At 44.4% G+C, this 60,948-nt stretch overlaps 3 protein-coding genes across 4 annotated transcripts; 1 reads left to right on the top strand and 2 right to left on the bottom strand.

Moving 5' to 3' along the window:
- The first annotated feature begins 323 nt into the window (after nucleotides 1–323).
- Nucleotides 324–12,470, top strand: LOC142437075 (acidic mammalian chitinase-like). The gene is made up of 11 exons (XM_075540374.1): nucleotides 324–339; nucleotides 602–631; nucleotides 4,089–4,293; nucleotides 4,680–4,736; nucleotides 5,476–5,641; nucleotides 6,620–6,744; nucleotides 7,337–7,460; nucleotides 7,627–7,809; nucleotides 8,876–8,992; nucleotides 10,319–10,457; nucleotides 12,163–12,470. The coding sequence occupies exons 1-11, from the start codon at nucleotides 324–326 to the stop codon at nucleotides 12,468–12,470; spliced, it is 1,470 nt and encodes a 489-aa protein (XP_075396489.1).
- A 5,731-nt stretch (nucleotides 12,471–18,201) lies between these two features.
- Nucleotides 18,202–34,970, bottom strand: CIMAP3 (ciliary microtubule associated protein 3). Its single transcript, XM_075540370.1, has 6 exons — nucleotides 34,784–34,970; nucleotides 25,534–25,676; nucleotides 24,650–24,748; nucleotides 22,751–22,884; nucleotides 20,938–21,055; nucleotides 18,202–18,270 (listed from the first exon to the last, which is right to left on the bottom strand). The coding sequence occupies exons 1-6, from the start codon at nucleotides 34,968–34,970 to the stop codon at nucleotides 18,202–18,204; spliced, it is 750 nt and encodes a 249-aa protein (XP_075396485.1).
- A 7,727-nt stretch (nucleotides 34,971–42,697) lies between these two features.
- LOC142436989 (acidic mammalian chitinase) lies at nucleotides 42,698–54,926 on the bottom strand. 2 transcript variants are annotated; one of them, XM_075540307.1, is made up of 11 exons: nucleotides 54,905–54,926; nucleotides 52,725–52,754; nucleotides 52,005–52,206; nucleotides 50,451–50,507; nucleotides 49,205–49,370; nucleotides 45,624–45,748; nucleotides 45,318–45,441; nucleotides 44,844–45,029; nucleotides 43,871–43,990; nucleotides 43,642–43,783; nucleotides 42,698–42,966 (listed from the first exon to the last, which is right to left on the bottom strand). In XM_075540307.1, exons 1-11 carry the CDS (start codon nucleotides 54,924–54,926, stop codon nucleotides 42,698–42,700), a joined length of 1,443 nt encoding a protein of 480 aa, XP_075396422.1. The 2 variants fall into 2 exon arrangements, with proteins under 2 accessions (XP_075396422.1, XP_075396423.1); XM_075540308.1 differs by lacking the exons at nucleotides 52,005–52,206; nucleotides 54,905–54,926 and having other exon boundaries at nucleotides 52,725–52,762.
- Between the last annotated feature and the right edge of the window lie 6,022 nt (nucleotides 54,927–60,948).

Genomic DNA, 60,948 nt, shown 5'->3' with positions numbered 1-60,948 from the left:
CAGCACCCTTTATTCCCTTCTTTGGCTTCCAGGTCCCCAGGAGGAAAGGAATTGGCTCTCAGTGCTGGCCTACAAGCAGTCCCGGCAGTGGTGGCCAGGCCTGGGCTGTGGCTGGGGCTTTGCTGGGTTTCTCTTACCTTGGGGTAGAGGTTGCTCACTCCCATGAATCTGGGATGGGGTGCAGATGGGGGTGTAATAGCCTTGGGAACCTGTGGTCATAAGGCAGCAGCTGTGCCGCTCCCACAGTGATAAAAGGGGTCTCCTCCTTATAAAGGCTTACGCCAACAACCTAAGGCCACCAGCGTGGAAGCACGATGGGGAGGATGCTGCTCTGGGCCTGTGAGTCTCCTACCTTTTTGTCCTTCTTTCTCCCTAGTTGTGGGGAGTCTCCCTGGGAATAAGGAGGGAGAGCAGAGGTCTGTTTCAGTGAGTCTTCTACACAAGACTCTCTCAAGCTCTGCTCAAGGCTCTGAGCAGTGGGACTTGAGTTCCAAGTTGGAAGTGATGAGTTAGGGTCCCACACCTCTAAGATCTGTTAGACCTTTGAAGCCCGGCGTGTCTCCAAAGTTAGATAACTTTCGGTGTTTGATTGTTGTTTCAGGTTTGGCTGTCCTGTTGCACGTGCAGCTAGGTAAGGAGTCCCACCGTCTCCTGTGCACATGCTAATCCTCCTCCCTTCGTCTCTCCCAACTCTGCTTTTCCTTCGGCCTCCACGATGAGGTCAAGACGAGCACCCCAAGACCCCAGAATAGCACCCCAAGCCCTAAGACTAGTACCCCAAGACCCCAGAGTAGCACCCCAAGACCCAAGACTAGCACCCAAAGACCCCAGATTAGCACCCCAAGACCCAAGACTAGCACCCCAAAACCCCAGAGTAGCACTCCAAGACCTAAGACTAGCATCCCAAGACCCCAGAATGTCAGAGCTGAGAGAAAACAGTTAATGCCAAACTCCCAACTTTATATGTAACCAAACCGAGGCACTGAGGAAAAGTGACCCTTAAATGTGCGTGTGTGTGTGTGTGTGTGTGAATTTGCTGAAGGTGTACAGAGCAGACCATCAGTTTTACATTAAAAAATTCATACACAAAATCACATTCATTGCAATCCCCTCAATTTAACATTACCCACCCCAGCTTCCCCACTGTTTTTATGGTCTCCATGCCTCCATTTTTCTAACATTTCTTAACTGTGTTCTTGAATGACGCACCCACCTGATCCCACATTATCCCTTATTTTAAGGAGTGTACACATCAAGATTGTCATCATTCCCTTTACAGACTTGTTAATTATTTTTGGTTGAAAATTGAACTGCAGCAGTGCGTTCATTTTGAGATCTGAAAGGTGACCATATCCTTGGGGTTCTACCAGTTTCTGTTTGACCAGTTGAAAGCAGAGGATACTAAAAAGATGTTACTCTGTCTTTTGTGGACTATGACTGTGTAGATCATAACAAATGATGGATTACAATGTGAAGAGTGGGAATTCCAGAGCACTTCGTTGGGTTCCTATAGAACTTGTTCACAGCATAAGAGGCAATTGTTGAAACAGAGCAAGGGGATACTGCATGACTTTAAATCCGGTAAAATGTGTATCAGGCTTATATTCTTTTACGATGCTTCGTCAGTCTGTGTGCTGGACACAAAATTCGAGAAGGTGAATAACATGAAGAACATATTGGAATTAAGATTGGAGGAAGGATCATTAACAACCTTTGCTTGCAGAAAGTGATGAGGTCTTGAAGAACTTACGGACAAATATGGAAGATTATAGCCTTTTGTAGTAGACTGTACCTCAACATAAAGAAAACAAAAAAAATTCCTAACTGGACTAATAAGTAAACCATGATAACTGGAGACAAGATTGAAACTGTCAAGGATTTCATTTGATTTGGATCCATGATCAACGCCCATGGACATAGCAGTTGATAAGGCAAATGGTGTGTTCCATCAGGCCAGTCTGCTGCAAACGATTTCTTTAAAGTGTTCAAAAAGGAAAGAGGGCATTTTGAGGACTAAGGTTCACTTGACCCGAGCCATGGTATTGTCCATGATGTCAAGTGTGTATGAAAACTGGGCAATGGCTATGGAAGACCAGAGAAGAATTCATGCCTCTGGGTTATGGTGTTGGTGAAGAATGTTGACAATATTCTTCAAGAAACACACAAGATGTGTAGCCAGTGCTCCTGAGAAGAAAGGCTGGCTCGACTAGAGTTGCTGCACTTTGATCGGGTTGCCAGGAGGCGCTCGTCCCTGGGGAAGCGCCCTGTTTGGTAAGGGACCAACAAAACGGAGGAAGACCATCAACAGCATTCATTCACGCCATGGCTGTGACGATGGAGTCAAACAGGACAGTGAAGATGGTGGCATGTTGCTGGAGTTAGAATTGACTTGATTGCGTCTAACAACCACAACCACCACAACAACATTCGTGTCTATTAGTGATGTCTCTTTTTGCTTCCCCAAAGGTTCTCATTTTTGTCCCCCTGAATTTAGAGTAGTGCATTATGGATATGAAAAATGATAAGATACTCTAGTGAAAGATGTGGAAAGAGAATGCACTTCAAAGTGAGACTGCTTGAAAATAGGATATGCAAAATAAATATTTGAAGTCCAGGCCAAAAAATGAAGGAACCTTAATCCGAAGCTTGCAGTCCTGAGCAAGTCAGATTTTCTGAGCCTCACCTAAATATGAGGATAAAAATCAAGGTGAAGGAAGAGATTGGGAAGAGCTAAAGTTGAACTCAATACAGGTAAATTCCAGTACATAGAGCATTCTGAAATCACAGTGAGAATCCAGGGGTGGGTGTGGGAAGGTAGATGGGTCTACACTCACAAATAAGATCTAGGTTTGACAGGATTTCTACATATCCACGTTTGCTGCAAACATTTCTATGACTATGGTAGACATACAGGGTACAAAATGATTAAAACACCTGAAGGGAATGAGTAACTAGGCCTGGGAACTCCAGACTATAATCTTGGGGACATCCAGGTTAATTGGCACAACATAATCCACTACGACCTTGTCTTTCCTGAGTAATAACTGAGGTCTTGAGAGTTTGTAGCTATATAAGATGCAGCTATTCATTGCTCCTAGTCTGGAGCAAAGAAGGGTGGAGAAAATAAAGGATGAGAGGAAATAATAGCTCATGGGAACTTCAGCACCCATGAGCCTGAAACCAGAAGAGCTGGCTGGTGCCCGGTGGCCCCTGCTGAGGGCTCTGAAAGGGATCCCAATAGAGCGGGAGGCAAAAGGTGGGACAAACCTCATAATCATTAAAAAGACCGAGCTTACTGGTCAGCTAGAAGCTGCACCTATGGTCTATGGCATTTAGACCCCCTTCAGACTCAGAGCTGAACTCACCTTTGGGACTCCACTGTCAAGCAAACAATAAATTGGTCTCTATAAATTAAATAAAACCTCCATAAAACAATCCACCATCCAAGACCAAAGGGGCAGAAGTTTTCCAGAAACAAAGGTCACAAAGGGATAAGAAGGGAAAGATGAATGCAAACGGGAAACTTAGGAAATGCTGTTACATTTGGAGATTGCAATCAGTAGCATGAAAGAGAATGTGTATGAATTATTGAATGGAAAATCCCAGAAACTTAGGGTTAGGGAAAAATAAAATTAAAAAAAAAGAAAATTCCAGAAACTTTCACCCAAATCACTATACAATTAAAAAAAATTCTCTCACAGAGTTATGAGAATTAAAATTTTAGCCAAACAATACATGGAAACCCTCTAAATAAAGCACCAGTCACCTTATATTCTATTATTGATCATTTTATTGATAATTAACTTGACTAGTCTGTGATGAAGCTATGCCTAGAATCTAGGTAGCATATCTATCCCTGACCACCTGCTTCTGGGACGGGCATTTTATTTTATATATTTGTTGACTGTGATAAATGTTTATAGTTTTCTAGGTCCTGAAAGAGGCCTACGGTTCTTCCACGGGCATGGGAGAGGAGCGCTGCAGCCTGTAGCAGGCTTATAGCTTGCTAACCCTTGGGTCCAAGGAGCCTTGGTGGCCCTCAGGTAGTTCAGCTTAGGACCACAGTGACCACTGCTTTCTCCTTTTAGGCTCAGCCTATAAGCTAGTGTGCTACTTTACCAACTGGTCTCAGTACCGACCAGAACCAGCTAAGTTCTTCCCCAAGGATGTGGACCCATGTCTATGCACACACCTGGTGTATGCCTTTGCCACCATGAATGACAACAAGATAGCTCCCTATGAATGGAATGACATCGATGTCCTGTATCCTCAGTTCCGAGCCCTCAAAGAGCGGTCAGTATGAATCCCGTGCACCGTGAGTAGGAGAGTGTGGGGGAGCGGGGAGGGGAGTACAGACAGCCTCCACTTCATTCTCAAGAGCCTTAAGCTTCTGAGATGAAACGTCCGTTGTAGATTCTTTCTGAAACCAATGAGCAGATACCTGAGACACGTGACAAAGTGTGATGTAAGCACTAAGGCGAGGGACGGAGAGGGTGGTAGGCATTTGCCGTGGGAACGTTAGAGGCTGTACTGGACAGCTATCTGTGCACCAGAGTCCATAGGTGTCCATAAGGAGTGTCACAGCTTGTAATGGGAAGGGAAGAGTCGCGTCCCCAGGGTTGGCATCCCACACGCTCCCAGAGTCTCCCTTACATGCTCTTCTTTGCCTCTTTCTGCAGCAATGGAGATCTAGTTAACTTGCTGGCCATTGGCGGCTGGAACTTTGGCACTCAGAAGTAAGAACCTCCTCGTGTCAGGGGAGGGAGGGAGGGAGGACAAAAGAGAGTCCCTCGGCTGGGTGGGGAATGATCCTGGGAAGGAGGTGAGGGTGGGTTTTCCCCAGGGAAAGAGGCTGGCACCTGCGCAGGGGACACTGACACCTACAGGAGGGAAGAAGAAACACAGACTAGCGAGGGCTCTGGTGGAGGTCTTCAAAACCCTACCCTTGCAGTCCGGAGCCTGGTCTGAAAAAGGGAATCAAAAGGTTTCCTTCACAGGGTTATGAGAGTTCAAATTTAAGTTGACGGTGGAAGAGGGAATACATTTTTCAGACAGTAAAGTATTTTCCAATATATGACCCAGCATAAATGTAGTAATACATTCTTTGGCTGTCAGAAATGCTTATAAATGCACAGATGGAGCGTAAGTCACACTTAATTCTGGAAATAATATATCTGCACACTTTAGGTTTTAAATAAAATTTTAAGATACTATTCTATTGAATTTTGTTAAAATTCTAGTTAGGCCCATCCTCCAGTGATTTTGTTTTTGTAAATGAAACATACTGGAGAAAAAAAATTATAAAAATACATCTATTGTTTAAGACGAACAACTTTGAATACTTTTGTTTTCTTTTTGTTATTGGTAAAAGTCCAGCAGACATTATAAAGTGTATAATAAAAGTAGGCATTAGAGATAGTGTAGGGAGGATTCCGGGGATCTGCTGATGTTATTATAGACAAGCTCTCTGCCTAGATTCACCAGCATGGTCGCCACAGCTGCCAACCGCAAGATCTTCATCTGTTCTGTCATTGACTTCCTTCGTCAGCATGGGTTTGATGGCATTGACCTTGATATAGAATACCCAGGGTCTCGGGGAAGCCCACCCGAGGACAAGCAGCGATTTACCATTCTGATTAAGGTAAGCATGGGCGCTAGTGACGCTAGTGCATTAGTAGATTCTCTATTGTCCTGGGGACACCAAAGGGTGCTACCCTTAGACAATACACTGAAGAGATCTGATGTTTGCATGCAACAGAAATAGACTCTCTGGCTAGCATATGCTGAAAGAGGATTTACCGGAGGACATCGGTATCGGAAGGAAGTCAAGGAAGAAATCGTTGAATTGGGAAGGAGCCATTCTTATGTCAACCATTCATTCGGTATTGGCATTTATTGAGCCCCTAGGGTGACCCAGGAGCTGCGCTTCACATTGAAGAGGGAGCCATGAACAGAACAAGCATGGTCCCCGCCACTGCTGGCTTGACAGCAGAGTGGAGGATACAGACTCCACCCCCCACCCCCACCCTATGTATCAGATAGTTGCGAATTGTATCAGATAGTTACAAAGAGTGTTTCGGATTGTTGCAAATTGTGATAAGAGCTGGGATGGAAGCCATCAGGAGAGTCAAAGAAGTCTTCGGAGAAGAAGTGGCATCTGAGATAAGAACAGAAAGGGTCCAGCCACACACAGACTGTCCTAAGGAAACGGTAGCAGTATTGGCAAAGCCTGGATCCAGGGAGGAAAAAGCTTAGCATATCCTGAAAGGACAGAGAACAATTATAAAAACATGCATCCATGGGTGAAACTTTTTCAGTTAATGTCGGAGCCAGGGCTTAAAAAGGGAAGGTCATGAGAGAGTGGGCAAGGCAGCTCCTTTAACTTCTGGCCCCTAGAGTTACTGAGCTTTCCCCTGAAATTGCTACTAAGTGTGATTTGAACTCAATGGCTTTCCATCTCGGTTTCTCTTTGTACCAAGTTAAACTTGGCTGGGACCTGGTCCTGCGCATTGAAAGGAGGGAATCACTATAACCTGGAGTCGTACGAACCCAGGAGCTCCCAAGTAGAGGGAGTGAACCATGAAGACGGCCACTGGAATCCACCCTTTTCTCTCTTCAGGAAATGTTAGAGGCTTTCGAGGAAGAGGCGAGAGAAACAGGAAATCCCAGGCTGCTGATCACGGCAGCTGTGTCTGCTGGCAAAGGCACCATTGATGCAGGATATGAAATCGCAGAGATTGGCAAGTGAGTGTCTGGAGCCTTTCAGGGCCCTCCAATCCTAGAGCAGCGCCGCCAAACCTCGTGGGTGGACAACCTCACAAACAATGGTTATGTGAACACGTGGGATTGGGGAATGCTGGTCCCTTCAATTGTCAGAGACCTGTGCACAGTTGGTGGCTCTGGGATCAGGTAGTGAGTCCTTTAAATTGCCACTAATGTTGGGTGGGCTTTGGGCAGAAGAGGGACAGATTTCAGGATTCAAGACCATGGTCCATCCGTATACCAGCAATCTTCATTAGCCGTTTCTTTGGAGAGATGCAGTGAAATTGAGATCATTATCATTGGCAAAGCAATAGGAGAGCTACTCACCTGGGTTTCCCACGCCCATGGAGACTTCTCTTTGTCGAGGAAGCTAGAGACTTTCTGTCCCGTCCTATGGGAGTCACAAAAGACCCTCCAGTCCCCTGGTGTCTCCCTCACCTAAGGAGGCACCATTAGTAGGGCCAGAATGATACCTGCTTGCCATCAGGGGCTTCGACTGCTCCCATCTCTTGCTCTTCAGTTGTCTATAAGAAATGTCCCCAGTGTGAGGCTGACTTAGCATCTCTTGTTCCAGGCTCCTTGATTTCATCAGTGTGATGACCTATGACTTCCATGGTGGCTGGGACACATGCACAGGCCACAACAGTCCCCTGCATGTCGGCTCCAAGGACCAAGGCGACTTCCGTTATTTCAACTGTGTAAGAAAGAAGAACCTGAACCGATATTGCAGAGGGAGATGGGGAAGGGGCTGGGGAGAGCCTTGGTTGTGTATTAAGGCTTCCTGATTAGGAAACGGTGACAGGCATTGTCAATCAAATGTGACAAACGCTGGTGAGGAAATAATGTCTTTGTTGGCTTCTTCAGGAATATGCCATGAAGTATTGGAGGGACAATGGGGTCCCTTCAGAGAAGCTCATCATGGGGTTCCCCACGTACGGGAGGACCTTCCGACTCAGCACCTCCGACACCTCAGTCTGTGCCCCCGTCTCTGGAGCAGGGTCGTCTGGACCTTACACCCGTGAGGCTGGCTTTTGGGCTTACTATGAGGTAACTCATGTGGCTGATCCAGACTTTCAAATGCACCCAGGGAAACTCTTTCACTCACAAGTCACCCTGCTACACTCCCCCTCCCCCCCACCACTGAGTTCCTGCACCCGATGTCTCCTGGCTCTCAGCAGACACTTGGAAAAGACAGGTGGAGGGATCAAGAACAGTTTTCAATTTATCAGGAACTCACCCTGCCTCTCCTTTGCTGGTTTTGAAACACACAGTACCATCTTCACCACATTCTCCAAGCACCGAATTGTCCCCATGGACACAGCTGGAGAAGGAGTTCAAAGAACTTCACCTCCCTGACAACTTGATAGTGTATTCGAATATTGTGCTGAGGAGGATTCTGATCTCTGAATGACGAGCTGTTTGCCCAGACCTCGAGAGAAGAAAGACTAGCGCAGTATGGTCAGGCTTCTTGTTAATCGCTGTCAAGCAGGTCCCACGTAGGCTGACCAAGTGGAACACTGCCCAGCACCGCGCCGTCTTCTTGATCAGCAGTCTGCTCAAGTCCATTGTCATTGCCTCTGCATCTGTCCAGTGTGTTCCAACCCAGGGGGTCTCATCTTCCAGCAGTATGTTGACAACATTCTGCATTTTCTCTGGCTAATATTCAGAAATAGACCACCAGGCTTTTATTCCTTGTCTCTCTTACCGGGGAGCTGTGCAGAAACCTGCCCACCAGGTGTCGTCCAGCCAGTACGTATTTGAAATAGTGGTGCCATAGCTTCCAACATGGGAACCACGTGCATGTCACCCCCCAAAAGTTGAACAGATGGGTAGTGGGTGATTCTATTTGTCATTTCTTAAATAACCTCTTTGAACTGAATTAGAACTCCCCTTTTATGTTTAGAGCTTAATTTGTGTAGAAACTTGTGCCTCGTGTTGGAAAATCACTTTCTAGAAAAATGCATGATTAATGTAGACTCCATATTGTCCTCCTTTGCTCACCCTTCCCGTTTCTCTTTATTTTTCCTCTGGTTCAAGTTCTTGCTCCTCTCAGGCAAGACTAAAGCATAGCTCTACGATGTGTTCATCATTGCCTTCTCAATCCCCCCCTCAGATCTGCACTTTCTTAAGTGGAGCTACAAGTGCCTGGATTGAAGACCAGAAGGTTCCATATGCTTACAAAGGGACTGAGTGGATTGGCTATGACAATGTTAAGAGCTTTGAGTACAAGGTACATACTTAACTTTTGTAAGAAATAAGCATTCTGTCCCTGAGTCTTGAGTTCACCGGAAGCCAGTTTATTAAGATCTGTGATCTCAAGATTTTAAATATACATAGGAGAGCGTAGACTAACCTCAATATGACTTAGCTTTCCTCCAAAGGGCAAACAATAAAATTAACTATGATTTAACATTAATAATATGACGCTAAATATATGCTATAATAGATGGACATATATTGGAACAGTCTAATATGATTTAAATATTTTTAAACATAGGTATGTTTATTGCAGCACAGTGAAAAACTGGAAACCACATAAGTATCCAATAATGGTGAGAGTTGAGTCCATACATGATTTCATCTATGTACAATACAACATTCTGTCAGTGACCATAAAGAAGGCTATAAAAGAATGTTTAGTGAAAACCAAACCAAATTCACTGCCACCAAGTCCATGTCGACTCATAGTGACTCAATAGGACAGGGTAGAGTTTCTAAGACTGTAACTGTTCACAGCAGGAGAAAGCCCCATCTTTTCCCCCTGGAGTGTTTGGTAGTTTTGAACCACCAGACTTGAGGATTGTAGCCAACTTGTAACCACCAGGGTTCATATTAAATTTTATTTTTACCCCACAAGAATTTTTATTAATCTCCATTAATGATAATAAGGTTGGCCTGAGGCCATCATCTCTAATGCCAATAATAATTATCTTTGTATATTTATCTAAATGTTTTAATAACTTCATACTTGATTCTACACAGAGTAGGAAACAGCCTCCCCCCTGGGCAGGTATTTAGCTAAGAATTGTTGATTCTGCGACTAGTCACAGGTCTCTAATAAAAGGTGCCTAACACAGAAGAAAAGTGGTAGGGAAGTAAGACAGGGGCTGTAAGATGCAGCTGTTAAAGCTCACATTCTGATGTCAGGATCACTTGGTTCGAAACCCCTGGGATCTGAAATAAAGCTGTGAAAAAACACTGAGTTCATGTAGGGATTAAGTATAAAGCATGGCTTATCCAGAATGATCAATATGAAATATATATATATATATATATATATATATATATATATATATATATATATATACACACACACACACACATATCCTTTATTATTGATACCCAAGGGTTTGTCAGCTGGAATAAGGAAAAACTGAGCTGAGCTGGTCCATCATATGCTTTAAGTCCAAAAGGAACATGCAGTTTCATACAACTGAGAGGGCTCAGCATCACCGGCAGCTCCCTCCTACTAACACCGGTCAGCTCCACCCGACTGCCCGCTCGTTGCATGGAGTCCACCTGATTCTGGTTGCCAAACACTCTTTGTTGTCTACAGGTTGACTTTCTCAAGGAGAACAAATTTGGCGGGGCCATGGTTTGGGCCATTGATCTGGATGACTTCTCAGGCTCCTTCTGCAGTGAAGGCAAACACCCACTCATCAACAAGCTGAAGTCACTTCTGGACCTGTCCTCACGTATGTCACTGCTGGGTTGTATGCTTTGCACTAAAGAAGATGCAGACCGATCCTCAAAAAAAAAAGAAAAGAAAAGAAAAAGGCAAACCTAGTGGGGGCAGTGAGCATGGAGGTAACAATAGAACTTCAAGGCCCTCACATTTAGGCAAAAGAGACACATTACAGAAAATTCCTTCATCAGAAGTCTGATTTCTAGCTACGGGGCCAGGGTTACATTCAGCAGCTATGACGTACAAGCCCTTGAGACCCGATAGCCTAAGAGTCCTTGGTTGGTATCAACAGTTGCTCACATGCTTGGTTGCCATCTGAAAGGGTTGGAGGTTCTGCACAGAGGCACCTCAGCAGAAAGGCCTAACAACCTACCTTTAAAATCCCAGCCACTGAAAACCCCATGAGAACAGTCCTACCCTGACACTCACAGAGATGCCATGGGCCTGAAACAACTTGATGGCAAGGAGCCCCGAGGGCAGAGAGGTTAACAACCCAATGCCTGGGGCACAGCACATTAGGGAAGTGCTTTATTCGGAAAGTCAGTCAGGCATGTGCACTGACATGTGTCTCTAAGCTAGCCCACTCTCCTCTGGACACAGTATCCCATACTCTAACTCAGAAACCAACCAACCAACCAACCAACCAACCAACCAACCAACCAACCAACCAGGGATCCTTCCTCAGCTGCCTAGAGTTTTTGGTATGGCTGCTGATGGGAAGAACTGGAGGGAGGTCATGTGGAAGGGCAGGAAAGGAAATTCATCTCAGTTAACTCAGCAGGCTGCAGGACGAAAGAAACCTTTGTTCTTCCTGTGGTCTTCATCTAGTGCTTGGTTGAGCATCCCTGGGAGCTTGCTTAAAAACAAAGGTGGAGCAGTAAAGGATATAAGTCTCAAGAGATCCTTAGAATCTATTCTAAGTAGATTCTTAGAATTATTCATTGCTGGAACTGTAAAAATCTGCAAGGGATGATTATAAAATTATCTTGCTCAAATTGACAGCTAGCAAGAGCCAACAAATTCTAGTGGCTGAGAGCTGTTTGTTCGGCACGGAGTTTGCTCTGCCTCGCTCTTAGCGACCTCATGTGCGACAGAACGAGGCGCTGCCCGGATCTGCATCATCCTGACAAGTGTTATGTGTGAGCCCACTGTTGAGCTCACTCACTGCCACCAAGCCAAATCTGACTCCTGGCGACGCCCTCTGGGGCCTCTGAGGTGGTAATGCGCTGAGAGAGCAGGGAGTCTCATCTTTCTCCGAGCAGCATCTGGTGGGTTTGAACCAACCAGTAACCCACAATGCCAATGGGCTCCTAAGTAGTAAAACACACTTCTCAACCACCAGAGGAAGAACATAGGAGCAAATCACCGATGTTGACAATGGACTAGTAAAGATGCATACAAGATGATGAAAACCCAAGTCAACACACAATAAATACAAACAAAGCCCTTGCGCTCCGACTGCAGGGTTGCTTCCATGTTCCAGAGTGGAGCTGGAAGAGACCCCCGGGGCTGCCGAGTTACTGGGCTTTCAGTGGTCCTGGTCCTCCTCCTTGACCTTGGTCTCCTTGTGGAAGTCTTGCCAAGTGCAGCTTGGAACCCTCTCCGGGTTCAAGTTTCTGAGAACAGAATTGATATAGGGAAGCATCTACACCCTGCTGCTTCTACATTTCAAAAACTAGCTTATGGCGAATGTTCTACTCTTTGTATTCCTTTAGCGTGCACTCCACCAGCCGCTAAGACATGGTATAACCAACCTGTGATGCCAAGGAGCGAAGGCTTCTGTGCCAACATTGGTGGAGGCGGCGGTGGAGGCGGTGGGGACGGCGGCAGCGGCGGTGGAGGCGGTGGGGACAGCGGCAGTGGAGGAGATGGAAGTTTCTGCTCGGGCAAAGCAGATGGCACCTATAGTGATCCTGAAGACAACACCAAATTCTACCAGTGTGCTGGAGGCAACACCTTCCACCTCCAGTGTGCCCAAGGACTGATTTTTGACCAGAACTGCAAGTGTTGTAACTGGCCTTGAATGAGAAACATGCTAACACCATGCTCTGTCACAGAGTCTCGCGTGTTGCATGTCCAACCACATCCTCCAATGATTTCACGGAGTCTATGTATTAGCACAATCTGTCGCTTGAGACTCTCTGCCCTCCTAAAATACCATTACAATAAGATTTTATTCTAATGAAACCTAAAAAAAAGGCAACCTCCTGAACCAAAGCCAGATGTAAAATAAACATGGCACAGCATGCTTTGTTCTTTGTGTTCATTTGCACTCTCTAAAATGCTCATGGTGGTGTGGGGGTTATGCATTAGGCTGATAACCACAAGGTCAGTGGTTCAAAACCACTAGCCACTCCAAGGGAAAAGATGGGGCTTTCTACTCCAGTAGAGAGTAATAGTCTTAGAAACCCACAGGGGCAGTTCTACTCAGGCTTACAGGCTCACTGTGAGATGGGATCTACTCAGTCATAGTGAGTGCTCAGAAAGTGCTTGTGAATTCAGTGTACAAGCTTAAATAGGCTGAAAGGTAACTGAAGACGTAGGAAACTTTTGTTTTTAAAAAATCCAATTAGATTCTTATTTTGGAAAATAGAATTAGAATTCCCTTCCCTGGGAACAAGCTTGAGTGCATATGCTAAACACCAGCGTAAATAGATAGTGTCTGGGGTCTTAAAGGCTTGAAGGTGAACAAGCGGCCATCTAGCTCAGAAGCAACAAAGTCCACATGGAAGAACACACCAGCCTGTGTGATCGAGTGGTCCCGAAGGGATCAGTTACCAGGCATCAAAGAACAAAAAATCATATCATTGGCTGCACACCTCCATGAAAGTATCGCTGAAGACAAATGGGTGCATAAGCAAATGTGGTGAAGAAAGCTGATGGTGCCCGGCTATCAAAAGAGATAGTGTCTGGGGTCTTAAAGGCTTGAAGGTGAACAAGCGGCCATCTAGCTCAGAAGCAATAATGCCCACATGGAAGAAGCACACCAGCCAGTGCAATCACGAGGAGCCAAAGGGACCAGGTATAAGGCATCATGCAAAAAAAAAAAAAAAAGATAGATGTGTGTATATGTATGTATATGTGTGTGTGTGTATATAAGTATATATATGTGTGTGAATGAAGGGGGAGGTACGGAGTGGATACCCAAGGCCCAGGTGTCGGCCAATGAGATCCACTCATAGAGGGGTTTAGGGGAGGAGATGGATCAGTCAGGGTGCTATGTAGTACCGATGAAGAACACAGCTTTCCCCCAGATCCTGGATGCTTCTTCCCCCTAACAACCATGATCCGAATTCTACCTTGCAGGGCTGGATAGGGCAGAGGTTGTACACTGGTACATATGAGGGCTGGAGGCACAGGAAATCCAGGGTGGATGATACCTTCAGGACCAAGGGTGTGAGGGGCGATGCTGGGAGAGTGGAGGGTGAGTGGGTTGGAAAGGGGGAACTGATTACAAGGATCCACATGTGACCTCCTCCCTGGGAGAGGGACGGCAGAGAAGGGGGGGAAGGGAGACCCCGGATAGGGCAAGATATGACAAAATAACAATGTATAAATTACCAAGGGCACATGAGGGAGGGGGGACTGGGGAGGGAGGGGAAAAAAAAAGAGGACCTGATGCAAAGGGCTTAAGTGGAGAGCAAATGCTTTGAGAATGATTGGGGCAGGGAATGTATGGATGTGCTTTATACAATTGACGTATGTATATGTATGGATTGTGATAAGGGTTGTATGAGTCCCTAATAAAATGTAAAAAAAGAAAAAAGAAAAAAAAAAGAAAATGATTAGGGCAAAGAATGTACAGATGTGCTTTATACAATTGATGTATGTATATGTATGGACTGTGATAAGAGTTGTATGAGCCCCTAATAAAATGTTTTTAAAAAATCCAATTAGATTCTTATTTTGGAAAATAGAATTAGAATTCCCTTCCCTGGGAACAAGCTTGAGTGCATATGCTAAACACCAGCGTAAAGATCTCCTCTGGCCATCGATATATTCCAATGAAAGAGCCCAGAGTCAGAAAAAGATAATCCATGCTAAATTAACTCCCAGACATACACTATGGATGCAAGAGGGAAACGAATTGGAGGTGTGCAAGAGGGTGCTTTATTAATCCCAATTTATCTTAAGTCATAAACACTTCCTGACAAGATAACAGAAATAATCAGATTAAACTATAACCAAAATAAAATATATTAAAAGATAATAGAAATAGAATGTGTTAATCCCTGAATATGTAAATGATGCAGTTTTATTAAGATACACCAGGAGTCACCCTGAGTCCACTTCATGGCAACAGGACTGGATTTATTGGGTAAAAGTTTTAACCTGAGATATCTCTCAGGCCATTGAGATTGGGGAGGCAGGTCCAAGCCACTAGGCATTGCAGGGGGCCAGTGGGGATGGCGTGGGGGCTGGGAGGCCCACACTGCAGGTTTCCGGGAAGCCAGTAGATGAGTTTATTTGGATTGCTGCTTATTTTCAATTCTTAGTTAATAGTCTGTTTGGCACATAGTAGAGATGCCATAAATATTAGGCATTTCAGATAGTTTGGGGGAAAATTCCACCCCCCCCCCCGTGGATTTATTTGATTATTTTTCATCTTTTTCTTGTGAACGAGGTAAAGTTTACAGAACAGATCAGTCATCTGACAGTTGACAATCCGCACCCGCGCTGGTTCCCGGCACACGTTGGATCCTCTCCAGTGTCCCAGCTTGTTGCCACGTCTTCCCTCGTTTCCCGCTTCATTCCTCCTCCTCTCCCTAGGCGCCACCCCTTCTTCTTGGGTATGGTGACCTTTCCATCTTAAATGCTTGATTCCCTAATACGGGGTCGGAGGGAGTCCAGTTCCATGCCTGAAGGAAGATGAGGGCTGTAATCTTGGGGCTCCCACTCGTCTCTGTCTGGCCAGTAGACTTGGTCTTTTTTTTTTTGTGATTTTGAATGTTGTTCCATGTTTTTGTCCCATTCTATCCATGCCCAAACGAAACTTGCTGCTATCTAGTTAATTCCAATTCATAGTGATCCTACAAGGCAGAAAAAACTCTCCCCTTGAATTTTAGAGACTTTAAATCTTTATGGGAAAATGTATCTTACTTTCTGGGAGCTGCTTGTGGGTTTGAACCAATGACCTGATGGTTTGCAGCTCGTGGCTACTTTCATTCTAGAACTCTCCCAGGTGATCCTTCACAGAGCACTCTTGTTTTGTCGTCAGGCGCCATAGTGTCTGTCGGTTCTGACCTGAGAGGCCCGTCCTCTGGCACTTTCTCCGACGATGCTCTGCTTGCATTCAGTCGGCCTTCAATCTCTGACCATGTTCTCGTGCTCTGCACAGGTTTTTACTGGCTACTTCCTTCAAAGTGGCAGTGGATTCCTTCCTCCTACTCTGGAGGCTCCGCTAAAACCTGCTCACGTTGGGGGACCTGCTGGCATTTGAAATACCAGTGACATAGCTTTGGGCATCACAGCAACACACAAGCTACCACTGAACAACAAATTGTGGTGGTTCAGAGTGGTGGTTCAGAGCCCTAGGCTCTATCATCACTCTTTAAAAAACCACTTTATCTGGAGTTAATATAGACATATCATTCCATCGTTCAACCACACCCAGCAGTATTGGGCCACAATCAGTTTCAAAATGTTCTTTTCCTTCCTGAACTTGACATCAGTTCCCTTTCATCGTGCCCCCCCCCTACTGTACCCGCCCCCCCAGAAACCCTTATTCTACTTGCTGTCCCTACAGGTTCATCCATTCTGGGTTTCATGTACTGAAAAACAGAAAAAAAACATGTAACAAAAATTCAAGAGGATGACCCCAATGACAGAACACATCTGATATAAACCCCCAAATGAACAACCACGCCCCCCCCGCCAAATACAGAAAATATCGAAAACCAGGTCAGGCCTAATGTGCATCAGAGGCAGGATCAACTGACAAGGTTTTAACTGTTAAAATCCGTTTTACCCCATGATCTTCCATAGCCGTCTCCCCAATTCACTCTGCTTAGCCATCCCTCCATTATCTTTTTTTTTTCTCCAGAACCTTTAATGAAGAGCTTGACCATTGACCCTGCCATTGGGACATTCTGTTGGGATTAGAGTGGCAAGATTGATCCCTCCATTATCTATTACTCCCATCCCTCCATTATCTATCAATTTCATTGTCCATGAACGTTTTGAAGCCCCCTCATATCTATTGACTAATAGATCAAATAGATAATGTAATGGAAAGAGGGGAGCAGATTTTTGGTTCTACGAGTTTTAAACTAATTTTGCAAGGGCAGTGAAACCAGGACTTTATCTCTCCATGCTGGGGACTCACACACTTGGAAGGGCTCCTGAAACGTCGGTTGTATGTAACAAGTCCAAATGCCAAAGTAAGGCCACTGTTCACTAAAATTCTTGGTAGGTACAAGGATAAGTTTAAAAAATGATAATTGTGTAACCAGGATTCCAGTGCACACACGCATGGGTTTATGTCAACAAACCGTGCTCACGCATGCCTGTGCAGTCACTGGACGCTACAGACAAGTTCTCCCAGTGATACACACGTCTTAGTCTGACTAAGGTGCCTTCAACAAAGGCTCCAGTCAGAGCAGTGGTTTCCAAGGGGAAATGCTTGGCCAGTTAACTTGGAGACAAAGGCGTCAGCTCAGAAGGTGCTGGCCAATGTTTGGAATTCCAGAGGGGTCATCTGGGCTGTTTTTTCAAAGGACAAAGGAGAATCATGGGGACTTATTAGAGAGAAGTTTTAAGAAAATTCAAGATTTCATTTTAAAAGACTGCATTTAAAAAGGCCCAGAAAGTTGTCCTGAGGAATTTTTTCCATCATGACAATGCACCTGCTCATTCTTCAGGGGCTGTCCCATGAATATTTCATTGAGAAGCCTGACCCCATCTCCACCCCCAAAGCCCTGGCATTGCCCTTTGAGATGTTTTTGTTCCACAAATTTAAAGAACCTTTAGAAGAAAAGTGAGTCCTTCCAGAATGCCCAAACTGCTGCTTTAATGTGGTGTCAACACACACCCAAACCAAACTCACTGCCACTGAGATGATGCCGACTCATAGGGACTGTATAGGACAGAGAGAGAGCTGCCCCTGTGGGGTTTCCAAGATTACAGCTCTTTATGGGAACAGGAAACTCTTTCTCCCCCGGAGGGTCTGGTGGTTTCAAACTGCCCACCTCAAAGATCGCAGTCCAACTCCTAACCACTGCACCTCCAGGGCTCCTGGAGTGCAGCAGTCTCTGGGGAGAGTTGAGAGAGAGGAAAACACCACCATCCGAAGTATATAGACCTAGATGGAGGACATGTTGAGAAACAATAGCTTCATCTTTTGATATTTGCGTCTAATAAGGGTTTCTATGATTTCATAGCAATGCTTTTGAGTTGGCTTGGGCTAACAGCTTCCTCAGGCCAAGGTTAGAAGCTGAACATATAAAGTTGGTACATGGGAGTTAGAGCTAGAGCATGGGACACACCAGTATTTCACTGAACCACCAACCCCACTGAACAAAAAGCCCACAGTCCAGGACTCCGCTACTCACGTCGCACTACAAATGAGCACATGAAGATCGAACAACCTGAGCTGCCTTTAATACTCTTGCACAGCAGAGATAAACCCCTCCCTCCCCAGACCCCGTGCTGGCAGACACTAGGCCCACAGTGATACACACAGAGAAAAGTGGCTCTATCCCCAATCCTGGAAGTTCCGTGGCCAGAAGGATGCCCGTGAATGCAGTCACTGCCTCTCAATTGTAATACAGACTTAGGTAGGCCACGCGGTTCCGGTGCTTTCTAAAGTCTTTGTCTGTGGTCAGCTGCAGTGAAAGAACATGGTTTAGCTCACAAGCCCAATGAAAATTCCGCCCCCACCCCCAACTGTCCATTTAACTTGGAGACCCAGCTAAAATCCAACCAGCAATAATCTGTCACTTATACGCCACTGAGTTGGGCGCTTGCTCATGTGACCCACGTGTGCCAGAAGGTATCTACGTCCCATAGGGCATTCAATGCTGACTTTTCAATGGCCTTTCTTCTGAGGCGCCTGTGGGTGAACTTGAACTGGCAAACCTTGCATTCAGCAGAGGAGCACATTAACAGTTTGTACCACCCAGGGGCCCATAGTAGTCCAGTCTTCTGGATGTTTTCCATTTGCATGTATAGCCACTTGTTATTCTCTCATTCTGGGCTATGCCATGCTAGGAATTACTTGCTAATTCTGTGTACAAATTCTGTCTCCAAATAGCTGGCATACTTCTTAAAGACAAAAAGAATGCATTGAAGTTTTGAACTTCACCTGAAGATTCTAGTACCATCCCTTAGATACATTAAAAACAAAAACTAACCCATTGCCATTAAGTTGATTCTGACTCACGGCAATCCTACAGGACAGAGTAGAACTGCTCCTTAGGGTTTCAGGGTCAGTAAATCTTTATGGAAGTGCGGTAGTTACATAATCTTTTGTCAATTTGAGACCTATGAATGAAGGGGTGGAGTTTGGCCTGTCAATCAGGTCACAGCTTGATGACCTCATTTGGAGGTGCTGAGGAGATAAATAGCTTGCTGGAGGCAGGACACAGGATCACTCCCTGGGAGACATAGCAGCTGACCAGACAAGGAGCTGCGCTAGTGCCTTGAGCTGGAGAAGCCACATGGGGACCCCTGCCAGCGATGAGATGCTTGCACCACCACTGGATCCACAAGACTTCCCACCCACTGGCCTGTGATCTTCCTGCAACTGGCGTCATTGCATGTGTTTCATGAGTCTGAAGAGGACTTTATAGATTGGCATCGGATATATGGGCTAATATCAGACTTATGGACTTGATCTAGACTGGGCTGGGATGTTTTCTCAACATTCAATTGCTCTTGTATATAAAGCTTTTTTCTTATACACATATGAGTATCCCTGGATTTGATTCGCTAGTCCACGCGGACTAACACAGGAAGTAAACAGCCTCATTCTTCTCCTGTGGAGCAACTGGTAGGTTTGAACCACCAATTGTGTGGTTAACAGGCCAACATTTAACCCACTTCACACCAGAGCTCTATTGCGTATTTAATAAACACTTGAAAAGCTAACCCACTGTTCACTAGGGCACTTCTGGAATATTATGATGGTTACACATTGGGTTCCTAATGGCAAAGTCAACAGTTTGAAACCACCAGCTGCTCTGTGGGAGAAAGATGAGGTTTTCTTCTCCTGTCAAAAGTTACAGTCACTGAAACCCACAGGGGCAGTTCTATCCCGTCCACTAGGGTCACTGAGTAGGAACTGACTCAATGGCAGTGGTTTGGTTTTTTCTTGGAATATGGACTGAGTATTTCACTTATGCTATGAAATGCTGTGCTAAATGCTTCATTGCCCCAGTTAATTTCTGAAAATTTATCAGATAAATTGCATTATGCTTGTACAGATAAGAAAACCGAGGCTTCAAAAAGTTACAGGGTTTGCTAAAGATTGCACAGCAAGCAAATACTGAAGCTAGTAAATACAAGGAGTCTGTCACCAGACTTGATTGTTTTAACCAGAATGCTCTAGAGCAGCGGTTCTCAACCTGTGGGTTGAGACCCCTTTGGGTGTCAAACGACTCTTTCACAGGGGGTGCCTAATATATCCTGCCTACCAGATATTTACATTACAATTCAGAATAGCAGCAAAATTACAGTTATTGAGCAACAACGAAAATAATGTTATGGTTTGGGGTCACCACAACACGAGGAGCTGTATTAAAGGGCCGTGGCATTAGGAAGGTTGAGCCCACTGCTCTAGCGCTCCTTGACGATCTGACCCTCTCGGGATGTGATGGACAGAACACTGGATGAGAAGCCACAGAGCTGAACTTGAATTATGCAACCTCCACGGACCACTTAGTCCCTTTGAGCTTCAGTTACTTCCTCCGTCACCTAAGGATCCTTCTTCTCGACCACAGAAGATATTGCGAAGCTCAAATGAACAATGCGACCATTGTTATGTCATACACGCCTGGAAAAATCTGATCACATTGTGCAACTCTTCAAAAAGATTCCCAGATGCTTCCACGTATAAAATTCAGCATATACCTCTAAGGTTCACGGACGTCCTGAAGCGCATCCACAGATTTCTGGTTAACTCTTACTATACAGTCAAATAGTTGACAAAGGGCTCTGTAGCTGCTGCTTGCTGCCAGTCAGTCCCTGACTCTGGGGAGCCCAGGCACAACCAAATCCGACCTTTGTGATCCATAAAGATGGTTAGTCGCTCATTTCTTTTTCTTATTTCTTTCCCTTTTAAAATTAGCTCACCACGTCTTTCTTCCAAATCTGTCTTAGTCTGGCAGCTCCAAAGCAACATGCAATGCCCCTCCCCCCACCTCTTCCCCCCACTGACCAGTGAGGGCTGCACTTGAACTACCGCTGCTGGGAATGCAACCCTGGTCTCCATATGGACAGTGAGAACTCTACTCCTGAGCCAACACCACAGCCCAGAGGGCCAATCATGTTACCTCTGTTTTCAGGGTTCTTTTTTGTAAGCACGGGACCTGAGCCCAGTCTGGAGATCCAAATTTCATTGGCCAAGCAATTTTTTTGGGTGGTTTCATCTCTACATCATATGTGCCAGGGCTAAAATAAAAATAAAAGCATCATCTAATGAGTTCATGTCCATCCACCAATCCCACCATCACCATCCACCCTGAACCCTCACCCCCTTGGTTTAATGTTGGATAGACAGGAGGTCCATTTGCCTGTTAGTGGATTTTGAATTCGTTGTTGACGACACTTAGTCTTCCAGGGGAAAACTGATGCTAAGACACACGTAGATTTCCAAGGAGCACTTGACCCATAGATTTTATGAGTGACGTGCTGCCTGCTGCTCTAAGAAGGTACCTAGACCCATAGATTTTAAAAGGAGACAAAGACCTTTCTCCAGAGAGAACCGAGAAAGAAAGCCTTCTCTAGCAGTCACTACCCTGAATACAAATACTGGCCTCCAAAACCATGAGAAAATAAACATCTGCTTGCTAAAGCCACACACACACACACACACACAGAGAGAGAGAGAGAGAAAGAGAGAGAGAGAGAGAGAGAGAGAGAGAGAGAGAGAGAGAGAGAGAGAGAGAGAGAGAAACCATATCTAGTTTTCACTTTATCTAGGGTTAAGAGCGATCCCAGTTTCAAAATATGTTTGCGATTCGGTATTCTTCACCGAGAGACCAGAAGGTCCCAGAAGGCACAGATAATGAAAGTGGCTGACAACGGTTAGCATTCCCTGTGATTGGAAACAGGGATGAGGTGGCAATTATTCCGTCCGTTATTAGCAGTGCAAACGTTCCACCAAGCACAGCAAAGAACCAGGTCGATTTTCTTGCTGATGGGGCTATTTTAAGACAGACTTTGTTCATGATATTTGGTCTTTTAGGGAAAACTCTTTCATGTGGAGGAAAGGGTGGGCATGGGGTGTGTGTCAGGATTCACACAACCACTTCCTTAAAGGAAACTTGAGAAAGTTACACACACTCTCTGAGCCCCCGATTTCTCCTCAAAGACCTTGACCCTTCCCTGTAATTCCATAAATCTTAAGTGGTTCCCTAGAACATGTAGATTAAACCCCTAGGCCTGCGAGGGCCACATGATTTATACCAGGTCTCCTGCTCTGATTTCACCTCCGCCTTTATCCCCACACTCTTTCCATATAACTTTCTCTTTTGTGCTGCACACCAAATTCCTCTCACGCTTCCAGTTTTGGCACCTGTTGTTCCATTTGCTTGGAAAGCTCTCCTCCTAGCTCTTCATAGAACTGTCTAAATCTTGTGATTCAGATGTCAGATCAATTGTCATTTCCTCAAAGAGATCTCTGTTGACAATCCCACTCCCACTCCCACCCCCCATCATACCACCATCCTGCTCCGTTGTCCTCAGGGCACAGCAGTCTAGGCCCCCTACTTCCTGGTCTGTCCCCTGGCAGGTCTAGCTTACAGTGAATGTCCTGGCAGAGTTATTAACGAGGCTCCCTGCCACTTTCAGAGGTTTCCTGGTGTGGCTAATAAACCATGTAGTCATTCTCCTTACTGCCATCGGTGTTTGCTTCTCATAGACGGTAAACTCCAAGAAACCAGGAATGTTATGTAAGGGTTTACTCCTAAATCTCTGAAACTGACAAAAGTGTTTGGCACAATAGTAAATATTGAACAAATGGATAGGATTCTACAATTCTCCAATGGCAGAGACCTAGGGAGCAAGACGATAAATCTCTAAAGAGAGAGGGGTTTCTTTGTCTATGGCTTTCTGTTACAGGGAATCAGGAAACAGGAGACCTACCCAGGAGGAAAGTCCTTTCCTAAATCCACCCTCCTAAATCGAGGCACCATGGTATTAAATGAAACAAAAGATTGCTTGTGTTTTTCTTCTGGATCCTGTATCTTCTGGTACATCCCTGGGTAAATTGATGAAACCTGTGTCCAAGGAAAAGAACAACATCATGTGTTGGGTGATATCTCTGTGCATAAAGTCTCAAAAAAATCGGAATCATTCTCGTTTCAGCCATCTGAAGATGTAGAAAGAAATAGGCCTAGGATAGGTAGAAAAATCAAGATATGGGCATATTTCAGTTCTCTAAAGATATAAAAGGCTTAAGATGTAGAAATAAACCTGGGTCAGGTAGAATGTCTACGGAACTACTTGTAGCCATTGTAAATGGGTTGGGGTGGGGGAGTTTTCAGCCCCACATCCCCACTCAGAGATTTTTAGGGCCAGCCTCACTCCTGTTGCCTAATTCCTTGAGCTTAAAGTGGTAGGAAATTGTCTGGTAGATAAGAGTCCATTTGTAGAACTGCCTTATAGGGGTTTCTTGGTTGTAATCTTTATGAAAGTAGGTCACCAAGTCTTTGACCTATAGCATGGCTGAGTGGGTTAGAACTGCCAACCTTTTTGTTACTAGTTCAATATAATCTATTTACACCACCTTTAGGATACTATGCTGACTACCTTTAGACTTGAGATTCACTCACACAAAAGAGTGGACATGTTGGAATTTGTTTTCTGACTAACAAGAGAATTCAGTATAGTTAACACAGCTTTCTATATAACTTCAGGTGTCTCAGTAACAAAGATCTGTTTGGGGATGATGTCTTCTCATGAATTGTTTTGCTATCATCCCAGAATACTCAGATCCACTTTGCCACACAAATAGCTTTTGTCTATCTGCCTACCTTGCTTGAATTTCAGGGAACAATCCCTTTTTTGGGTTTTCTTCGAGTTGTTGGATTGGACCCTGGTGCCATAATGGTGATGCACTGGGCAACTAATGTCAAGGTCAGCAGGTCAGAAAACATCAACTCTCCTCCGTGGGGGAAAGATGAGACTTTCTACTCCCATAAAGAGTTGAGGCTCAGAAGCCCACAGGGACAGCGCTATCCTGCCCTATAGGATTGGCATGGGTCAGCATTGACTTGATGGCAGTGAGTTTGCTTTTTGGCTTTTTCTGAGAAACAGCTTGTAACGTACTTCAACAGGTGGTTGTGATTCTGAAGTTGTTGGCAATATTAAAAACAAACCCAAAATACATGAACTTGACACTTTCTTTTCCTGAGTTATCCTATCACACCCATCCTGCATCCAGTTATATTATTTAATGTGGGAACAACTAGGCAAACTGGTGATAAATTAATGAGACCAGTATATACGGCAACACAAGAATCCCTCACACGGCATTACTCTCTCACAACACATTCTCTCTCATGAGGGATTATTCATTCCATTCACGTGCCTCAACATGGAGCTCACTGCTTTCTTCGATTTCTTCTTTTTGCAGGAAGGCGTTTTTAAAAGTTGTAAACAGGACAAGAACAAGACAAAGACATATTATCCAGATGAAGGGGGCCATTAGCATGAGGTCATCTTGGGACTCCAGGGGTTTGCTGATACACCGCACTTTTACAAGTGTACGAGGGGCCCAGGAAAGCTAGCCCAAACGCATGGTTGGCGGTACCTCAATACATCATAGTTACAGGAGGGTGAAAACCTCAGAGCCCGGGCCCTAATAGGGATATGCATATTGTGGTAGACGGAGGAGTTTATAAGATTGGTCCAGGAGCTTCCCTAAGGCAGCCCGGGCAACTAGACACGACTACCGGACATACTCTTTCAGGTAGCCTCCCGCCCTCAGCCCCGGCCAAAAAGGCCCACACCAAAATCTGCGCATGCGCAGCCATTTCTAACCTTGTGGATTGGTTGAAACCTCGGGCTTGTTCTGGCTCCAAAAGTGTATCCTTTTTTACTGGTGGGGATCTTAGAGAGGTTGTACACGAAGCTATATTTCTTCCGGTAGAATATATAAAGATAAATACATGGGGGGGAAATACAGAGAGAACATTATAGCCATCATGTAGTGGAACCTGGAGTGGCCCATCTGAGCCCTCTCTGCAAGAAATTGCTCTTTCTAATCTGAGCGCCACACCACGCCACGATGCAAATAGCGCGGTGACTGCAAAGGCGCAGGGCCGGGCAGGTAGAGTACGCACCTTTCTGTGCATCCCAACCAAGGCTGTCTTCTGAGACCCAAGGAACCAAGTGGGAGGTTCTAAGGCAAATGTGAGCGACTAGTACGTCATTTCCTAAATCTGCTTCCCTACATGCCAACAGTGGAGGTGGAGCTAATGGGAGCGTAACTGGCACTGGCCCAGTGGTCGTTGGAGGTGCCAACGGAGTGGGGAATATCCTGGGGACGGAAAGGAGGCAAAAGTAACCCTGATCGTGTTGTTGGGTAAGCGTTGGACTGCCAACTGCAAGGCTCGTGGTTCAAAGCCACCTGCAGACCAAGGCGGATGGGTCTCTGAATCCGAATTCGCTCCATGGCTAGGACTTTGTTGTTTGCTTTAGTTACATGAGGCAAAGGTTTGCATTTGGTGGAGCATGGAAGTGGGAGCACTCCTCCCAGACGCTGTCTCTGGCCCCAGATAATTAACTGATTGTAGGAGTCCCAGACACCTTCTCATATTGGGGACCCTGAAGCTGGCAAACCCCACCCCCTGTCTTCCAAGAAACTTGGGTGTCTTTAAACAGCCAAAGGAACGGAGACCACCTATGAGGAAGTAAATACTTACATCTTCTGTCATGTAAAGTCCAGGTCCTCTGTGGGGCGCTTCCCTCCCAGGGAGAAACCTGATCCCCATTAAGTCTGAGGGAACGTAGTCTGGAAAGGTTTTCCGTGATCCACATGTTCCGAAGCAGTAGTTAGCCAGCGTCTCTGAAGATCGAGAAAGAGGAGAAACTCCTAGTGAGGGAAGTTACCTTGGGCTGCGTTTGTGCTTTGGGGGAAGGGAGGTGTTGGGGGGGGGGGTGCAGCAGAGGCCAGGGCCCCACTCTGTTGTTAAAAGCAAACGCAACAAAAACAAAACAGAAGCAACTGCAGGGAGGCCGGCGATCCGCCTTTCCTTTCCCTTCATCCTGGCCGCTTCCAGGTCTTCTCCCCGCCGCCCCGACCCCAGGCGGCTGGACAGACAGCCTCACCCATCCGGAGGAAACACATCCTTGCTCTCGCCTCTGCGACTCGCACTAGCACCAGCGGACTGGTTGCTAAGGGAACACGGGAGCGTTGGGCGCCCGCGCGGCTGCAGCCGGCCGGTGGCACGCACGCTGGGGGCGGGCACGCGCGCGCGCGGCGCAACCAGGCCTGGACCCCAGGAGCCGGGGGTGAGGGGACTGGGGGGTGCTCGGCGGGTGGGCGCCCGCTGCTTCCCGAGCGCTCAGCCGTGGGAAACCACCGCCCGGGAGAGAGCAGGCTTTCTGCAGCCTCCACGAGGGACGTCCCGGAAACGCGCGGGAGCAGCTCGCTCTACCTGACCTCCACCGGGGCTACCTCAGGGTCACTGTGAGTCCCGTCTCCTCCATGGCCCTGAGGGAGTTTGAGGGACCCTGGGCTGCGAAAGGGATGTCTAGGCTGGCGGCTGTGGGCAGATGGAGCGAGAGGGCGGGCAGAAGAGCTTGCAGAGGGGCCAGGCTGTGGAGCAAAGACGCGCTTGGACCGCTGGGAGCCACAGCTGGAACTCGCGGCCTGCGGTGAGGACGGATCTGGTGGGCTGGGAGAACAGCGCCAGTGGCAGGGCTGGGATGGCCCAGGACAAGGGAAGAGGGGAGCAAGAGGAAACCAAACTCAATGCGACTCCTAGCGACCCCATGGGACAGGGCAGAACTGCCAGATGGCAGCTGGTTGATAAGAGCCCAAAGCCTCACCTTGAACTCTGTATTTAGACAGTTGCTAAAGGTGCACTCCCGCTCAAAGCGATGCCCTGGGCGTCAGGGTTGAACTGTGGTCCAGGGCTTTCTTTCTTTTAAAAATCATTTTATTGGGGGCTTTTGCAACCCTTACAACAATCCATCCATTGTGTCAAACACATTTGTACATTTGCTGCTATCATCATTTTCAAAACATTTGCTTTCTACTTGAGCCCTTGGTATCAGCTCCTCACTTTCCCCTCTCTCCCCACCCCACCCTCCCTCATAATCCTGGATAATCTATAAATTATTATTATTTTGCCAAATGGCTGAGTTCTCACAAGTAGATTAGGGAAGTTCCCCTGGGAGGACGCCAGTCCTCACCTCTTCAGTTGGCAGCTGAAGACCTCCCGCACCGGCAGTCCAGCGATGAACTAAGGCTTCCTAGGCCCGTCTTTAAGAGGCCTGTTGGCGTGCCACGTGCAACGCAGCTTGGCTGCTAAGCTAAAAGTCTGCGGCTGGAGCTCACCAGCTGCTCTGCAGAAGAAAAGACCCCTGTGATTGCTGCCGTAAAGATTTCCACCTAGGCAACTCCACGACGCTGGGCCTGTAGTCAGCTCCCGGCACACGATGACAGGTGCATCTTTAAGCTATTCTGATGCGGCTCTGCAGTCTGTTGTTTTGGCAGGGGAGCCGTGGTAGGTACATAATTTCATGTCAACTTGAAGCTAAGTAATAGTGCAGGGGTGGTTTTCACCCTGTCAATCAGGTCACAGCCGGATGGTGCCTTCGTGACAAGATTTTCTTCCACCTTAAAGAGTTACAGTCTCGGAACCCCACAGAGGTGGTTCCACCCTGCCGTATGGGGTCCATATGAGTCAGACTTGACTCGATGGCAGTGAGTTTGGGATTGTTAAAGGTTGTGCAAATGACCAAAGGATTAGCAGTTCCAACCTACCCATAGACCAAAAAAACCAAACTCACTACCATCGAGTCAAATCTGACTCCTAGTGAGTCTATAGGACAGAATAGAAGTACCCCTTTGGGTTTCTGAGACTATAACTCCGTGGGCATAGAAAGCCTCATCCTTCTCCAGTGGGGCAGCTGGTGGTTTCAAACTGCCAGCTTTTGGTTATGAAACCCAAAGGGTAACCCACTGCACCACCATGTCTCTTGCCTCTAAAGAAAGTCCTGGGGATCTGCTGCTGAGCGCTCACAATCAGGAAGACCTGATGGAGCACAGAGACTCAGCATCGACTTTTAGGCAATGCCTTATAGGGTTGTTGAGAGGATTAGTTAAGATAACAGGTTGAAAACAATTCAGCGCCTGGTACTTGGTGTTTGACCATAGTTTATCATTCTCACTACCAGGAGTCTCTTCAGACTCACAGCAGCCTTATGATACAGGACAGGGCAGGGCAGGGCAGAACTGCTCCTGGGGTTTCTGAGACTGTAACTCCATGAGGCTAGAAAGTCTCATTTTTCTGCCTCAGAGCAACGTGTTTGAAACTGCTGACCTTGACGTTAGCAGCCCAACATAATCCACTATGCCTCCAAGGCTCCTGCAGGAATGGCTGCTGAAGGTAATATCCAGTCTGCTTGTGAGCACCTCATCTAGACCTGGGAAAAACCCTTGGGCATGTGTTGACATCTTTACTGTTGTCCTGGACTCTTTACTATTTTTTAGGATGGTTGTAGGAGTTGCCTAGGTATGGGAACTATAGCACTGTCTTCAGGGTTAATTTTATACATCTACAGTAGAATCTCATTGATTACAGTAGAGCAAAATTAATATTTAGACTTAGAGGGTATTTTTGGAATGTGTGGAAATATTTTTGATTGTTAAAAAACATTGGGAGGATACATCTATCTGGTCAATGGACCAGGGACGCTAGATATTCTGTCTTGTCTTGCCCAGGTTTCCACAATTGCCCCACATCCCATAAAACATTCAAATGTCCATGTAGACATTAAAAAAAACATTTTGTATATAAAAAACAATGTTAAAAGTCAGGCAATTTAAGAGGTCATTATGGAGAGTAAATAAAGATATGATTTCATGATTGCTGTATACTTAGCTCCAAGTATTCTGTCTACTCAAAATATAACTGCAATAATATTGCTAAGTCAAATGAGAAGAGCTACGGATATTCATTGATAAATTTCACTTTCATTGATATGTTAAGCTACCCAGAGTGTTTTTGAAAATAGTGTTTATATGATTAGTGATACGAAGCACATTCCAGCCATGGTAGACTGGCTGGCTTCAGACTAATCTGCTAAAGAGCTGAACTAAATGGATAAAAAAATAGATGCTTGGAGACATCAGTGCTATCAGAAAGAACTTGCCAGGCCAATATCTCATAGAAGTTCAAAGTAGCGAGCTCAACAGTTGGTCCCACTGTTCCCTGTGAACATTTGCTGAGAAGAAGCTGGTTGGTTGAACAGTACAGGATTTGAGCAGAACTTTAAACAGTGGCCGAGAGCCAGGGGGCATGGGAGCGAGAACCACTGTAAGGCCCCTGAGCTTTCAGCTAGGTTTCCAAAGGGATGGATTCGCCCTAGAAAGAAGAGTACCAGAGAAACAGAGCAGCTCTCAACCCCCCTGCTTTCCAGCATTGTGCGCTCCAGTTCCCAATTGCAGTCTCGCCCTCTGCGTCTACCCTCACCACGTGCCAGAAACAAAAGGGAAGTAGCCTCTGAAGAGAGTATGTTTTCCTCTGTCTTGCTTTTGTGCGTGTTATTATCTCCACAGGTCTGTCTAAATAAGACAGGCTGAACTAGCTGGAGGAAAAACAATGGGACCGACAGTTCCAGGGGGACTTGGGGTAGGGGGAGGTGGGGGGGGTGGGTAAAGAAGTGGTGTTAACAAACCCAGGGACAAGGGAACAACATGGGACCCAAATTGGTGGTGAGGGGGGAGTGGCAGGCCTGGTAGGGAATGATTAAGGGTAAGGTTATGTAAAGAAGAGATATAGCTGTAACCCAGGTGGGGATGGAGCATGATAGTGGGGCAGGAGGAAAGTCAACGGAAATAGAGAAAAGAGCTAGGAGGCAAAGGGCATTTATAGAGGTCTAGAGAAAGACATGTACATGCAAATATATATATATATATATATAAGGATGGGGAAATAGAACTATGTGTCTATATTTATAGGTTTAGTATTAAGGTGGCGGAAGAACCTTGGGCCTCTACTCAAGCACTCCCTCAATGCATGAATACTTTCTTCTATTAAATTGGCATTCTATGATGCTCACCCTCCTGACACAACTGCTGAAGCCAAAGCGGGTGAACAAGTAAATGTGGTGAAGAAAGCTGATGGTGCTCGGCTATCAAAAGAGATAGTGTCTGAGGTCTTAAAGGCTTGAAGATAAACAAGCGGCCATGTAGCTCAGAAGCAACAAAGACCATATGGAAGAAGCACACCAGCCTGTGCGATCATGAGGTGCCAAAGGGATCAGGTATAAGGCATCATCCCCCCCAAAAAATACCATAGTGAATGAAGGGGGAAGTGCAGAGTGGAGACCCAAAGCCCATTTGTCGGCCACTGGAGATCCCCTCACAGAGGGGTCTAGGGGAGGAGATGAGTCAGTCAGGGTGCAATGTAGCACCGATGAAGAATACAGTTTTCCCCCAGATCCTGGATGCTTCCTCCCCCACAACTACCATGATCTGAATTCTACCTTGCAAGTCTGGATAGAGCAGACGTTGTACACTGGTGCATATAGGAGCTGGAGGCACAGGGAATCCAGGGTGGATGATACCTTCAGGACCAGGGGTGTGAAGGGCGATACTGGGAGAGTAGAGGGTGAGTGGGTTGGAAAGGGGGAACCGATTACAAGGATCTACATGTGACCTCCTCCCTGGGGTACAGACAACAGAGAAGGGGGTGAAGGGAGACGCCAGATAGGGCAAGATATGACAAAATAACAATCTATAAATTATCAAGGACTCATGAGGGAGGGGAGAGCAGGGAGGGAGGGGAAAAAAAAGAGGACCTGATACAAAGGGCTTAAGTGGAGAGCAAATGCTTTGAAAATGATTAGGGCAAAGAATGTACAGATGTGCTTTGTACAATTGATGTATGTATATGTATGGATTGTGATAAGAGTTGTATGAGCCCCTAATAAAATGTTTTAAAAAAAGAAAAAGAGAGAGTCATCACGAGCTTCAACTCATTTTAGTAACTTTTCTTTACCATATGCTTGACCTTCAGTAATAAATAACCACTCAATACAAGGTCTCAAAATAGACTCCAGGGAAATTCAGAAATTGGACTTTAACGTAATTACAATTGACTTAAAATTCTGAAAGAAGTAAGTCTGTCAAGCGAACATTGAAAAACAAGAGAAAACAAGGAAATATGTCATAATTAAGCAAACCTTTGGTTCTAAGTAAGAAGATTAAAAAAGAAAAAAAAAAAGACCCCATATAAGATAAGACCCCAGAAAGAAAGTCAAAGGTCTCGGTGTACCCAAGAAAGAGAACCTTACCCTCCATTGACTTCTTGTTCATTCAACCATTTTAACACATGCAGCTGGGCCTAAATACATCCTGACTGATGTGTACCACAAATTATATACTGGTTTAAAATAAGGAGGCATTGGCCAGTATTTCAGGTAGCTTTAAGGATATTTGAATGATGACAATGCACAGAGAAACATGCAGTTTCTGCAATTCACCTTGCCAGCACCACCACGCTCATTCTGACCATTTCGAGACCACTTGGCTGCACACCAGACAGAAGCGAGAAGTTCTGCTTCACAGATGCCCTAGTCCCTTATGTGTACCCGCAGGAGTTCTTTCACAGAGCCCCGGATGTTGTGCACATTGTCGATATCTTTTGCTCACCCAGAAGCTCTGAGAGGGCAACGATTCTGAGATAACCAAGGTAAAGTACCTACCACCCTGCCTGGAGGATACACCCAAGGCTCTCAATAAATGGTGACTCTCCCCACCAACAAGAGAGAGAGAGAGAGAGAGAGAGAGAGAGAGAGAGAGAGAGAGAGAGAAAGAGAGAGAGAGAAACATGCAGGTTCAGTATAGAATACTACATAGCCAAGCTCTAATACTGTAGACACTATTGATCAAAAAGGAGCCCTGGTGGTGTAGTGGTTATGAGTTAGACGGTGATCCTCATGGTCGGCAGTTCAAAACCACCAGTGGCTCTGCGATGGTGTGGGTGGTAAAAAGAGTGGGATTTCTATTCTCATAAAGAGTTACAGTAAAAAAAAAAAGAGAGAAAAGAGGTATAGTCACTTTATGAGTTACCCTAACAAAAAACCTGCTCGGAGACAGCAGATGGTATAAAACATGAAAAAAAAAAAAAGATAAATTATCAGGGGTTCATGAGGAGGGGGGGACATGAGCTGATACCAGGGGCTCAAATAGAAAGAAAATGCTTCAAAAATGATGATGGCAACCTATGTACAAATGTGCTTGACACAATGAAGGTATGTATGGATTGTGATAAGAGCTGTAAGAGTCCTCCATAAAATGATTAAAAAAAAAATTAGTCTCTGAAACCCACAAGGGAGTGCTATCAGTCAGCATTGACTCAATGGCAGTGAGTTTGTTTTTGTGGTTTGGTTATTGATTAAGATCTTATGGAATTAAGCAGATCCTATTATGCATAGTTCGTAAATTCGTATCATAGTTAAAATACTGAAAGAATGCCAGATATTTATGGAGACAGTGACAGTTTTATGACAGGTACCTACCTGCCTTACCAATTTTGCTGTCTCCTATCTCTGAGCCAATTTAATCTGAGGAAACCTTTGTTGTATGGCTATTATCTAATTGAATGGGAGTAAATAGATTCACTTTTCATAGTGTTTGTAATGGGTTCTGTCTATCTAAAGTTGCATTGAATCAAATAAGTATAAGTCAGAACAGCGAGAAAAGCTAATTACTATGTTCCAGAAACCCCACTGACAAGATGATGAATTTTAGATTCAATAAGAAAGATCCTAAAAGAGACAATTTCTGAAAATAATAGGGGCCATGTTTTACCAGAAGAAAAGCTGGAAAATGAATGAAAGCAATGAGAAATGGACCAGAAGAAAAGGTCCCTGGTGAAGCTGGAGAGGCACAAGGAAAGAAAATAACAAAGGAGTGAAAGGCAGAAGAAGAAGCTTCTAAGGAGAAAACAACAGGATCAACGATTCCAGGGGGACACGGGCGAGAGGGAGGCGGGAGAAAGGAAGTGGGTCTTGACAAACCCAGGGACAAGGGAACAACAAGTGATCCAAGGTCGATGTTGAGGAGGGTGTAGGAGTCCTGTTAGGGCTTGGTCAAGGGCAATGTAACCGAGAGGAATTACTGAAACCCAAATGAAGGCTAAACATGATGGTGGGACAAGGGGAATGTAAAAGGAAAGAGAGGAAAGAACTAGGAGGCAAAGGGCATTTATAGAGGTCTAAATACAGGCACGCTCATATGTAAATATATTTATATATGACGATGGGGAAATAGATCTATGAGCATATATTTATAAGTTTAGTATTAAGGTAGCAGATGGACACTGGGCCTCTAATTAAGTAGTCCCTCAATGCAACAGCAATTTTGTTCTATTAAATTGGCATTCCATTATGCTCACCTTCCTGACACGATCACCGAAGACAAAGTGGGTGCATAAGCAAATGTGGTGAAGAAAGCTGGTGGTGCCTAGCTATCAAAAGATATAGCATCTGGAGTTTTAAAGGCTTGATGATAAACAAACAGTCATCTAGCTGAGAAGCAACAAAGTCCATATGGATGAAGCACACCAGCCTTGTGATCATGAGGTGTCAATGGGATCAGGTATCAGGCATCAAAGACCCAGAACAAAAAAAATCATATCATTGTAAATGAGTGGGAATGCGAAGTGGAGACCCAAAGCCCATCTGTAGACAACTGGACATGCCCTTAGAGAAGATCATGGGTAGGAGACGAGCCAGTCAGGGTACAGCATAGTACCCATGAAACATACAACTTTCTTCTAGTTCTTTAATGCTCCCCCCACCACTATCACGATCCAAATTCTACCTTACAAATCCGGCTAGACCAGAGGATGTACACTGGTACAGATAAGAGCTAGAAACACACACACACACACACACACACACAGAGCTGAAAACAGGGAATCCAGGACAGATAAACCCCTCAGGACCAATTAATGAGAGTAGCAATACCAGGAGGAGAAGGGGAAGGTGGGGGAAAAAAGGGGGAACCGATCACAATCATCTACATATAACCCCCTCTCTGGGGGATGGCCAACAGAAAAACGGATGAAGGGAGACGTCAGACAGTGTAAGATATGACAAAATAATAATTTATAAATTATGAAGGATTCATGAGGAAGGGAGGTTGGGGGAGGAAGGGGAAAATTAGGAACTGATACCAAAGGCTCAAGTAAAAAGCAAATGTTTCATGAATGAAGATGGCAACAAATGTAGACATTTGCTTGAAACAATGGATGGATGGATGGATTCTGATAAGGGTTTCATGAGCCCCCAATAAAATGATTTTTTTTAAAAAAGAAGCATTTAAACACACTTCACGCAAATAAAAAATGATACCCCCTCCATCAAGTTGTTAACAGCAACTGATAGGTAAGCTAGGAATCCTATAGAGAAGTGAGTTTATGTCAGCAAACCCGAATCCACTGCCATGGAGGGCATTCGGGCTCCAAGCAGAACTGCCCTATGGCATTTCTAGAACTGTAAATCTTTACGGAAGCCGACTGTGACACCTGTCTCCCATGGACGGGCTGGGGGTTAAACTGCTGACCTCTCAGTTAGCAGCCCAGTGATTAACCCCCTGCACCACCAGATCTCCTCTGCATGGCAATAAGGGAGGAACAACTGGAGAAGGTGAGAAGGGCAGCCTACTTTGAAAACTGCAGTTGCAGTGCCTGTATTGTACACAGGAAGTTGTCGAATGGTTCTATGCTTTGCTGCATATATTTTGACAATAGGTTTCGGATTGTGGGCCTACATCTGAATAGGTGTTGGCCCTTGCCAAGGCTCGACAGTCGGTGAGCAGAGCCTTCTTCCACCTATATTCTGATCCAGAACCTATTCCCCCTCTCCCCTGTTACTTCGGAACTTAAAGGAGTGAATCCCCTGATATGAATCAGAATCCAAAACTGTGATTACCGCTGACAAAGTCCCAGAGGTATGGCTGGGCAAACAGACTTCCGAATTGCGTGCTTTTTCTGTTCTTGGAGCTATCCGTCAGTACGTCCGACAGTGTAGACCTCTTATATTTCTGTTTCGCTTTGAGGAGGAGCAGGTCCTCCAGAGGGTTCTCAATTATCCTGGATCTCTCAAATTCGACCTCCATGGTTCCTTACTCTCGCCTATGAGCTCTCACCAAGATGTGAAAGGGGTGTGACTAAGACAGGCTGTTCCTAAGCACTAGCCCCCCTCTAGACGTGCCCACCCAGGTCATTGTGACATTGTTGTCACCATAGCGCTGTGCGGAAAAAAGAATCAGAAGAGCTTAACGTTAAAAATGAGCTCTGCTACGTACCAATTACATGATGCTGGGCAAGTGATGTATCCTGAAAACGTCCCAGTTCCCTCACCTGGAACACATAGACAGTATTCACCACATCGGAGACAGAAAGTGTGTTTGACGGATGATCCAGTGCTTAGAATAATCGACTTGTTAGTTCCCGTTTCCCTTCTTGCTCTTATTCATGTATCATTCAACTGATATGTATTAAATTCTCACAATAGGCCAGGCATGGTCCTAGGACGAAGTGACATAGTGGTGAACAGAAATCTCCGCTGCCATGAACGTCCATTCTAGTGGAGGAGACAGACCCCAAACCCAAACCAAATTCGCTGTCACCAAGTCGATGTCAACTCTTCACGACCCTACAGGCCAGGACTGAACTGCCCCGTGGGATTCCAAGACCACAAATCTTCACAGGAGTAAAAACCTCATCTTTCTCCTTAGGAATGGCTGGTGGTTTTCAACTGCTGACCTCGCCATTATAGTTCAATTCATAACCCTCTCCAAGGCTTCTTAAACTACGAGTTTCAAGCCCAGATGGGGTTGCATAACTGTATGTGGGGGTTGTAAAAGAGTTGGCAACACTGAAGAGGTTTCTGAATAGGCAACGACCGGAAATTAATTCAAAGTCAAATGTGTAAATGAATCCGAGGTGTTTCTGATAGTGACTGCCCATATGGCAAATTTCTCATGGGAAAAAGCAGTAGAAAAGTTTACGCAGTCCTCCAGGATTCCTCGGAGGAGACAGAGTGTGTGCAACATGTGTGTTAAGTTAGGTAGTGATCACTGTCAAGGGGGAACAAAGGAAAACATGGAAGGAGAAGAAAAGAAGAGGCTTTTAATATTACACGGGGTGGACAGAGATGGGAGATGGATGGCTTTGAGGAAAGTCCAGAGGAAGTAAAGAAGAGAGACGGATGGAATTGGGGTGAGGGAGTGTCGTGGTGTATACTAAGAAACTAAAGCCTACAAGAAGGGAGAGCCAGCAGGGAGGCTGACAGTTGAAGTGCGGACGTGAGAAGAGTTGTAGGCAGGAGGAGAGGTCATAATGGCATGGAATCTCGGTTGCACCCACCCTCTCCTTGCACATAGAAGATACATAACCAACACTTTCTTGAAGGACTAATGACTGTGTCGGTTTGCCATGCCACAGACTTATGTGTTACTGAGAGCTATGTCCTTGGTATTTCAAGTACCAGCAGGGTCACCCAAGGTGAACGGCTTTCAGTGGCGCTTGCAGACTAAGAACAGACGGTGACATCTGAGGACTTAGCCCCTGGAAACCTGAATAGCAGTGGAACACAGTCAGATGCCGAACACCTCCTGAGTAGCAGCAGGTCACTGTCAGACAGAGTGCGGGAAGAGGAGCTGCCCCAAAGCCAACTGAAGAAGAGCTGCCTCCTCAGAGGGGGGTGGACCATAATGACATGGATGGTGCTAAACTTCCTGCATCTTCATCTGCTGATGAGGCATGACTCAAGAATGAGAAAGAACAACTGTAAACACCTACTTATAAAGAACATGGAATGTACAGGCATAGAGACAGTTGTGAGCATGGCACACGACCAGGCCATGTTTCCTTCTGTTGTAGCTATAGGCTGGCACCAACTCGGTGGCACCTACTGACAACAACATGCACAGAATATTGACCGACAAAGGAAGCGCCAACAGAAATGGAAAGAGCACCTGGAATCACTGCACCACAGGAACAGTTGACGTTCACCCCTATTTGAATGGAGTTGGGCTTGCACTCAATTCTAGCCCCAATCTACATACAATTAGTTCTTATGATGTAACCCTGATTGGTGCTCACCTTCATGAGGAAATCACTGAAAATATGGGTGCTATAGCGAAGTGTGGTGAAGAAAATGAACGGCTATTAGAAAATAGTTTCTGGATCTGAAAGCCTTGTCTTCAAGCAAGCGGCAACATGGAAGAAGCGCACCAACCTGTGTGATCTAAGGACCAAACAACAAAAACCAAATTCCATAGCTGAGCTTAAATTGTGAGCACCCAGTCTGCAGAAGGCTATGGATAACATTCGAAGCCCAAAGTTAACAAGTTCAGGATACAATTATCTGGACAAGAAAAATCTCTTCTCAGCTGTGTCACACGGAGGCCTCTTTCTGGTCCTTGGTATTTTAGTTACACAGCCACTTGACCTCTGTCCTGCTCAGACTATGTTACAAAACTCTTTTAGGGTTGCCTATAAGTGCCCCAAAGGTATACCACTCCACCATAGAACTCATCCTGGAGACATGAAACTCTAGCTCCGTGCCAGTAAACTTATCTCTCTTAACCAAGTGGCTTGAGACACTCCACTCCACAAGCCAGCCACCTGCCCAAAGGCACTAAGGTTTACTTGCTCCATGGACTAGGAAGTCCAGCACTCTGTCTTATGCTCTGGTTCATCCTGTTTCACAGCTTTCTGTCTGACCAAGGTAGTTCAGTGTGCAAGGATCTTGGGGTCCAAAGGATGCACTCTACTCTCGCCTCCTCTTATTTCTCTTGGTCATGACATCCCCTTTCTTACTTCTAAGCTGGCTTATTATTTATTTATTTATTAAAAATAATTTTATCGGGGGCTTGTGCAACTCATTACAATCCATACATACATCCATTGTGTCAAGAACATTTGTATATTTGTTGCCATCATCATCCTCAAAACATTTTCTCTCTACTTGAGCCCTTGGTATCAGCTCCTCATTTTCCCCCTCCCTGCCCCACCCTCCTTCCCTCACGAACCCTTGATAATTTATAAATTATTATTATTTTTTCATGTCTTATACTGAATGATGTCTCCCTTCACCCACGTTTCTGTTGTCTGTCCCTTAGGGAGGGGGTTATATGTAGATCAATGTGATCGGTTCCCCTTTTCTCCCCCACCGCCCCCTTACTCTCCGGGTATCACTACTCATTATTGGTCCTGAGGGGTTTATCTGTCCTGGATTCCCTGTGTTTCCAGCTCTTATCTGTACCAGTGTACATCCTCTGGTCTAGCCGGATTTGTAAGGTAGAATTGGGGTCATGATAGTGTGATGGGGATGAAGCAATAAAGAACTTCGGGAAAGTTGTATGTTCATCGGTACTATACTGCATCCTGACTGGCTGGTCTCCTCTCTGAGACCCTTCTATAAAGGGTTGCCCAGTTGTCTACAGATGGGCTTTGGGCCCCCACCCTGCCCTTTTTCTCATTCATAATGATATGATATTTTGTTTTTTGATGTCTGATATTTGATAATATGGACACCCTGTGATCACCCAGGCTGATGTGCTTCTTCCATGTGGGCTTTGTTGCTTCTCAGCTAGATGGTCACTTATTTATCTTCAAGCCTTTAAGACCCCAGATGCTATATCTTTTAGTAGCCGGGCACCATCAGTTTTCTTCACCACATTTGCTTATGCACTCACTTTATCTTCAGCAATCGTGTCAGGAAGGTGAGCATCATGGAATGCCAGCTTAATAGAACAAAATGTTCTTAATTGAGGGAGTACTTGATTAGAGACCCAATGTCCATCTGCTACCTTAATACTAACCCTATAAATATATGCACATAGATCTATTTCCCCATTGTCATGTATAAATGTATTTACATATGTACATGCTGTATTTAGACCTCTATAAATGCCCTTTGCCTGCTAGTTCTTTCCTCTATTTGAGATGGCTCATCTTATACCTAGTTTTATGGCAACACTGATTACTTGCCACACCGGAGCCACAAGCTTTTGCAACCACAGTTGATCTCGTCAATAATCACAACTGAATCTGCTACTCCTTTACACATATCCCCCCCCTTCCTTAACCCATGAAAAATGTCATTTGGGGAGAGTTAAAAAGACTATAGATAGAAAAACCATATTCCTAATTCAGTACCAGTCTTTGTCAGAGTTGAGTCTTCATTTCCTGGGACTTCGTTGTCGCCAGCTGCCCTCAACTCAGGGTGACCCTAGACACAACTAGATGAGATGCTGCCAAGTTTTCCTGCCAGCCCATGACCAGTTGCAAATCAGGCCGTTAAGATTCATAATGTTCACTGACTGACGTTCGAAAGAAGGTCACTAGGCCTATTCTGTTTTCATCAGAAACCTCCAGTGAAGCCTGTTCAGCACGACGCACCACATAGTCCTACACTGACCAATCAGGGTGCCTGCGCATGAAGTACATTGACTGGCTATCAAACCTGAGTCTCCTGCAGGAGAGGTAAGGATTCCATTGCTGAACCACCACTGTGTCCCACAGTGCATTACCTGTCCTGTAATAAAGAGTGAGTGAATTAATGGGTGAAGACCATTGTCCAAAAAACTATGAATACTTCACCATTGTTATCAGTTCTATTATCTTCTATGAAAGCATTGAAATTTGTTTCAGGATGGCCTGTAAAATCTTGAACCTGCCTTTGCAACTCGCTAGCTGTGTGATGCTTGGCATATTTCCTAGCCCTCTTGGGCTTCAGTTTATTTAGTTAATAGTATTTTTGACCCCCTAAGCTTGCTGTAGGAGTCCTAGTGTCATAGTGTGTAACACATTGGACTGTGAAATGAGAAGTCAGCAGTTAAAAACCACCAGCTGCTCCACAGGAGAGAGATGAGACATTTTACTCCCTTAAAGAGTTACAGACTCAAAAATCCATAGGGGTAGTTGTACCCTGTCCTATAGAGTCGCTATGAGTCAGAATTGACTTGATAGGTGAGAAGTAGTGGTGGTAGTAAGATTGCTGTATTAAGGTGGTGGAAGGACCTTGGGCCTCTACTCAAATAATCCCTCAATGCATGAATACTTTTTTCTATTAAATTGGCATTCTATGATGCTCACCCTCCTGACACAACTGCTGAAGACAAAGCGGGTGAACAAGCAAATGTGAAGAAAGCTGATGGTGCCCGGCTATCAAAAGAGAGTGTCTAGAGCCTTAAAGGCTTGAAGGTGAACAAACAGCCATCTAGCTCAGAAGCAACAAAGCCCACATGGAAGAAGCACACCAGCCTGAGCGATCACGAGGTGTCGAAGGGATAAGGCATAATCAGAAAAAAAAAATCTTACCATAGTGAATGAATGGGGAAGTGCAGAGTGGAGACCCAAAAGCCCATTTGTCGGCCACTGGAGATCCCTTTGCAGAGGAGTTTAGGGGAGGAGATGAGTCAGTCAGGGTGCGATGTAGCACCAATGAAGAATACAGCTTTCCTCTAGTTCCTAAAGGCTTCCTCCCTGCCCAATTATCATGATCCGAATTCTACCTTGCAAGACTGGATAGAGCAGAAGATGTACACTGGTGCAGATAGGAGGTGGAGACACAGGGAATCCAGGGCGGATGATACCTCCAGGACCAGTGGTGTGAGTGGCGATACTGGGAGGGTAGAGGGTGAGTGGGTTAGAAAGGGGGAATTCATTACAAGGATCTACATGTGACCTCCTCCCTGGGGGATGGACAACAGAAAAGAGGGTGAAGGGAGATGTGGGACAGGGCAAGCTATGACAAAATAATAATTGATAAATTATCAAGGGCTCATGAGGGAAGGGGGAGCCGGGAGGGAGGGGAAAAAAGAGGACTCGATGCAAAGGGCTTACGTGGAGAGCAAATGCTTTGAAATTGATTAGGGCAAAGAATGTACAGATGTGCTTTATACAATTGATGTATGTATGGATTATGATAAGAGTTGTATGAGTCCCTAATAAAATGGTTTTTTTTAAAAAAAAACTAAATAAAAGAAACAAAACGCATAAGTTACTTAGAAGAGTCTAGCCCATTAAATGCTACAAGCAAGCCATAAAATATTAGTCCTTATTCTCTGATTATCTTAGCTAGATTCCCATCTATTGCAAATAAATAAACCAACAGTGAACAAACTTATGCAGCAAGGAAATCTTTCCCCATGATTTTAAAGAAGTTTCACGGAATTCAAAGTTAGAAAGGCACTTTGTCTTAAGAAAGAACTAGAATCAGCGGTTTGAAAGCCGTTGGTAAGGTGGCCCAACTTACATGGCGGCTTTATTTTTTTTCCTGCAGGGCCACTTTAGCCTTCTTGTTCTGACTCAGGGAGCTTTCGAGTCTCCTCTAACCTCAAGGCAGTTACAGTGTCAGTCAGGGAAGCTCCCAGGTTTACATAGTACAGACCCAGATAGTCTCAAGACTAAGTGACAATTCCTTGCTTCAATTGAAAATTATAAGGAGTGATCATCTGATTGGCTTGCTAGAGTCTGACACCCACCCCAGGCAACCATCAGCCCAAGAAGAGGAGATTATGTTATGTAGTACAGACTCAGCAGCTGGTGCTGAACCCAGCTGGATATCCATGCTCATAAACAGGCCAAAATAAAACACAAAATCTCATGGGCATCGAGTTGCCGCTGATTCTATTGGACATCAAGGTGTAGTGACCCTATAGGGCAGGGTAGAACTGACCGTACGAGCTTCTGAGACTTTAACTCTTTATAGGAACAGAAAGCCCTGTCTTTCTCCAGGGGAGTGGCTGGTAGTTTCAAACTGCTAACTCTGTAGTTAGCAGTCAATGCATAACCCCTACACTCCCAGGGCAGACACCTCAAAAAGAGTCCACTGCACAGATCTTCCCAAAGCTTCCACCACAAGAGGTGCTGGACCAGTTTTAGTCCTCAGAAGTGGCCTAATCACTAATCACTGGGGCGCCTCTCTGGGGACATTCAACAGACTGTCCACCTTTTCTCTTCGGCCCTTCATGCAGTCCCTGAGCCACTCATTCAAACGTTTTCTCCTCATAGACTTTCAGCCTTCCGGTAGATCCATTCAGGCAGAGAGAAGTCTATGGGGCTGCTGGTTCTGCCGCTTCACCACACACTCTCTTTGATCACTTGTCTCCCATGGACGGACTGGATTCTCACACCTAGAGGTCTCTACCCATCTTAGCTTCCTAGTGCTGCTGTAACTCGCATACCACGAGTGTCCGCATTCTGGGCACTGGCTTTCAGAAAAAGGAAGGCGCCCTGATGGCGTAGTGGGTTATGCATTGGGCTGCTAACCATAAGGTCAGCAGTTTGAAACAAGTGTGAGGCTTTCCACTCCCATAAAGCTTTAGTGTTGGAAACCCACAGGGGCATTCGACCCTGCCTCTCTAGCATTGCTATGAATCGGAATAGACTCCATGGCAGTGAGTTCTGGTCTGGGTCAGGGAAGTCCTGTTTCTTCCGTTTCTGTTGCTCTGACATCGTCTGCCTCATTGGAGGTGTTCATGTGGTATCTGACCTCCACCCTCTCCCATTTATGCTCGCTTATGTGTCAAATTGTCACTCTCTATAACACAGACGTGATTAGGTTTAGGACATACTGGGATGGCCTTATAAGCCTAGCAAAGAAACAACCTATTTCCAAGTGGGATTACACCCACAAGTTTAGCGAGCAGGACCCTAACATACACTTTTCAGGAGCACAATGGATTCCATGACACTACCAAAATCACATAAAACTAACAATACTCATGTTTTTATGGTTGAATTTTTATTGCAGAACTCTAGGCAGGACATGGGTGTCCTAGACAAAAGAGACTTTGAGCACTACAGAGAATGAAGGTACAGCTCAGGGTCACGCCCAGTTGCAGCAATCACAGCTGGTGTCAAAGACAAGCCCTGCCTGGCAATGCTGCTCGTACGTGATCCCATTCAGGCAGTGCCAGAAAGCATTTCTGTTATTAGCCACAGGGTACAGTCCGTTGGCTTTGCCAGCACAGAATCCACTGCCACCAGAGCTGCCTCCTGAACTGCTGCTTCCGCTTCCGCTCCCGCTTCCGCTCCCGCTTCCACTGCTGGGAGGGGGTGTTATTGGGGCAATGGGCTGAGCAGGAGCAGTGCAACCTGAAAACATACAACATAAAAGGCAGACTGGTGAGCTTTGTCCAGAGGTGAAGAGACCTGGAAGGAGATGAAAACTGGAGTTGGGGTGCAGTTAGCTTCTGGATCTTTGAAATTGAGGGGACCATAGGAGAGTTCCATCCTCTGGAATTTGAAAAAGCTATTTCAGGCCAACCTGAAATTTTGAAAAAAGCTCTCTCTTCCTTTAACACTGTCAAAATCAACAAATATTTACTGAGCACCTGGTATGTGCAAAACAACTTTTCTAGGATCTGGGTAAAGTCGTGGGCACATAAGAGAGGAAATCTCTGAGACGGCTGGGGGAAAATAGGGAGTTGGTACTTAATCCTGATTGCAGATTAAGATATGTGAGCATGCATGAGGGTTTCCTATTAAATCTCCTCAGGTAGGCTGAAAGAATTTTAATCAAAATATTTTCAGAGAAATGCTTAGCTCTTCTACACCTTTAAGACTTAGCAGACTAGAAAGCCTACCCAAGTAGAGCTGGTTTCCCATAAGAGCACAAAGCTCCTACCATGGAAGTTTAGCATCTGTCTGTCAGTTGAGCAAGAGCAGTGGAAAGATGTTCTCTGGTCAATGGAGGTGAGAAAACGTGAAGCTTGTGTTTTGAGTTAGAGAAGAATTTCTATGTCCTGGGAATTTCTTGCTGTCACTTACTTGCACTCTGCAGGCCAAGAGCGTTCTTCAGGGTACTGATCAAGGGGAACTTGCCCTGGTTGCAGAAGGTACCAGTGAAATCATCCAAGTCAATGGCCCAGACCATGGCACCTCCAAAGTTGTTCTGCTTAAGCCACTGAGCCTGTTCAAGCACAGAAAACACCAGGAGCCATTTTACTTCCTGGGACTCAAGGCTGGTACCTCACCATGTCTGAAGAGCTGATCTTACCTTGATATTGAAGCTCTTGACATTGTCATAACCAACCCACTCATTGCCCTGATAGGCATAAGGCACATCTTGGGGGGCATCCCATTCCTGAGTGGCTCCATTTTTCAGGAAGGTGCAGATCTTTAAAAAGCCAAGAAATTCAGATTTGTTAAATACTCATGTAACCGCAATGAATGAACCAAACATACACTTGCCCTTTCATTTTATGTTCTTTCATGTCCCTAATTGAGATTGTCCCTGGATTTAAAGAAAATCAGTCTGCTCCCCAATGCTCTCAGGCTGCCCTTATGCTTAATGTTTGATCTTTGAAACCCACAGTCACGTGAAAGGTATATTTATTTCATTCCTTTGTGCGTTAATATAAATGATTTTAACTGTATGTGCTTTTGCTTGAAGGGCTATTGCACATCATTAAGTGCTTTTTAGATTAGGTAAGTGAGCAAATAATTTAAATACTTTATGCATTTGAGAGATCCTTCTCCCATAACGGTCGGTTTCTACTCCCAGCAACTCTATAAAGCAGTGCAGAACCAGCCACCGGGTTTTCAAGGCTACAATCTTTACAAAAGCAAACTGCTCACCTTTTCCCCAGGGAGTCCACAGAGGCTTCAGTAAGGAGCTGGGTACCCAACCCCCACCCACCAAGGCTTACTATTGGAGTCTTACTCAGGCAGGTAGGGGACAGAACAAAGAGTCAAGGTTTCTGCAGAGCCTACTGGCTAACGCCATGCACAAAATTTACAGAACATTATTCAGTCTATGTTACCCCATGTTAATAAGTGCTGACAAATGGATTTCTATTAATACTGGCCCCCTGCGATCAAGTAGAATTGCCCCGTAGGCTTTCCCAGGCTGTAATCTTTATGGGGATAGATGACCAGGTCTGTCTCCCTGCGAGGTGGATGCCAACTACCAACCTTTTGGTGACTACTTGAGTGCTTAAATGTTAGACCACCAGGGCTCCTTCACCTACCTCATAGTAGGCCCAGAATCCAGTCTGCCTGGTGTAGGGCCCAGCAGGACCAGCACCAGAAGTGGGGGCGCCAATGCCGGTGTTGGAGGGGTTGCTCAAGATGAAGGTGTGTCCGTAGGCTGGGAATCCAACGATGAGCTTCTCAGCTGGGGCCCCGTTATCCTTCCAGTAGTTCATGGCATAATCCTGCAACAGCAGTGGCTTAGCTACAGGCCCTAGCCAGCGGATGGCCCCATTCACAGCTATGTTAGTTCAGTGTGCCGGCTGGCAACATTTATGATGTTGATGATAGATTAATTAGCTCCCCCCCCCGATATTTTGGTGGAACTAGAGTTGTTATGACACGACAGCCCCCTTAGGAGGGCAGGGGTCCAAGTGACCCATTATCAGAGTTTATTTTGATTTTCTAAGTAATTCTTCATGTAATTTATAGCAACATCCATCATCTGCATGTGCGTCTGGGCAGGGGCTCACCACATTGAGGTAGGCGTTGCTGCCAGTGTCAGTAGGGTACTTGTAGAGGGGGCTGTTCTCTCCTGTGTAGCCCTCCCAGGAGCCATGGAGGTCATAGGTCATGACGTGGATGTAATCCAGGTACCTGAAGCGGGATAAAGGATTTGAAATAATTTCTGATGGTCACACTGTACATTCATTCAGGCAAAAGATACCACTTCCAAAGACTCTTGATCAAGGTCCCTAAACAGCAAGACATAACAAAGGACAAGTCTGTCCTGCACGGGCGATTCCCAGAGGAGTTTGAGGATAAGGTGCGTCACTCACTGGGACAGCTGGGGGATCTCATAGCCAGACTGGATGTTGGAGATGCCAGCAGCTACAGCGGCCGTGACCATCAGCCTGGGCCTGTTGACTTGCTTGGCCTCCTGCTCAAAAGCTTCACGCATTTCCTGGAATGGTCAAATATAGCAGGATATCAGTGAAGATGCTTCCAGCTCCCTAAATAAAAATAAATCTATGTGTGTTTTCACAGTACGTACACATGCTTTTGCTGGCTTCATTTAGTCTTTTAGCATCCTTACAAAGCAGCTAAAAGAGAGACTATGAATCCTATTTATACCTTCCTAACCCACACATTTCTTCACATAATATACCAGGCCCCATACGATGTAATTCTGGCCTCCTGTGGAACCTCATCTATCACTCATCCACTTGCCCGTGCATGTCTATTCGTTGTGTGTGCAGGTCTCACCCCTCATTTAGTTGGCTAGCACTCTTTCTTTAGAAGCTGCGTTCAAGCATCCCTTCCTTAGGAAGTCCTTTCTGAGGCTCCTGCATCAGATCAGCATGAATCCCCGCCCTCTGCATACCTCGGTCACGACACTGATCACACGCCGTGACTGTGAGTCAGCCTTCCACCGTGCATTGTGTGCTCCTAAAGCCGAGGACTGAATGTTTTATTTTTATCTCTAACCCCTACACCTAACTCAGTACCTGGCACAGAGTAAAAGCTAGGCAACAATCATAATTGTTAATACTTAGCAGAAACAATACTGCCACTGAGCCAGTTCTTAGGCACAGTGACCCTACAGGACAGAGTTGACTGGCCCTTTGGGTTTCTGAGGCTGTACGTCTTCTCAGGGGTAGAAAACCTCATCTTTCCCCCGCAGAGTTGACTGTGGAGTGGAACTGCTGACCTTGCAGTTAGGCACACAGAACATATTCACCACGCCACCAGAACTTCACTATGCAGTACACCAGTTGCTGCATAGTAATAGACACCAAGCCTTGAGGGCGACATACTGGCAGGAAGCAGTGAACTAACAGAGAAGTCTGCTGACCGGGCTGGCCCCTATCCCAGCTACGTCACCCACCCACCTCCCACCTCCCCAGAAGAATGACTACAGAGGGCGACACTGAAGACACAGGGGAGAGAGCCAGGTCCTCCCAGAACACAGGGGAGCAAACCAAGAGGGAGAGAGAGAGAGAGAGAGAGAGAGAGAGAGAGAGAGAGAGAGAGAGAGAGAGAGAGAGAGAGAGAGAACGGTATCCTGGTCCACCAAGCTTCGAAGACAACATTCCCACTCAGAGCAGCCAATGCACAGAGAGGACTTTAGGATCGGCCTCACCAAACGACATGACATTCCCTTACTGAGCCAGAGTGCTATGGGGAGCCAGCTGCAGAGACACAGTGCAGGACTTATACCCGGTCTGACACTCTGCCTGTCCACCCCACCCCTCACGCCCCAGGCTCCTACTCCCACCCCAGACCACAGTGTAACACGAAGGGAACACAACAGAGCAGCAAGGGAGCAAAGCTACAGAGTCCCCGAGGAGTTCTGAAAATCGACTTTGGACTTGGGGACGGGGCCTGGCACTGCAGCAGACCTGATGAAAAACATTCATAAGGGCAGCAGACAGACCTGGAACTATTCATAGGCTATTTTTTCCTTTTTATTTTTTTCATGTCTATCTACATAACAGTCAGGATAAGTAATCCCGAGGAGAAAGCAATGGGACCTACTGTTCTTGGGGGACAGGGAGAGGAGGAGGTGGGAGAAAAGGAAGGGGGAGCCAACAAAACTAGTGTCAAAGGCACAAGAGATCTAAAAATCTATGGTGAAGAGGGCATAGAATGCCTGATGGGGTTCGATCAAGTGCAATGTTGCTGAGAGGAATACAGAGAGCTGAATGAAGGTGAAACATGAAAGTGGAACAGGAGGAAAGTAAAAGGAAATAGAGGAATGAACCAGGAGGTAAAAGACATTTAAAGAGGTATAAACAGGCATGTACTTATGTAAATATATTAATATATAATGATAGGGATATAGGTCTAAGTACATATATTATAGGTTAAATATTAAGGTAGCAGATGGACATTGGCTCTCCACTCAAGTCCTCCGTCAATGTAAGAACACTTTGTTCTAGTAACCTGCCATTCTGTGATGCTCACCTTTCTGACATGATGCGGAAGACAAAATGGGTACATAAGCAAATGTGGTGAAGAGAGCTGATGGTGCCCGGCTATTAAAAGAGATAGTGTCTAGGGTCTTAAAGGCTTGAAGTTAAGCTAGCAGCCATCTAGCAGGAAAGCAGCAAAGCCCACATGGAAGAAGCACACGTACCCATGCGGTCACGAGGTGTCTCTGGAGTCAGGTATCAAGCATCAGAAGACTCCAAACAAACAATCATTTAGGTGAATGAGGGGGGCGGTCAGAATGGAGACTCAAAGTCCATCGATAGACAGTGGGGCATTGTCTCACAGAAGGGCCACATGAAAGGGACAAACTAGCCAGGGTGCAGTATAGCACTGGCAATTCATACAACATTCTTCTAGGTCTCTAATGCTTTCTCCCCCTCACTATCATGACTCAAGTCCTACCTTACAAATTTGACCAGACCAGAGCATGATACTGGCACAGATAAGAGCTTAAGACACAGAGTCTAGAATAGATAAACCATCAAGACCAATAACAAGAGTAGTGATACCATGAGGGTAGGGGGAAGGTGGGGAGAGATGAGGGAGAAAGGGGGATCCAATTGCAATGACTGATGTACCACCCCTCACCCCAGAGGGATGAACAACAGAAACGTGGGTGAAGGGAGACAGCGGATGGTGTAAAATGTGAAAATAAAAATAATGTATAAATTATGAAGGGTTCACAAGGGTGGGAAGGGCGGGGAGAGAGGGGGCAAAAGAGGAGCTGATACCAAGGGTTCAAGTAGAAAGAAAATGTTTTGGAAATGATGATGGAAACATATGTACAAATATCCTTAATACAATGGATGCCTGGAATGTTCTGAGAGCTGTAAGATCCCCCAATAAAGTGATTTATTAAAAGAAATAAATTTAAAAAATCAAAACCAGGAAAAAAAATAGACAGGACTCTATTATCAAACTGCATGGCACCTACCAGTTGAGTGATGTTTGCGCAATTTACTTCTTAGTACCCAGTGTTATAGCTTGTGAAATATCACGGAATATATTGCCTGGCATATAGTAAACGTGTGGCTTGTTAATACTATCACCATTATTATCAAACAAACTTGTGGAATGAATGCATGATCTTTAAAGTCTTTGCAATGATAGCTCACTGCCATCCAGTGAATGCCGACTCATCGTGACCCAAGAGGACAGGGTAGAGCTGGCCCTGTTGATTTCCGAGACTAACGCTTTACAGGAGAAAGGCCAGTCTTCCTCTCAAGGAGTGACCGATGGTTTCTAACTGCTGACCATGCAGTTAGCAGCCCAAGACCTAACCACTATGCCACCGGGGCTTCCTTGCACTGATAGGATTTTATCATTCTAAATGAGTTAGTTTTACTCTGGAATATGGGGGGAGGGGGAGGCCACGACCTGGAAAGAACAGGCCATGGCTTTCCTTAGGTTGTTATTTCCTGCTCACCTGCACCAGGACGGTGAAGAGGTGCTTGTCCTGAGGAGGGCTCCCACGAGAGCCAGGATACTCCCAGTCAAAGTCCAGCCCATCAAACTCATACTGACGCAGGAATTTGATGACGGAGGCAATGAAAGTCTGGCGGTTCTCAGGAGTGGAAACCATGGCAGTGAACCTGGGAGGATGGAAGAAAAGTCATTACTGCCGATCATATCCATATGTGCACGGCATGTCCATGCTGTGGTCCTCCGAACTTCCTCCGGGGACCCATGCCACTCTCTATTGATGTGATGCCTTCTGCCCCTTCTCAAGCAGATACTAAGTGAGACCTCTGCCTTCCTCTACATGTTCACGACATTTCATGAAGCTGCATGTTCAGAGTTATCAGAGAAACAAGTCAATGTATAACTTCTTTCTATTGAGAAAGCTTTAGCTTGTTTTAAACTCATCATTGGCTCTCCTTTTCTGACTTTATCCATAATGAGCTCTTGCTCTTTTACGGAAAGGTCTATCCATAAGAAGCGTTTGTTCTCCATCAGTCAGGTCTGTAGGGTCCGCTCTGACTCTCTGCAATCACCTTCCCTGGACAAGCATCTCCCCCAGTGGTCTCTGGCTCCAGGTACCACATTTCTTGAGCCACTCTGCTCTGTGGTCTAGCTCGCCTCCTGCAGTTTCTGCCTTGGCCCTTCATTGCTCTCACCTCTCGAATGAAAGGAGATTCTTGGTTTCCCCTGTCTTCACGATTAACACTGCTCTTTCCAGGGAGTGCACCTCGCCTTCCCTTATTTTGTTATTCACCCAACTCTGATCGTTCTCCCAAATGGTACCTGTTGCTTTGAACACCTAGTCAACTCAGCCCACTGCATTCTCTTCTCCAACGTGTCCCCCGAGATCATATACCCTTCAAAATGTCTGCATGACTTTTTCTTTTCTTCTCCCAAAATGCAATTAGGAAGAGGTGCAGGAACACCCTCCTCAGGATTTGGGCTTTGAAATTCCTTGAGAAGAGGGTGTTTTAGAGTCCCAGAAACTAGGCCTCTGTGGATGCGGTCCTAGACTATCTGTCCAAACATATCAAATAAATTGTGTTTAATTTCATATTGCATTTCTGTTATTCTTTATATTGAGGTTCATATTAAGCCAATTAGCACAGTTTCTTAAGGAACACCCTCAACAGCTCTGTCTTAGATTGTGCAGATTACGAAAGGATAGAGATCGCCTTGGGATGTGGTGTTCCATCTCGGAGAGCACTTACGGGGCGGTTCCGAAGTTCCAGCCTCCAATGGCCAGGAGAGTCTTCAGCTCGCTGTTCCTATAAAAAGATGTTTGAAATAACCGGCACTTCAAATTCCGCATATGCTCCTTTATTTCAATTTACAAAGCTTTAGGACCAGGCTTGGCCATATGCTTTGAAATTTCTCTTTATAAAACCTTTATGTCATCATCTTTTCAAAAGCCCTCCAGTTTTCATAGGGAAATTGAAATTATGGAACTTTTAATGCATGGGTGATTGATAATATTGCTGATACATAGGACTTAAGCATAATTTCCCCTTAATTCTGTCTCAGCAGATGAATGGTAAATGTTGCTTGAGCTGGATTGTGTTCCAAGCATCTGTGGCAAGTGACCTGAATTGGCTGGCTTGGAAGAACACGCTCTTTCTGGCACAGTGGGTCTCAAACAGCAGAGAGAATTCTGCACAACGTCACAGTGGGAAGATGGCACTACGATTTCGGGCTTACCTGAGGTCTTTCCTCAGATTTGCATAAGGGGCCGGCCTTTTTCGTAAGTGCTCCATGTGGTTCTGATTCGAGTAGTCTAAGGACTATATATCAAGAAGCACCACTCTGAAGGGGCTGGTTTCTTATTAGCTATCATAGCTTAAAGCTCCGTGGCTACATTCAAGATAGCATCACTATTGAGGATATCAGTGGGTTGTAGCAATTTTGAACAATCTGAATAAATTAGAAATTAAAGAATACCAGAGACCTTTTTTTAACACAAAATAAAGTTCTATTAAGATAGACCAAACCCACATGATAGTTGAGCTCCATGGCACATAGTTTTAAATATTCTCTGCCTCCCACTGCCTAATATAAGGAGCTGTAATGACTAGTTTCTTAGGTCACTAAAAGAATTTGGACAGAGAAAGAAACAGAACGAATATTTTTTACTATCTACTAATCCCAAACAATAGATTCCTCCAAAATTAAACTCATCTATCTATAAAAAAGATAGCATACAAATGTGCTTGACATAATGGATGGATGTATGGATTGTGATAAGAGCTGTACGAGCCCCCGATAAAATGATTTAAAAAAATAGATAGCAGACCTCTTGCCCTAGTATGGTGTATTTCTTCATACATATAATTTTAAAAGTATTCTTGGTACATAAATAAATCAGCATTTCATATCTATAAAGCTGATCATTTGCATGCAGATAACTTATCAGAATTTGAGGTTTAGGGTGGGGGAAAAGCAGGCAGTGATAGGCTATTCCTGTAAAACAGAGGCTTAAAATCATGGACATTTCATGATTGTCAAGCTCGTGCAGGCTTGGCTGGTGTTGCGTTCTGTTGTAGGTAGAGTTGCTACCTGTCAGAATCCACTGCACAGCGCCTGACAGCAATAACGCTGGACCAGACCCATCAGCACCATCTGGGGTTCTTTGAAAAACGCAGTCTTGCTTTTCAGACCCACTGAATCTAATTTGCATTTTAAGACAAGACCTAAGTGGTCTGTTTGCCATTCCCATTTGAGACGTCCTGACAAGGGTTTATCAAATAGCCGGCCCCCGCTTCTCTCACTTGTTTTTCAGGCCATTGAAAGCTTGGTAGAGAGTGACGTCATTCCACTCGATGGTGGTGATCTCGTTGTTGCGCATCCCAGCAAAGGCGTAGATGAGGTGAGTGCAGAGGCAGGGGTCGATGTCATCGGGCTTGAAGCGACCCAGGCCTGGCCGGTACTGGGCCCAGTTGGTGAAGTAGCATGTCAGCTGGTAGGCAGAGCCTGTGGAGAGTAAGGCAGTGGGCCTGATTTAGGTGCCACTAAATGTGCGGCAAACTTGGGCCCTGCCTCTCTTCCCTTTCCTCTGCCCCGGCCTGGTCGCTGTGTGGGTGTGATGATCAGTCTTGCCGCTGAGTTCCAAGATTTAAACTTGTGGACTGGTCAGTGATCTGGATTGATTATATTTTACTTTGACACATCGTTTTAGGATCTTGGATAAATCTAGAAAAGCAGCCCAGTAGTCCCAATGCAGCTCAATAAACACAAGCTTCTAACTCCTAGATGGTCACACAGAAGGGAATAAAAGGGACATCTGATCCAAGAGAGTAGATTCCCTCAAAGTTAAATCTCTCTCTCTCTGGTATGGTTTATCTCATGATATATTTCTTTTACAAGTAATATTGGGATATAATTCCAAATAGCATATAAAGCAGAGATCTTTCATATAGATACGTTATAGGGATTTGAGGTTTGTGGTAGAAAATGATAGTGTCCGAGATAAAACAGTACCCATGACTTACCCAGCTGAGCATTCAACAAAAGGACCAGACCTAGGAGAGAAAGAGAAAGCATGCTCCGTCAGTGGTCGATTCCTTGTAGAATCTAACGCGGGGACCTCGGATCAATGGCTCCAGCTGCAGTGGAACTTTGGACTGTGACAAAGAGCAAGCTGTTCAGTAACCCCCCCCCTCTTCCTCCCCTTAGTAAAACAAGGGCACTTTTCCTCTCTTCTTCCATGTCAGAAAGAAATGTTACTGATGCAGAGTCAGAATTCTACTACCAATGGAAAATCTACTTGCTGAAAACATCGCAAATTCACTCTGCTCAGTGATGATCCATTCATGCCTGTTAGCTCCTTGAGCAGGGACCTGCCCAGCTCTCCAGCAGACACTCTAAAACATGAATTCGCTATCTCCTGGAGCTTGGAGGAGGGGCTTTCTTTCTTCTGACCACTCTTCAGGAACCTTCGGAGGAGAGAGAATAACTGAGCACTCCGAGATGATTGAGGTTCTAGCGATTTTTTCCTGGTTTTACCAGACTACTTCTGCCTTGATTCTTTTACAAATTGGACTTGAGGTTGTATTTAGAAACGATTCAGAAACTTTAAAAAGTTTGTAAACCACAGGACTAGAGCAAATAATAAACTCTCACTACTAGTTGGCTCTAAAAAGTTTGCTAAATCCATGTATGACTGTACTTCTAAGAGTGCCATTTTTTATAGTACCTCATCAACTTAGTAGGTCCATGGAAGCTGAACAAGAAACAATTCTGGAAACAAGAAAACAACGATAACTTATTTAGGCAACCTCTCTTTTCCTATTTAGTTATATTTCTGACAAACATAGGCCCAGGACACAGACTTCTACATAAAAATAATGCAAATTAAAATGAGGGGTAGCAGGAAGATGAGCACAGGGAAAGGAGCAATCCAACAAGGACGCGAGAAGGCGAGCTTGGAAGCAAGCGCACTTTTCTTTTAGGACCAGGCCAGTGAGCTCAATGAAGGAAATCTGCTACCAGCGCTCACCAAGAGTACGAGACCAAGAGGTGACTTATTTGTATGTCGGGATTATCTTGACTATTTTAGATAATTAATGCTCATAGTATTTCTATGAAGGTCTCAAATTACACAAGGTACAAGTCAGTATTATGCTTTCAAAATACAAAATTATTAAGCACTCATAACATTGCCTTAGAAACAGGGCAAAGTAATAATAAGTTATTATAAGCCTGTAAGTAAGTAGTAAAGGAGTCCTGGTAATGCAATGGTTAAGCACTTGGCTGCTAATCCAAAGGTTGGTGGTTTGAATCTACTCAGTGACTCTGTTAGAGAAAGACTAATAATCTGCTCCTGTAAAATCACAGCTGAGAAAATCCTATGGGTAGTTCTATGTCATTACACAAGGTCACTATGAGCCAAAACTCAACTCAAAAGCCACAAACAGCAACAAAAGTCATTAGAAAGATTTTTGGAAATTTTCTGAAGCATGCGAAGTATATGAAAAACATAAACTAACTTGAAGTTGACTTCAAACAGTATACTATGATAAAAAAACAAATAAACAAAAAACATAGCATGGTCAATCTTTGTAAAATAACCTTGAGATATGAATCTAAGCAAGCATCCTTGAAGAAAAGGTGTGAGATTTGGCTAATCTCTAATTCTGGAGGCAAGACATGTAGTACTAGTCTTTGACATCATACTTGCGTTAACATGGGAAGCGAAGGTGTGAAATTCACACATCAACCCTGAATTTCTGTTCTCCCTCTGAGAGAAGGCAGAGACAATCTCTTGACTCTGGCCCTAACAGAGACATAGGATGACATTGCTCACTGCTGTCAACCTCTGTAGAATTTGAGTTTTGCAAAGAAACTCAACTTCTGTAGAATATGAATCAAGAATATGGACTGTGACCATTGAAATAACATTGTGATTGTAATAGTTCGTTCACTTTTCGAGTTTATCAAAGAATGCTATGAAGTCTTACATGTGTACCTTACAATGACTACCTTGCACTAATCTATAGGAATTTATGCATAGCACACCTGAGTATCTCTTTATTGATATCTAAGGTTAAAAGAAACACACTGCTAGGCAAGGAGAGAGATAGACAAGCATGGGGATGTCTGCCTCACGGTGTAAGATCCAGAGAGAAGAAGAAATCGCAGAGGGAGGCAAGGTCTCTGACGACAAACTCACCTGCGAGAAGAAGCTTTGCCATGGTTGCCGTCTGCACTGGCCTAGCAGAGCCTGCATTTGCTTTTTATACCCACCATCTGAGTTCCTCGTTATCATTAAAGCTATCGTTATCATGAAAAGCACTTAACCCAGATGTGTACCTTGCTAATCAATAAGTAAACAAAACTCCTCCCCTATAAACATCACTTTTAGGACCTCCAACTCACACCTTCCCACCACAGTCACCCTGGTCCCTAGCAAACAAAGACAAGGCAGTATGATGGCTCCAAAAGCAATGACGGGGACTGTCGACACGAAAAGCACCAGCGTAATAGCCTTTTTGGCAGTCCCCAGCACTGATAAGCATCGGCTTAGATACCGTGGTTGAGTTTTATGTTGTAGACATTTCGTGCCTAGCATCAAAGCATGCCTTTATTGAAAAGTAAATAATAAAGTACCTTGAAAGCTATTAGTGGTTCTTAAACCTTTTTTCTTTATGGAATTCTCCATATGCAATTCGTACAATCAATCCCGGAGAAATTTTTCCTCATTAGGAACTTCTTGCTGAGTACTCTGGCCACACCTGTTGCATGGAATGCCTTCAAGTCATGATTATATATTAACTTTACCGAAAAACACGTGGTTCCCAAAATGTCCTCACTAAAGATCACTAAGAACTAACGCTCTAGTGTTCCATATTTTCAAATTATATCCAGGAGATGCTAAAAACAAAAACTCTTATTCCTGAGGAACAGAAATAGTGGTGAAAATATTGAAAAGAGTCTCTTCTCATAGAAATATTTGAAACTTGCTTATTTGCAGAATTTTTTTTGAAAATGAATCCAAATTCACTTGTCTAAACATTAGCATGACACGGTGAGGTTAAAGCCTAAGATGGGAGAAAGATGAGGCTTTCTGCTCTTGTAAAGGTTGACGGTCTTGGAAACCCACAGGAGCAATTATACTCTGTGCTCTAGAGCCGAGATGAGTCAGCATCTACTCAATGACAGTACTGGTTAGGCAATGCCTAGCGCACCTATCATTATATGTCCCATTTAATTTTTGATGACATCAGTAAGGAGACCTGGTGATATAGTGGTTACACATTGGGCTGCTAACATCAGGGTCAGCAGTTTGAAACCACCAGTCAGGCATTCCTTGGGAGAAAAACTTGGCTTTCTACTCCCACAAAGAGTTAGTCTCAGAAACCCATAGGGGTGTTCTACTCTGTCCAATAAAGTTGCTCTGAGTCAGAATCAACTCAATGGCAGCGAGTTTGAGTTTGCTCTTTTGAAGCATTAGTGAGCTGAAGCAGACAAATATTGGTCATTATGACTCAAGCAAGCATATGACCTATTATGCTGGGAATGACAGATCATAGAGGAATAGCATCACATTCATGATCAAGATCTATCCTAAAGTACAATGCTGTCAATGATAGGATGATACTCATGGCCTAAAAGAAAGATGTGTTAATATGACTATTACCCACATTTAGGCACTAATCACTAATGCAAAAGAGTAAGAAATTCAAGATTTTTATTGACTTTTGCAGTCTGAAATTGACCAAACATGCAATTAATATGCATTGATAATTACTGATTATTGGAATGTGAAAATTGGAAGCAAAGATTGGTAGTCAGAAAATATGGTAATACAAATAATACAGAAGTTTGCATAATAGAATATGACAAAATTAACAACATATTCATTGGAAATACCTTTTCTAACAACATGCATGGTGAGGGAATGTTGGCATAAATAATCATTTTTTAATCCATACATCATCACTCCACACAAGAATCTAAGTTGTGGGGGAAGTATTCTGCTCGTTTGAGCTTGTAACATGCCCTTGACTGAGGAAAGGGCAGGGCAGTTGGGTGAAATTCTAAACAATTGGAGACTGAATGCTGATTGAAGACAAAATAGCAAATGCTTATTAGAAAATTCTACTTTGTTATTTTATTTAGCCTATGAAGAGCGTTATTAATATCATTCCAACTTGGCAGTGGAAAAAATTGATCAAAATAATTAAGCCCTAAATCCAGAACTCAATCCCAAGACAAGCAGCTTCCAGAATGAAAATTTAATATGTTCCCTGGAAGAAGCTTTTCACAGTGTAGTGTAGTGAGGAAAACATGGTGAGATCAGACCAAATCAAACAAAACCAAACCGATTGCTGTGAATCAATTTCGACGAAAAACCGCCCAATAGGGTTTTCAAGAATATAAATCTTTACAAAAGCAGGTGGCTCCATCTTTTTCCTGTGGAATTACCGGTGGGCTTGAACCATGGACCTTTTGGTTTTCATCCAAATGCTTAGTCACTGTACCATCAGGGCTTCTGTAGTTGGAAGAAAGAACTGGATTATATAAATCAAGGTTAAGTCAAGGGCACACAAAATTGAACATTGAGGCCAGTGGCCCTTTATCTTATTCGATACCATCCAGGTGCTGTTTATACTTGGTGAGGTATTTTCTATTGAATTTGGCACTCCATCTAAAATAAATGATCTGCAGATAAAACATCCCATCTTAATAGCTCCTTATGAGTTTAGATAAGTCCACATCAAACTTGCCTCCCATTTGAGCATTCGTAGAACAAGCAATGGTTTGTCGGCATATGTAGCCTTCTGTAGTGTACAACTATCTTCAAATAGCCTGTATTCTTTTCGGTACCTTTGCACCTTATTGTAAAATTTATCACACATATGAATTTAGATGATAAATTTAAGAAAATATTAACATGAAAACTTCTGTCCTATCAACTAGCTTAACATAGAGACCATTCCCTGTCTCATTTGGATGCCTGTCACCCTCTTGCAGTAAACACAGTTATTCCGTGTTTTTGCTTTATTTATAATTATTTTATCACAAATATCTGTACATTTAAATGATATGCTATTGATTTTATGTTAGTTAATGTGATCAGTTTAGTATATTAGTTTTCTTTCTTTATTTATTTTCAAACATTTTATTGGGAACTCTTACAGCTCTTATCACAATCCATCCACCCATCCATTGTGTCAAGCAAACTTGTACATGTTGCCATCGTCATTTTCAAAACATTTTCTTTCTACTTGAGCCCTTGGTATCGGCTCATCCCCCCCTCCCCCCCGCCCCATCCTGCGCCCTTCCTTCCTCATGAATCCTTGATAATTGCTTTATTTTTATAAAAACTTTTTTTTTGGGAAAAACTACAGACTCATTAGAAGTTATAAGAATAGTACAGCCAGGTCCAATGTACTGTTCATCAAGGGCATTAACAACGAACAATCACTTTTTATTGCGAACTGGGTGAAGATTTATAGAATAAATCAGTTTCCATTCTACGACTTATAACACCTTTTGTTTCATTTCATTGACTGCAACTCCCGTACCGGCACATCACGTGGTTCGCTTCCTCCCGTGTCTGTCGTTTCCATTCCACCTTTTTTCCCAGCCCTTTCTGCCTTCTGCACTTTGTCGCTGGTGAACACTGGCCTTTTTGTCTCAAATGGCGGATTATTCAGGGAAGTATGTACTTCTCTCTCTAGTGGTCTTGTTCCCTTAGAAACTTGCTTAATGTTTGAGTGAAAATTGAACCCTGGGAGGAAATTCAGTTCCTGACCTGAAGGGAGGTTAATGTCTGGGGAGTTCCACCCATCTCTATCTGACCACTAAGCCTGGGCTTATTATCTATCTACCTATCTATCTATCTATCTATCTATCTATCTATCTATCTATCTATCTATCTATCATGATTTTGAAGTTTGTCCCATATTTTCCTCCCACTCTATCCAGGACCTTTCCAGAGCAGTGGGAGTGGTGATCGAGTACCATCTAGTTCTTCTGGTCTCAGGACAGTGGATGCTGATGCTTCAGTGATTAGTCTACTGCATTTTTCCCATGAGTCTGAGTTTTGACATTTTTATAAATAAAATATTGCTGCACGTACTTCTTCTTTTTAGCTCAGTATTGTTCTTGAGAACATTCACGCTGTCATAAGCAGCAGCTGTCCGTTTATCTTCCCAGCTGTGTGGCAGAGTACGGCAGGGCTATGCTGCATGGCCTTGGCCATTCTACACAGAACACCGTAGTTTGTTCCAGCCCTCCCCCCGCATACCTCTACAAGCTTTCTTGGCCTATGTCTTGGTACACAGCTTTTATTGGATTGCTCACAAGTTCATTAATCTTTTATAGACATTATATCAATTCCGGGTTTTAATTCTTTGTCCACTATTGGTATTAGAATACAGTCCCCCACTTGGCACCTTGTTTCCCCACTCTTTATTGTAGCTTATGATGAAAAGAAAGTCTTCATTTTATTGTAATAAAAGATATAACTTTTCTTTGTGATTTACTTCTTTTTGAAAAAAATATTTCCTACCCTGAGGACATAAGTTTCTTTAAAATTTAAATAGCAGCTTTCCAATTGAACTCTTCAATAAAGATTTTTTGTTTGTTTGTTTATAGCGTGAATTTGATTTGATTCCATTTTTGATAGTAGTAGCTAATTGTCCCAGCATCATTTATGAGTAACCCATCTTTTCCACACTAATCTGAATGACCATTTCTAACATACCTTAGACAGTCATATGTAACGGCACCCAGTAGGTTCAATTACTCTATTTTCCCTTCCTACAAGACCGTCATATGTAACAGCACCCAGTAGGTCCAATTACTCTATTTCCCCTTCCTACCCCCAGTCTTCCACTGCTCTTTGTCTTTAGGAATGTCTTAGTCATTTTGGCTGCCTATACTTCCATTTTAATTTGATAATTCAATTGTCAAGTTTTTATGAGAAATATCATTGGAATCTTGATTGGAATTGTATAGAATCTTTAGATTAATTTGGTGATAATTGAATTTTTATAGTAAAGTCTATTTATCCATGAACTTGATTTGCCTCCCCAAAATGATTTAGGTCTTCTAAAATCTCTTAATAGCTAATATATCTTAATAAAATTATAAATGCTTCTCTCTAATTGTCTTTCATATCCCTTAAGATTATTTTCTATTATAAATGAAGTCTTTTTAATGAAGCTACTTTAAACTGCATTTTGTGCTTATTGCTTATATGTAAATGTAATTAATTTGTATTATGCAATACATTTCTATATAAGAACCTTAATTCCAAAACATTATGAAACACTATTACTAATTCAAAGAATTTTCTATATATTTATTTACTTTCTTATGTAGCATTCATATTTTCAGAGAGTGACAGCTTTATTTCCAAATGATTGACTAGCCAATCCATGCAATCAATCTAAGTAAAAATGCCAAGCTATTAATGTTTAATGAAGGCCAGGAGAGGCATAGCAATGAATCATGGAAAACACACAACGAATGGGAATTCTCAAGCAATTTAACTGTGCTCATGTGGAACCTCTGCATGAACCAAGAGGCAGTCATTCAAACAGAGCAAGGGGGTGGCTGTGCTTCGAAATTTGAGAAGATGCGTGACAGGGCCATACGCCTTCACTTCACGGATTCAATCTGTAGTCCAAACAAATGATCTTAGAAGCCAGGCTATATGAAGAAGAACTCAGTATCATGATTAGAGGGAGCTTCATTAATGACTGGAGATATGCAGATGACACAATACTACTTGCTGAAAGTGACGATAACCTGAAGGACTTACTGATGAAGGTAAAAGGCTGAAGCCTTCAGTGTGGATCAAGTCTGAACAAAAAATAAATAAAAATCTTTACAGTTGGATCAGTAAACATCATCATGCTAAATGAGGAAGAAGTTAATGTGGTCAAGGGTTTTATTCTACTTGAGTCAACAATTAATGACCGTAGGTAGCAGTCAAGAAATCAAACAACTTATTACACTTGTCAAATATATGGCCAAGCCCCAAATCCACTGCCCTTGAGTAGATTCCAACTGATAGTGACCGATAAGACCTGCCCCATGGGGTTCCAGGCTGAAAATCTTTATGGACACCGACTGCCATATCTTTCTTTTCATAATCATTTTATTGCGGGCTCGTACAACTCTTATCACAATCCATACATCCATCCATTGTGTCAAGCAAATTCCTACATTTGTTGCCCTCATCATTCTCAAAACATTTGC

The sequence above is a fragment of the Tenrec ecaudatus genome, chromosome 1, assembly GCF_050624435.1.
Source record: "Tenrec ecaudatus isolate mTenEca1 chromosome 1, mTenEca1.hap1, whole genome shotgun sequence".
NCBI classification, from domain to species: Eukaryota; Metazoa; Chordata; class Mammalia; order Afrosoricida; family Tenrecidae; genus Tenrec; species Tenrec ecaudatus.
The sequence above is the reverse complement of the archived record's forward strand: the minus strand, read 5'-3'. Positions and strand labels throughout refer to the sequence as shown.

What these genes read in the sequence shown, in the direction of transcription:
- CIMAP3 (XM_075540370.1), bottom strand. Translation starts at nt 34,970, where the DNA reads ATGGAGGTCGAATTTGAGAGATCCAGGATAATTGAGAACCCTCTGGAG. An exon ending in CCTCTGGGACTTTGTCAGCG is followed by an intron (nt 25,677 to 34,783) that starts GTAATCACAGTT and finishes CTCGATCTTCAG; the next exon opens with AGACGCTGGCTAACTACTGC. An exon ending in GGAAAGGACTTTCCTCCTGG is followed by an intron (nt 21,056 to 22,750) that starts GTAGGTCTCCTG and finishes TTTTTATTTTAG; the next exon opens with CCCTGGCACATATGATGTAG.
- LOC142436989 (XM_075540307.1), bottom strand. Translation starts at nt 54,926, where the DNA reads ATGGCAAAGCTTCTTCTCGCAG. An exon ending in GAGATCCCCCAGCTGTCCCA is followed by an intron (nt 45,442 to 45,623) that starts GTGAGTGACGCA and finishes ATCCCGCTTCAG; the next exon opens with GTACCTGGATTACATCCACG. An exon ending in TCTTGGCCTGCAGAGTGCAA is followed by an intron (nt 42,967 to 43,641) that starts GTAAGTGACAGC and finishes GTATGTTTTCAG; the next exon opens with GTTGCACTGCTCCTGCTCAG.
- LOC142437075 (XM_075540374.1), top strand. An exon ending in CCTGTTGCACGTGCAGCTAG is followed by an intron (nt 632 to 4,088) that starts GTAAGGAGTCCC and finishes TTCTCCTTTTAG; the next exon opens with GCTCAGCCTATAAGCTAGTG. An exon ending in GCTTTTGGGCTTACTATGAG is followed by an intron (nt 7,810 to 8,875) that starts GTAACTCATGTG and finishes TCCCCCCCTCAG; the next exon opens with ATCTGCACTTTCTTAAGTGG.